The sequence below is a fragment of the Eretmochelys imbricata genome, chromosome 21 (assembly GCF_965152235.1).
Source record: "Eretmochelys imbricata isolate rEreImb1 chromosome 21, rEreImb1.hap1, whole genome shotgun sequence".
NCBI classification, from domain to species: Eukaryota; Metazoa; Chordata; order Testudines; family Cheloniidae; genus Eretmochelys; species Eretmochelys imbricata.
The window spans coordinates 13,239,439-13,310,980 of NC_135592.1; the positions used below are offsets into that span (position 1 = coordinate 13,239,439).

The 71,542-nt window shown below is 50.0% G+C and overlaps 1 protein-coding gene across 1 annotated transcript; it reads right to left on the reverse strand.

Annotated features, from left to right (window-relative positions):
• Positions 1–10,728: 10,728 nt before the first annotated feature.
• KCNC4 (potassium voltage-gated channel subfamily C member 4) lies at positions 10,729–58,122 on the reverse strand. Its single transcript, XM_077839291.1, has 4 exons — positions 57,478–58,122; positions 44,866–45,802; positions 41,343–41,528; positions 10,729–10,758 (listed from the first exon to the last, which is right to left on the reverse strand). Exons 1-4 carry the CDS (start codon positions 58,120–58,122, stop codon positions 10,739–10,741), a joined length of 1,788 nt encoding a protein of 595 aa, XP_077695417.1. The 3' UTR covers positions 10,729–10,738.
• Between the last annotated feature and the right edge of the window lie 13,420 nt (positions 58,123–71,542).

Here is a 71,542-nt window from a genome sequence, read left to right on the forward strand (position 1 = left end):
CGAATCCCTAACATGAAAGAGGGCTGCTTCATTCAGCCCTTTCAATGGCAGGACTTGAGCAAGAGCCAAGTTAAAACAGGGGCTGCTGGCAGATCTCTGTCACCCAGGGTGGGCAGGGAACAGCTTGTTACAGGCCCCGGCCACTTGCCTTTCGTTTGACCAGTTAGCGGCGGAATCCGAAGTGACCGGTGCATCAGGCGTCTTTGAAGGAAGGTTGGCAGCTGAGCATGTTAGTTGCGGTGGGGAGAATCAGGAGCCTGGGGTTCGTTTGACCCTCCCACACAAGAACAGCTCCGGCAAAGGGCGGGAAACTATTTATTCTACCTGCCAGAGGCAACACGGCTACCGTGACAGGTCGACTGCCTGTTGGTCAGGAGTCAGGCCACGGCTCAGCTCCATGCTGCTCCTGTCTTCAAAGGAACCAGGGAAGAGCCAAAATTCTGCTCGCAAGTGCATCACTGACTCCTATGGCAACCAGCAGGGGCTGCATATCGGGGGTGGAATTTGGCCCAAAGGGTTTCAGTGTTTCTATCTCACAACATCCATCAGCCTTTTCAGGAAGGTTAGGATTCTTCTTTAGCCCCAGCCTGGAGAGTAACGTTGTGATCTCAATAATTATCATTTATTCCCTTTGTAGTCATGCCTCATTGCACTAGGCGCTGTACAACCATGTGACAAAAAGCCAGTCGTGGCCCTGGCTAGCTCTCAATCTCAGTCTCGCTGCTTTGATTTTACAGTGCTAAACACTAATAGCCCCCTGCATTGAGCTAGCATGTGCCAGGCAAGAAGTTCAACACACTTCATAGAGGTGGGTAAATATAATTATCTTCATTTGACACATGGACAAACTGAGGCACAGAGTGAAGACTTGACCACGGGCACAGAGCACGCCAGCTGCAGAAAACCCAGACCTCCTGACTCCCAGTCCCCCAATTTAAGTACTAGACAGCCTTAACATCTTCCTTTCCTCTACAAAATTGGGATTGGTTGCAACAATAGCTCTGATCTATGAACATAAGAAAATAAGAATGGCCCTGCTGAGTCAGACCAAAGGTCTATCTAGCCCCGCATCCTATCTTCCGACAGTGGCCAGTGCCAGGTGCTCCAGAGGGAATGAACAGAACAGGGAATCATCAAGTGATCCATCCCCTGTCACTCATTCCCAGCTTCTGGCAAACAGAGGCTAGGGACACCATCCCTGCCCATCCTGGCTAATAGCCATTGATGGACCTATCCTCCATGAACTTATCTAGTTCTTTTTTGAACCCTATTATGGTCTTGGCCTTCGCAACATCCTCTGGCAAGGAATTCCACATGTTGACTGTGCATTGTGTGAAGAAATACTTCCTTTTGTTTGTTTTAAACCTGCAGCCTATTAATTTTATTTGGTGACCATGGTTCTTGTGTTATGAGAAGGAGTAAACAACACTTCCTTTTCTACTTTCTCCACACCAGGCATGATTTTATAGACCCCAATCATATTTCCCCTTAGCCATCTCTTTTCCAAGCTGAAAAGTCCCAGTCTTATTAATCTCTCCTCATATGGAAGCCGTTCCATACCCCTAATCATTTTTGTTGCCCTTTTCTGAACCTTTTCCAATTCCAATATATCTTTTTTGAGATGGGGCGACCACATCTACGCAGTATTCAAGATGTGGGCATACCGTGGATTTACATAGAGGCAACATGATCTTTTCTGTCCTATTATCTAGCCCTTTCTTAATTATTCCCAGCATTCTGGTCGCTTTTTTGACGGCCACTGCACATTGAGTGGATGTTTTCAGAGAACTCTCCACAATGACTCCAAGATCTCTTTCTTGACTGGTAACAGATAATTTAGAGCCCATCAGTTGATGTATGCTGGTATGAGAGCATCAGAGTGAAACTCACGGAAGTCGACGTCCAGAGCTAGATCTGAAATGTGTGGGAGGAGCCCTTCTCCAGGGCTAAATATATATACAATTCATTTTTCATTGGATGTTTCCACAGTCTGGCTTTATGCGCTTTTCACTGCAGTGCTGAATGATGCATAAGGGTGACAACAAATGAAAGGTGGGTTTGCAGTGCAATATGGCAGTTATATAGACTAGTGCCGGCCTGCATAGGCTGCCAACGAAGCCTGGAAGAGACAGCCCTTCTCTAGCCTTCTCCAGTGCAATTGCCACCATAATGATGCATTTAGTCTTGGGCATCTCTTTCCCTGAACGATATTGACAGATGGGAGGCAGCCCAGATGCTGACACCCCTGCTGGGTTTTGTTCCTGCCTCATCAGACACTTGGGGCTACTTTCCTAGATTAAAAGTAATGCAATCAACCGTTTGGCTCAGCAGCACAGGACACCTCAGAGCAGCCCCCCCTCGACCCCCCCATTTTACAATATTGTTTTTTAGCTTATTAAGTCCTTTTTATTACATTCTCCAGCTCATCACAGGCTCACCTTCAGGCATGTGGTGCCCAGTGCCTATTTTTGGATTTGTGCCTTCATGCCATTTTCTCTTTCTGTCTCTGCTCTGTCCTCTCACAGTCTGTCTCGTTCTGCCTTTTTTCTCCCCTCGCCGACTGACTGCCTTTCACTTTTTCCTGTCATTCCACTTGTATTTTCTCTCCCTTTGCTTTCTCTCTGTTCTGCTCTTGGAAATAAGATACAAAGTGCTTTGGGGGCTATAAATCCAATCTGGTGGCGGGGGTGGGGGGGGGTTGTCTCTGTTTTTGGGGAGGAAACAGGGCTCGTGAGTATGTTGCAGACTCATTCCCCATTCCCTCCTCTCTCTTATTGCCTGTGATGGCTTTATACACAGGGGCACTGTTGAGCCGAGTAATACAGTCCAACAGCAAAAGTCTTGCCAAAAGAGACTTATTCCAAGGGCTTGCTGTCAAGAATGGGAGTCTAGAGAAAACACACACACGCCCTTAAATAAACAGCAGATTCCCTTACAAAAACCCCTTGATGAGCTGGAGGTTGATCAGGTTGCCACTGAACAATAGTGTCTTCTGTTCTCTGTGTCCTTTCTCGACCGTGGTATTTTAATTCCCCCGTATTCAAATATTAGGAATTATGATTAAATTCGCCCTGATTATCCCCCAAAGGAATGTTAACATGGTAAGCAAAACCAAACAAAACTAAACAGGAAATGCACCAGTCAGCACCACTACTTCAAACAGGGAGCCAGGATGCCTGGGTTCTCTTCCTTCTGCAGAAGGGAGTGTGGTCTGATAGTTAGAGAGGGGCACGGGGTGGCAGGACTCCTGGTTTCAATTCCTAGCTGTTACTGCCTCATCATGCCATTTACGGGAAGTCACCCGGGCCCAGATTTTCACAAGAGCTCAGGGTCAGATTTGCCAGCGCTCCCACTTGCACTGAGATTTTCAAAGTAGCTCCGCACCCAGCAGCTCCCACTGTGATACTGCTGGTCAGATTTTCAGACAAGCTCAGCACCCACCATGCAGGCCGCCTTCTTTTGAAAATCTGGTCCTTAACCTCTCTGTCCCTCAGCTTCCCCTTCTGTAAAATGGGCACCATGTCCAGCCTCCCAGGGGTTCTGGTGAGGACTGGTTAATTAATATTTACAAAGTGTCTTGACACCCGTGGGTGTAAGGCTCAAGAGAAATGCAAACGGTTGTGATCATTATTACCAAGGAGCGCAGATAGCCAGCTGCATCCTTCCCAAGGGGGAATGTGTGCGTAATTTACAAGCCCTTCTTACCCCAGCATGACTTATTTATTTTATTTGCCAGGAATCCCCCTTTGGGCTTAGTTAAATAACCCATCTTCGGCAGTGGCACTGCAGTCAGAGCACTCAACTCTCTGTCCCTCTGGGGCAGATCAGAAAGGGTTAAACCCCCCAGGGAGGGGATCCTGCCTCCTGAGTGTTTCAGACTCGCTGTAGCTGCCGCTCTATGGCAACCGGCTTTAAACAGTTACTTCGGGATTAACACGACTCTTGGCCGGACCCACGCAAGGCCTCTCGGAGTCTTGTTAGTAAACAGCAACTCCCTAGTGCAGCAGCGGGAGAGGGATTCTCTCGCACCCGCCGGCGTTCCTCATCTCCGCTCCCTCTGCGCTCTGGCTTGTTCTTTCCCCTGGTGCCCCGCTGGCCTGCCGTGTTCACACCGCAGGTGCCATCATCAGCTCAAGCAGCACGTGCTGATGAGCAGCAGGTTTGTTGTATGGAATCATAGACGATCGGGGTGGAAGGGACCTCAGGAGGTCATCTAGTCCAACCCCCTGCTCAAAGCAGTACCAATCCCCAATTTTTGCCCCAGATCCCTAAATGGCCCCCTCAAGGATTGAACTCCCAACCCTGGGTTTAGCAGGCCAAGGCTCCAACCCCTGAGCTATCCCTCCCGCCAAAGCTAAAGCTTGGCATTGGCCGGGAATTGAACCCAGGCCGTCAGCATGGTGGGTGAGAATTCTACCACTGAATCACCAATGCAGCTGTACGGCTCTATGCCCCCCACAGCATGAAGGCACCGGGTCGAGCGATGTCGCAGATGGAGAAGGGGACCATGGACTGGGGTGGAGGCTGTGGCGGGCGGAGGGGGGACTGGGTTCTCTGCTCGATTGTGATTCACTGTGTGACCTGCACCAGGCGGGAGGAGGGCCCAATCTCACGCTGGTTCCACATCTGCCACTCGGGGGCGGCTCTACTCACCTCAGTGGAGTTACCCCCGTATTTGCACAGCTCTGACTGGGCTCCAATCCTCAGCTGGTGCAAATGGCTGTTGCGCCCATGGCTTCTGATTTACACCCCACAGAGGTTTTGCCCCTACATCCCTCCGTGACTGACAGTCCCCATATTTAAACTGGAGACAATGATAGGTGACCCTCCCTTTCTAACGCGCTTTGATCTCTGCAGGCAGAAGGTGCTAGGGACGTGCCAACTATTATAAGGGCAGGCAGTATAGCCTAGTGAATAGAGCACTCAGGAGCGCTGGGCTCTATTCTGTTGGCTGACTTTGGAACCAGTCACTTTCTCAGCCCGTGCCTCAGTTTCCCCATCCATCAAGTGGTGGTGTTGATACCAACCCTCCTTTGCAAAGTGCTTTGAGATCTAAGATGATAAGAGCGAGGTGTTATCATCTCTAAGTGGACGACATCTGAGATGAAGATATTTGTAGCCATGGGGGCTGGGATTTTTAAAAGTAGCTGATGGGAATTAGACACCCAACTTCCATTGAGTTTCAATAGGATTTGGGTATCTAACGCCCCAGGAAATGTTGGTCTTGCCCCTCCAGGAGGCTGTGAGGGCTTCCTCCTTTCTTAACACTAACCCAGACACCTGCCCCAACCAGGCCTTGTTCTCTCACGGGCTGTGGGGGATTATTCTACCCCAGAATCATAGCCCTTCATCGTTAAGGCACAGGCACTGCTAATCGCTTCAGAGGGGTTTGTTTGCTCCCAGTTGGATAAGCATGTAGAAAGCCTCAGGGGAAAGCAGAGGCCATGTCCACTAGATTCCCTGCTTACTGAGATCGGAGATCCACACTTCTGTCTCAGGACCAAGTCGTCTTACCTGGCAGGGATCCCGCCGCTAACTCCACTGCACCTCTCTGGTCCATACTCCTCTGCTTAGCCCGAGTGCAGGGAGCACAGCTGTTCTGGAGGATTTTACTGGGTTGCAGCAAGGGCCCAGGGTAGAAGCGCCAGCCGGTTTCCATTTGTGGCATCTTCTGCTGTTTGAACTTCAGCAGGTACCTTACCTGGAGTCTGCGACCGCAACTGCTGCATTCACAACTCCCTGGGAGCAGCCGCTGGAAAGACTGCGCCAGCTTCATCTGGCTTTGACTCCTGGAACCAAAGAAGCCATTTGGTACAGCAGCCACGGCCCTGTCTGCGGCAGGAACCTGAGATGAGCACATCTTAAAGGCTCTATGGCAGGGGTGGGCAAACTTTTTGGTTTGAGGGCCACATTGGGATGCCCAAACTGTATGGAGGGCCGGGTAGGGAAGGCTGTGCCTCCTCAAACAGCCCCCGCCCCCCTATCCGCCCCCTCAGAACCCCCGACCCATCCAACCCCCCCTGCTCCTTGTCCCCTGACTGCCCCCCAGCCAGGACCCCACCCTGCTCCCTACGCACACCCCAGCCCCCTAACAGGCCCCCTGGGACTCCCATGCCTATCCAACCACCCCCTGCTCCCTGTCCCCTGACTGCCCCCTGGGACCCCCTGCCCCTTATCCAACCCCCCCCCCCCACCGCTCCCTGCCCCCTTACCATGCTGCTCAGAGCAGCAGGACTGGCAGCCCCGCTGCCCAGAGCGCTGGTGGCATGGCGAGCTGAGACTGCAGGGGAGGAGGGATAGTAGGGGAGGGGCTGGGGGCTACCTTCCCTGGCCGGAGCTCAAGGGCCGGGCAGGATGGTCCTGTGGGCTGGACGCAGCCCACGGGCCGTAGTTTGCCTACCTCTGCTCTATGGCAATTCAAAACTCCGCTCCCATCCAGTCTCAGTGTTGGAGAACAGTCCAAAGGGTATTAGGCACCCAAAACCAAAGTTGGGTGCCTAACTCCCAGCCATTGAGATGACAGCGCTTGTAATAGGAAGCGGAAAGGAGAGGCAAGCGTGGTGCTTTCCCTTCAGTAGGTTTACTTTTACGGAAGTGTGAAACCACAGACAGAAAAGAGACAAGGGGAAGAAAAGGAAAAGAAGAAACCTGGAAATCCTATTTCCTTTCTCTCTCCGGGCTCCGTTACCAGCTGCTCTCTGGCACATTCCTTTAGTCCCTTTCTTCTGACTCAATCTCTCTCCGCAGCTCCGCTCCCCTTTTCAGGATGTGCCGTTTTACTGAGGCAATCAAACCATTTGGTCTCTTCTTGCTGGGGCTGCCCCCCCTCACCTCTTCACTGTTTAACGCTGAGTGGTTTGGTCTGTCTCTCACCCTGAACATCTGCGTACATGTCTGCTGGGCTACTTTCTGTAGGGCTATTCCAGTCATTTAGGGGCCCCTCCGTATTTTAGCAGCCATGTTTCCCAAATGCTTTTCCAATCGCAAGGGTGGCCTGCCTCTGTGTGTACATGTGTTGTGTTCTTGAGCATCTGCATGCAGAGGTGTCCCACCCTGGCAGGGCGCCATGTACAACGGTGAGGTTCTGAACCTACATAAGTGACCTCATCATTTCCCATTTTGGCCAAGAAGCTGCAAACAAAACAAAACAAAACAAAAAAAACCCCCAAACCCTGTTTTTTCTGCATCCGTTCCACAAATGGCCATTCTCCTGCTACCTTCCAGCTCTGGCATGTCTGCCTGCCACTTGAACAGCTCTATGGTGTGGCTAGCTGGCAACATAAGATGACTGGCACCTTAACGATATCGGCCGTATGAGAGAATAGGAGCAGGACGCATGCTGCAGTGGTAGCAGGAGGGGTAGAAGGATTTTTTGGAGCAACAGGGTGGTGTCAGAAGGAGATGGCTGCAATCAGGAGCAACTAAAATGCTCAGGAGATATAACGCACTCTTGCAGGATTTAGGAACATCAACTGAAGCCAGCTTCCCCAGCCATACAGCTCCTACCTTGCACCAGAGTGGGGCCCACTTTGCAGAGGCATAGAAGCCCTGGGTAGCATCTGCCTTCTTACGCTCCCCCCCAAGCTCCATGCCTTCTGCTGCTACCTATCCTTCTCCCTGCAGGTGCCACAAGGGATAGATCTACCATGACCCCTTGAATTCCAAAGGGAGTTTGATCAGGCCCCAAATGATTGTGTAATTGATTAACTGTAGGAAGCAGCAAAGCCAGCAGAGCTTAGCCACAGGCTATTGGGGACAATTGTACCACATAGAAAGGGGCAAAGGGTGGGCTGCTTAGCCAGCAGCTGACAGGGGAAGAGAAAGATTTGGATCTGCCTATTGGCAGAGACAGGAACCAGCTGGAAATTCCTGACCCGGATCAGAACTTCCTCAGTGTTTGGGTGTGTTCAGCCCTGGGGTTACATTTCTGGCCCATCTCTAGTTAGAAATGGGCATTTCAAAATAACCCGAGTGGATGCATGCCAGATCTGGGGCTGAGAGGGTTAACAAGCTGTTAATTCGAGCTGGTTAACATTTGCCCCCAAATAAATTGGTTTTGGACAAAAACTTTTAACTCAAAAGCTTTGAATTGCAATGAGAAAAAACAGGACTTTCCCCCACAAGTTTCATCTCATTTTCTCATCGAAATTTCAACAAGATTCATCGACAAACCGACTATTGGAAAGTTTTGATGGCAGAGTGTAACAGCCTGGCTTTGAGCTAGTGACAGTGCCCCCTAGTGGTGCCAAACTGCATAAGGGACATAGCACCACTGCCCTCTAAAGGAGATCTAGAACAGCTGGGAGGGGAAGGTCCCTAATTTTCTCCTGTTGCAGCAGTCAGTTGTCCTTCTGCCTGCAGCATTGCCCTAGTTGCTTCCTTCTGTTCCAGGCTTGCCAACGCCCTTGCGGTCTCTGAGCTGTTCATATTGCTTGCTGAGCACCTGCTTCTACATGGCCCAGCCCTGCATTGGCCTACATGGTTTGCAGCAAATACTCATCTATCTTGGACATCTCCACCAGGGCTTGCCTTGCTCAGCCTTTCTGATCCCTATTCTACCACTCTGGGAGTGGTGCAAGAGGGCCACCCGGGCTTGAGAAGTTAAACTCTGGGCTATGGAGCCCGGGCACAGACTCATCCCGCAGCACGACCAATCAGTAAGTGCCACTGTGGCCCTGCATCACTGAGGTGCTCGGGCCCATTTACACAGCGACTGTGAGCGGCTTTCAGACCCAGACAATGAAGCCGCTTGCTCAGCATTGATCTTCTGGAGAGCGAAACAGCAGCAATTTTGGAACCGGGCCATGGAGTTTAATATAATTATGAAGCCGGTGGTGCAGCTTTCAGCCAACCTGGCTTGCAAATGGCTTGATCTCATCTGAGTGGGAAATATATAGTTCTCTAAATGTCTCGGAGAAAGGTTTTAATCTTTAACTGATGCTTGGCCATCAGCCACAAAACCACTGATCACTCAGTAAGTTGCACTGCTTTCTTTCCAGTGTTATGGAAGGCCTTTCCCAGAGATAGATTCCCAGGGGCTCAAACCCTCTAGTTCTGTTTCCTATCATCGCATTTCACCATCATTCACAAAAATCAGCCCTGGCCTGTGTACATTCTCTCCACAGTCATTCCCAACATGCGTTTCTTGTGAGCTTAAATTAATGTCCCACAAGCTAATTACGACAGTGACCTGGAACTAGGCAGTGCAGTCAGGGCCACTATGTACACTGCCATTCCATGCCATTTGCTGCTCAATCCCCATCCTGTGCTGGAGAACCTAAGCTGTCATTTAAAACTATTAGGGGCTAGATCCTCACCTCGTGCAAATCAGTGCAACTCCTTTGACTCAAGTGGAGCTACAGCAGTTAACGTTAGCCGAGGATCTGATTCTATATTTCTAGGCCTTACGATGGAAAAAAAAACAAAACAAAACACACCATTGAAAATATGAACCTAATATAAAACCAATATAGTGCCATCTTCCTGAATCTGCAGGCAGCCTGACACAACAGCTCAGCGAGGTGCGAATGATTCCATTCCTTGCAAGAGGTTGTTAACTCTGAAACCTAAAGATGGCATTTAAAATGTCAACATTGCTAACTATTTCCCTGCTAATCATCTTTACAGAAAGAGAGCGTGCTTCTTCTACAATCTCATGCTGCCAAATAGGGAAATCCATATTAAAAACACACACATAAAAACAGGAATCATTTAAATGAAGCTGCCATGGAATTCCCAGTCTGTTGCACTGAGAGCACTGTGGAACCCAGGTGTCCAGAGGCAGACTCCAATGACCCTGTCACAGAGTCCAGGGACCTGGACACAGAGCCTAGGGGACTGTACAGTAGGATACAGGCCTAGGGTGCTGCAGGATTATACAGAATCTTGGCTGCAGTTTATAGGTGCTGATCACCAAATGGGATTCAGTGAGCTCACGCAAAGGAAAGGCAGTGACACATACAAGAGCCAAATTTCAGCTCCCAGATCTCTTTATTAGAACTCTAGTACTGCTTGACAGGAAGAGGCATGTGTACAGCATATAAGGTAATGGGATTAGTATTGCCTTGGTCACGGAGATATGTAACAGCATTAGAAAGAAGCTGGCCATATCAGGCCAGCCGGTCCACCTGGTCTCTGCTATTGCACTCAGTCATTGGCTGCTCGAGTATTGCAACTTGGACTTCTTGGAGGCTTCTTCCCCCCACCCCCATGCACCTCCGGAGCCATCGTCCAATGGGTCCCAAACCAATCCCAGGAGCTGCCTCTTCTAGAGAAGGAATCTGTACATTGGAGGAGGCCGGAGCAAACGTCACAGAGTCTAAAAATAATAGTCCACAGCTACCGCTCGGCGGATGGACACGGTGAGAGCACAGATGGTGCCTGCGACAGGGCGCCCGTGATGAGCTGCTGACGCCCCGCGATGGTCGTCTGCGGCGAGATCTGGGCGCCGTCTAAGTTACTACAGCAATCACGCCAGCCAACGGGTCAGTCAACAAGTGGAGGGGAGCGAGAGGGTGCATCGGAACGGACAGCACGGGAGTCGTGAATGGCATCGTCAGTGGGGGCAGGGCGGGGACCATGGTATACGTCAGACAGATGGTCGTACAACACATGCACAACAAGCAAGGTTACAGCGCGGCGGGGGAATCCGGTCTCGTCCCCCTCTTCCCTCGCCTGCCCGTCCTGGGTACATTTAGACCTGGCAAATGGTCTGAGCAAATCCCAGCTTCCAAGGGAGTCACAGGGGATTCGACAGTCCTGCAAAAACAAGGATTTTCAGAGTCTTTCACAGCAAAAAGAGCTTTGCCCATGCGGCTGAGAGCAGGCCAACGTGGCCCCACTAACGCGTCTGTTGTTCTCTCGGCCTGCCAGCGCCTGACCAAAGTTTTAAGAGAAGGTGATGACCTCGGCTTGGGGATAATTAGAAGAGGGGACACCTTTGCAGCTCTCTGCATTTAAAGGACGCAGGCATTAAACACACCATGGTACGCACTCTCCTCTCAGCACTTCCTGCTCGGGGATTTAAATAAATAGATAAACAGAGACAGAATGAGATTCACGTGCCCTGTGGGTCCAGAAACCAGGATGCTTTGAAAGGATGATTCATTCAGCTTTCTAAAGCCTGGGTAACACTGAAGCCGCCCAGACAGACCATATGGTAGTTGGGGTGAGTCAGAGAGAAGGCTCAGGCTAAATGAAGGGCTGACATCACCCGGGATGGGCACCCCTGGGGCTGGGTACAGTACAATCACTCTGCAGTTATTTGGAGTCCCAGCCCATAGCTGAGCATCCCTGGGCACCGGACGATCCTTACCCTGGCTGGGACTCAGTGGTTCTTAACCTTTTCCACCCAGTGACCCCATATTATTACAGGGCCTCGCTCCCAACTGGCCATGAAGAAAGAGGGAGGTAGCTGATTGCAGTGTGGGATCGCAAACAGCTGAGTACCACCACCCCTCGCGGGGCTCCCTGAGGGCCGGCCACGTGAGGTCCCTTACCTTGGCTAAGAATGCCAGGGGCCAGATAGGGTACCACTCCAGCCACGAGCCTGCACGCACCCCAGGATTGCACATCCCCCCCAGGGCTATGTTTCTACTGACAATTCCCTGCATCATCCCACTGCCTGGGTTCAGATCCCAGCTGCCCCTGAGTTCACTTGAGGCTGAGCGGAGCTGGTAAATAGCTGGCAATCCCCTGGGGCCCTTACCTAGCTAGTTAGGTGTAGGGACCCCCATGTGAGGTGTGAGAAAAGAACTTGCATTTCCTGATTATAATCAATAGCAACAAGGGAACAGATTCTGCAGGAGACCAAAGCTGTGAAGGCCCCTAGTTATATGATCCCAGCTAATAAACTGACCAAAGTGACTACTGGCATCATGGGTGTACGATTCTTTTAGAAAAAGAGCCTTCACCATAACATAAAGCTTGTCTATTTCCTTAACCGGATGTTTAAGAAACATCGTCCTGCCTATATCATCAATACAGCACACTCTGAAATCACTCAACACCCCTCATTGCCACAGAATACACCTGACACGCCATGCATAGTTGGGACCGGCTGCCTAGGGACAGATTCTGTTCTTACCTAGGCTGGTGTAAGCAAGCTAGAGTAACTCCAGCGAAGTGAGCAGAGTCACATGGACACTGGTGGAAATAAGATCAGAATCCAGCCCTATGATCACTGAGGCATTCTCTCTCCTCAACAGGGTATTGTTATGGCCATGGGAAAGTTGGGTATGGTGGGATAATCCACAGATGGGCCAGCTTCTGAGCTCTTACACCGATGTATATCCAAACTCAGTGGACTTCCAGAGTTACACCAGATCACAATTTGTCCCAAGGAGAATTCAAGGAAGCCCCATCACTTTTCCCGCTGCCTGATCTGAACTGCACAGTATGGTATATTCATGCAGATAGGGAGGGTGTGTTCATTGCATTGGTCTCTTTCTACCACCCTGCCTTCTTCAGTACTTAAACACTGAAAGATTGATGCTCCAATTCAGCAGAGCTCAAATGCAGGCTCACTTTTAAGCGTGTAAGTGTCCTATTGGAGTCACTGGGACTACTCACACTCTTGAGGTAAGCGCTATAAACCCAGATCCTGAAAAGTACTTGGGCTCCTAACTTCCATTGATTTCAATGAAGTTAGGAGCTTGAATACCATTGAGGATGTGGGCTTAGCACCCGAACGGGTAGCCTGGACTCCCAGGGGGAAAAAAATAAATAAATATGGGGACCGGGAGGCTGGGCTCCCAATAGGGTTGCCAATTTTGGTTGGATGTATTCCTGGAGATTGGATCACATGCCATGATCTTCAATTCCTGGAGACTCCAGGCCAGTCCTGGAGGGTTGGCAACCCCAGCTCTCTAAGAGCAAGTCAGGGGTGTGTTTAATGTATCATAGAGGTGGGATCCAAGTTTTCCAGACGTTCCTGGCATTCTGAGGGGTGTGTGTGTGTGTGAGAGAGAGGTGGAATACCGAGAAAGGAGCATGTGCAAACTCCGCTTTCGGGTCTCAGGGACGTTTGGATCCAGCTCAAGTACATAATGCAACAATGACTGACCCATGCACCATGGATGTGAACCATGCATTGGAAAGAGCAGGAATGAGATCTATGCATTCAAAACAGCTTCAGAATAGTTACCAAGGAGCTAACCCCTGGCTGGGTACTGGTGACAAACACATGAACGCGACCTCAGAATAGGTCAGTGCGACAAAACGAAAATGGACCATGCATCCTCCCTTAGCGCCAGCTGCTGTGCAGAACAGCAGGTGCAGTGCCACTGAGCAGCCACCTTTCCCAAATTAATCACGGTCCATCCGATTACATTCTTGCTTTCCCCAGGGTGCAGGGTAGGAATGCACAAAGGCTGTCTTCGCCCTGGTTGTCACTGCGGGAGAGGCAGCTGCAGTGGGAAATGACTATGACCCCCCCGTTAACTTACATCCTGGGAGGAGAGCAGAGCTGGCCCCACTTGTGTGGGCGAGGAGGCAACGTTCAACTATAGAAACGAATGGTATGTCCCTGCCCACAGGCGGCTTTCCGGAGGGGAAGGAAGGCCCAGTAAGCAGGGCACTCCGGATACATGGGATCAGTTCCCTGCTTTGCCACACACTTCCTTAGGCAAATTGCTCAGGCCCAGATTTTTAAAGGTATTTAGGCGCCTAACTCCCCTTAATTTCTGGAGGAGATGGGAGTGAGGGGCCAGTGACAAGGCTGGGATCTGCCCAGGATACAAGTCTCTACTTGCCCCCCCTCCACATCCCCACACCCTGGCCCCTCCAGGGGCCCCACTTTCAGTGGGAATTCAGTAATAGAATTAATGCCAGTCAACATGGGTTTATGGAAAATAGATCCTGTCCAACTAACTGGTAATCTCATCAAAAAAGATACCAAGTTTAATAAAGGCAATAGTGTTGATGTACTATACTTAGACTTCTGGAAGGCATTTGAGTTGGTACCACATGACATTTTGATTAACAAAAACTACAACAATATAAAATTAACATGGCACATATTAAATGGCCTCAATTGCAAATGGGGAATTATTGAGTAGATGCGTTTCTAGTGGGGATCTAGTCTTGGCCCTATGCTATTTACCGTTTTTATCAGTGATCTCAGAGAGAACAGAAAACCATCCCCCATGGAAGTCTGCAGAGGACACAAAACTTGGCAAAGTGGTAAATAATGAAGATCACAGGTTACGGATACGTAGTGATCTAGAATGCTTGGTAAACTGGGCATAAGCAAACAATCTGTGTTTTAATACGGCTAAATGTAAATGTGTCCATCTAGGAGCAAAGACTGGAGGCCCTACTTTCAGGATGGCAGATTCTATCCTGGTCAGTAGTGACTGAAAAAGATTTGGGGGTCGTGGTCACACCTTCTTGTCAACTGTTTGAAATGGGCCACTCTCATTACCATTACAAACGTGATGTTTCCTCCCTTGGTATCCTACTGTTAATTGAATGGTCTCGTTAGACTGACCTCCCACTTGGTAAGGCAACTCCCATCCTTTCATGTGCTGTGTATTTATACCTGCTACTGCATTTTCCACTCCATGCATCTGATGAAGTGGGTTCTAGCCCACAAAAGCTTGTGCCCAAACAAATTTGTTAGTCTCTAAGGTGCCACAAGGACTCCTCGTCGTTTTTGTGGAACAGGAGCTCCGAGTGCTATGATGTGGCCAAAAGAGCTAATGTAATCCTTGGATGCATTCGTAGGGTAATCTGAAGTAGGAGTAAAGAGATTATTTTCCTTCTATATTTGGCATTACTGTGACCGCTGCTGGAATCTTGTGTCCAGGTCTGGTGCCCACAATTCAAGGAGAATGTTGATAAATTGGAGAGGGGTCAGAGAAAAGCCACAAGAATGAAGAAAGGATTAGACAACCTGCCTTGTAGAGACAGACTCAAAGAGCTCAGTCTATTTAATTCAACAAAGAGAAGGATAAGGGGGGACTTGATTGCAGTCTACATGGGGAACAAATATTGTATAATGGGCTCTTCAGTCTAGCAGAGGAAGGTCTAACAATCCAATGGGTGGAAGTTGAAGCTAGACAAATTCAGACTGGAAATAAGGTGTATATATTTAACAGTGAGAGTAGTTAGCCACTGGAACAATTTACCAAGGGTCGTGGTAGAGTCTCCATCACTGGCAACTTTTAAATCAGGGTTGGGTGTTTTTTCTAAAACATCTGCTCTAGGAAATATTTTAAGGAAGTTGTCTGACCTCCTGCATAACCCAGGACAGACTAGAGGATCACAATGGTCCTGTCTGGCCCTGGAATCTATGAACCAAATATTTTTCAACATCTGGATCCTAATCTTGCTGTTCCCCCATCTCTACAATATGGATAAAAGCACTTCCTTGGCTGCCTACCGGAGGTGTGGTGAGGATAAATACCTTACAGATTGTGAGGGGCCTAGATGCTATGACACTGCTGGCGATGGATGGTACCTTAGATCGGTAGGTATCCCATGTGATCATTGCCCGAGTCTGCCCATCAAGGGCTGCTTTCTCTTGAGAACAGCAGTGTGAAGCTAAACCACCATAGAAATTCTAAGCGCAGGTTCCTTGATGCTGGGGGCAGCCTGTTAACGGTACATTAATGTGGGCCAGACCAGACCGTCTATGAAATCACAAGGTCCTTCACTCAAATACATCTCCTTTCCTTTGACTAGAGTCCCCTCCACATGCACTATTTGAACCAAGTCTCCATTGAGACACCAGAGACTGCAGCTTAGGCTTGTTGGTTCCTTGTTTGGTTTCTTTTTTAAGGTTATGGATGACCTATATTCCCAACATTTAAAAAAAAAAAAATCCTTTTAGCCTCAAAGACTGCAGTGGCAGAGATCAGTTTGCAGATTAGCTGGAGCAGTCTGCCATGTGCCTGCTATATCTCATGGCCTTCATGGACACAGCACACAGACCGTTGGGTGCCAAGAGACAGGGCAGGACGAGGGGTGACTGCATCTTGAACAGGGATCAATGCAGAAGCAAAGCTTTATTTTGGAACACAGGGAGCAATTAAAGGGTCTGCTGAGCTTTTCTATTGCCTGGATGGATCTTAGGGAACTGTTGTGTTGAAAGGTGCTAATGGCTGCCCTCAGGAGAGTCTTTGATCCAAAGACAATCATAGACCTCTAAATTCAGTGGGTATGGGACTCAATGGAAGGAGCACTTAAGCCCGTTTTATAGCAGACAGCTACGAACAATGCAGGGACTGCCCAAGGCACATGGCCAGTTGCAGCTCAGCTGTGTGGGCTGAGTTTCCCTGACGGCCACTGCAGGAGCTAGGAGACTGGTTTTGCAGCCTGTGTGTGTTGGAGGCAGGAAGCCTGGAGAAGTAATTGTGAGCGTGACTCTGAGAGGAAGCAGAGAGACAGAACTTCTTGGGCACAGAGCTCGCTGGAGTGGCAGGCATGGGGATTTCTGAGGCAGGAAGCTGCCTGCTATTTGCTTGATGCTACGAGTTAGGTAGAAACTACTTCTCATTGTAATGATCCCAACCCCGTAAGGCCTTGAGTATTGGCCAAGCACTAGGCCAAAAGGGAAGTGAAAATTTTGGTTCCATTGGGGGCACTGAGCAGTTGGAAATCTGGCCCTATAAACAGATCTCTGTGCCGGGAGCGTGAAGGATACCTGGATGGCAATGTTCTGATAGGACATTAAATCCCCTGCTGGGGGAAGACAAGCTAGCTCACGTGCACTAAAGCCATGAGGGAGGTACGCTGGCTTCTCTCGTGCAGGGAAAGAGAGGTCACCAGGAAGAAGATCAGCCACCATGCATTATACATCTAAAAATCTTCCTTTTCTAAAATCCCCCCTGCTGTTTGTCAGGGTGGGAACCGCTGAGATGGCAGCTGTGGAAAGTTAAAGCACCTGGAAAGGGGTAGCAAGCTCGGTAATGAATATCCTTCAGCTTTGAAAAACTTGCCATCTGTTAGGGCAGCAATGAAGTGACACAGGGATCAGGGGTTAGACTAGGGAAAATAGTAAGAGGGGAAAATCTCTGCAAAAATATTTGCCACTGTAACAATCACCCTGGATGGGTCACCTGCAGGGACAGAACCCAGGAGCTCTGGACCTAAGGCCATGTGCTGTTACTGCTAGATAATAAATAAATCAGCCCCATTCACTCAGACAGTGTCATTTAAATCTCCTTCCATGGTCTGGCCACTAGAAGGGGACCAAGACAGATGTAGCTCGCATGATACATAAACTAGGCTAGGATGGATTACAGTTTTTTAAAATCAGTAAGTGTTGGTTTAAAAAAAAAAATCAAAGAAGTCAAAATCACTGCACAGGCAGAAACGGACAGAGTATTTCCACCAATAATCATCGAAGTTGACAGACAGGCAAAAGACGACAAATGCGGCTTGAGAACACAGAGTTTGATTTAAGGCTGCTTAGTGCCTAGGTTTTGACAGGGCATTGACAATGTGTGCGCTAAGGTTCTAAACCCTTAACTTTTGAATCTCCTCATCTACTGCCATTAAATCATCATTGTCTGACCCACTTGTAATTTCTGACAACTGTGAATGTTTAAATAGATACAAATAGGAAAAATGGCTTTAAAAATCAATCAATATCGGTTAAATTGATTTTAAAAAGAAAAGAAAAATCCAATTCTGCCAAGCCTATACATAATCAATCCCTGAACCCAGAGGCTGGCTTGTCTGGGATAGACTATCGTATCTCCAGCTCTAAGCAGAGGTTTCTATCACTTGAGCTAATTCTCTATTTCCTGGTAGAAACAGCATGCCCTTATGGTTCCTCCCTGACTCTGAACTCCAGGGTACAGATGTGGGGACCTGCTTTGTGTGGATTAGCCACTAGAAGGGGTCAGGACAGGCTTAATTGAGGAGTTACATGTTGTTTACAGATGAACATGTGGGAGAAAAATGTTTCGGTTACTTCAGAGGTTTTTTGCGTGAGTGCTATTGTTATGGCCACCCCCTCGGCCAACACACAGGGACTGAATCCGTAACTATCAAAGCTAAAAGCATAGAGAACGCGCCAAGGCTCGGTAGCTGGTGGCTGTAACAACCAATGTGGATCAGGCACAGAGGGGGACCTGTAATATACACTCACCACTGTCACATTATCTTGTGGCAATGCGTTCCACAGGCTAACTGTGTGAGGTGTATATAAAAAACAACACTGTGCCCTTCAGGTGAAACCCCAATGCTTTCTCCCAAGGGTGTCTCTCTCTGTGACGTAACAGATCCCATGCGTACAAGGAAGTGCACTTTGTAGCAAAAGAGATTATTTCATAGGCTTAAATAATCTCCTTGCTCACACTGAAAAAAAAAAAAAAAGTCCTCCAAAGCTGAATGGGGAATAAACTCTTGCTTTTAAGAAAGGTATTTCTCCAGAAAATCTGGAGACAGGAGGGAGTTCTTAGTCCTTGGCAGTACAATAGATGCCAGGAGCTTAAATTGGAGTGAGATCAGAATCAACACTAGTGTCACTCCAGTGGAGTCACTCCAGTTTGCTCCTGTAAGCGGCAGCAGACTCATACCCCAGGTTTCTAGTCAGAGAAACCTGGCTCATCGAAAGGACCTTTTCTCCTCTGTTTACCTTTTAAAGTCCTATTTCTTACTTCATGTGAATTCCACTAATTTCAGTGCTCACTAAATATAGGGCCCAGATTACAGAGCTCCTGCTTGCCTTCCCCACCGCCCTGTCCTCTCACACCATCCTACCCCAAACTCTCTTCTCTAAGGAGCTGTATACCCAGTCTTACAATGAAACCAAGGCTCAATGGGACCCTCCATTGTCATCCGTTGGGTGAGGGATGCAAATGACCAAACTTCTTCACCCTAATCCCACCCTGCCTGCTCCCCTTTGTTGCTTCTTCCTGCTGCTGATGTCTTAATTTAGGATCAGGTGTGGAGTCCTTTTCCACCCTGTTTTACACTTATTCATATGAGTAACTCCATGAAAGCCTACTGGGAGTCAGTGATGCCTAGTGCCAAGGGCACTGGGCGGGGAATCAGACAGACCTGCATTCTGCTCCTGGCTCTGTCCCGGACTTGTTGTGGGACCCGGTCAAGTCACTTCCCCTCTGTTTCCTTTGTCTATAGCTCCTTGGGACAGCGGCTCTTCCTTGCTATGCATGTCTGCAGCATGCAACACGATGGGGCCCTGATCCAGGCGTTAAGGTGACAAAAATGAATTCTCTGCTCCTTGGAAGCTAAGTCCTTCTGGGCAGGGACTCCACTGTTGTTTTGCAAAGCACCACGTACATTTCCGATGCCTTGTCTAGAACAAATAATTACAAGGGATGACATGGGAATGAGCTTTGTAAGCTTCCCGCCCACACAGCTCTGCCGATACATTTCGGCCCTGACCTGCAGTACTCCCTGCTGTTCCAGTGCTGGGCTCCTACAGTCAGCTCTGCTGATGCTCCTCCTTCTTGCCAGTGGCACCTCCAGTTTTCCTAGCTCGTATCACCCACACAGCTCTGCTAATCAGCCCTGCCCCGCTAGTCCAGTCATCAGCCCTCACAGAGCTCTGACCTCCCGGTCCCTCTGATAGCCCAGTCCTGGATCCTATCTTGGCAGAGAGAGAGACAGGTTGCTTAGTTCTCTACAGGCAAACCTGACCACCTAGCCCTGCCTATGCTGAAATCCATCTGTGTCACAGAGCTCAGTCCTGACAACGCCCCATGACCCTCCCCAGACACGACCACCCAGCTCAGGCAAATCTGATACCTAATTTACTAAAGTCTCATTATCCAGCTCCAGACCCCTGCAGTGGGCAGAATGGTAAGACGCACTCATGGCGATCAGTGGGATTTTCATGATAGGGAGTTAGCGCTAGACCTTCCCTGCTGAATTTCATGCGGTGGCATTTGCATGCAAAGGAGATTCAAACTAGTGATGGAAGAACCTCTAAACCGGTTTGGAATTTGGAGCCATGCGACTCTCCAAATGTTTGGCTGCTTTGCTGAGCCTCATCCAAACTACTGGGGCTGCAAGTCTGTCAGTAATGTCCCAAGATGATGATCTCTGGGAGGTGGGTGACCATATTTCCCCAGGGAAAAAGGGATACCGTGTAGGGATAGCCTGAGCCTTCTCCCACCATGTATGGGGCTGGTATCACCATTCTCCAGAGCCCTTCCCGCCCTTGGGGTGATGCTGGGGTTGGTGTCGCTGCTCACACGAGCCCTGCGTGCCCCCCACCTGAGCCCTGCCTCCCCCACATGTGGGGCTGGCATCACTGCTCCCACACACATATTCCTCCCCACCCCACTTTGATGAAAATGGGCATTTGTCCCATTGATCAGTTGGCAAGAGCAAATGGGACAAATGCCCACTTTTGCCAAAAAAAGTTGGGACACCCAGGACAGGGCTTAAAAAAGGGACTGTCCTGGCTAAAACAGGACATGTGGTTACCCTACTGGGAGGTTGCCACTCAGGAGAGCAGCCTTTCACTTACGATTCCAGGGATTGCTGCATCCATCCTGGACCACACTAGGAGGAGGCTCAGAGACCAGCAAAAACTAAAGCAAAAGTTTACCAAAAGCTTTTTCACACCTCCAAAAAAAGAGTTGGTTTAGAGATGCTAGCCTGAGACCCAGTTCTTTTACTGATCTAAATAGAGATCCATTGATTTACCCCAGCAGAGGATCCAGCACCAAACATTCTCATAGGTCAGCGCTGGGATTCTGATCTGCTCCCATCCCCAGCGAATGTTCAGGTGGATTTTCACAGGTGTGGTTTTGCTCCATCATGCCTCACTGAAAACCAGATGTCCCAAAGCCAGAACTTAGAGCACTGGTAACCCATAGCGCTCTAGTTCTCTTTGTCAATGAGTTCATCAGTATTGATTGGAGCTCTGAGTCACGCTGCAGCCTCTGTGGGTGTGTCAGCTCTGGCCTTCCCAAATGAAGGGCCATCAGACAGACCCCACAGTAAGGGGGGCAGTTTGTGATCCATTTAATAAGGCACGGGAGTCGAGACTTGGATTTGAGTACCGACTTTGTTTTCTGGGCCGGCTGAGTTCACTGAAGCTCTCTGAGCACCAGTTTCTCCCTTCTTTCGGGGGTGCTTTGAGAGTATCAGATGAAAAGCGATCCACAGAGTGGTGGTGACTTATGGAAAAGCCCCACAATTTCCCATTCGTAGCGTTGTAGGTTTTAAGGTCAGAAGGGACCATCCTGGCCAGCCAGTCCGACCTCCTGTCTAACAGGCCATAGCGCTTCACCCTGTGATTCCTGCATCCAACCTATAAGTCCCGGTTGAGCTGCAGCAGCCCTTTTACCAAGACAGCCAGTCTTTAAATCAAGACTGCGTATGGATGAAAACAGGCTACTCTAGAAGTTGCCATAGAAAACTCCTATACGATTGAATAGAACAGATCGGCTCTATAGGTGTTTTAACCATCCTGTCGAATGCTTCAGTCAGTTCTAGTGGCTGGCTCAAGGGACCTTGAGAAAGACTCTGCTCTTCTAAATTCCCTAGCACTTTCCCATACAGACAGTAGTGGAGAGGGTCCAGGCTCTGATATGAGCTGTACCTGCGCTATACAGCTTAGTGCTCTGAAGTTCCATTGACTCCAAGGGGCATTAATAAGTGAGGCACAGAGTGGCTAAGTGACTTGCTCAAGGTCACACAGGGAGTCTGTGGCAGAGCAGGGACCTGAATCCAGGTCTCCCAAGTCTGAAGCAATTTGTTTCCCTGCTAGGGGGAGCTGTCCATTTGCCTGGGACCAGCCCGTTCCCCCGAAGAAGCTGAAGGCCATCCACAAAGCTTGTGAGGCTGCGTGTGAACCTCTGAGCCACCGTGCTGGGCAGATACCATTGGAACTGCATGCATAGGCAGTTATCCAAGTGAAGAGAGGATCTCAAAGGAGGTAGAATCAGGAGTCGGATCACAGGTCACGTATCCAGCTGATGGAAGCAGTGGGGTGGCAGGGCCCTAGACAGGGCTGAAAGGGGGAGCGTCCTAGGGAAGCAGAGGTGTGGGGTAATCCAAGATACCCGCAGGACTCTAGCACTTGGCAATACCCGTTCCTGTCTGGATGGGGAGAGGATTGAGTTTGGACCTTGGCTGGGGAACGATCTCCCAGGAAAAGCCAACTGAAGCCAGGAGCAGAGCTGCTGCTCAAAGCATCTCCTCTCACCTGTGCAAACACCCTGCCCTGCTTGTGGAGAGAGGGGCAGTGTTTAAAAGCTTTCCACTGTCCTGCAGGGCAGCTAGGAACACTCCAGCCTGCTCTATGGATTTCTCATGACACCACTAAGCTTTTTGCTCCCCCAGCTTCCTTTACCCTCCAAGCTGTTTTTGCATCAAAGTTATGATTGTCCAGATCCCCCAGGGACTTGCCTTTGAAAACAGCTTCACCGGTCTGAGAAATTAACCCAGATAAAAAAAATAATAGCAACAAAGGACTTTGTTTAGTTCCATCAACAGACAGCAATGCCAAGAGTGCAATCTGCATTCATAGAATTATTGTATTATGGCAGAGACTATAGTGGCCCCAACCGAGATTGGGGCTCCCCCACTGCGCTAGTCCCTGACCGAGATCAGGGGCCCATAAAACAATATAGTCCCTGCCCCAGTCTAAATAGACAAAGAAGAATTCTCCTCCTCAGAACCGAGACAGAACTATTTAGTGACTTGCCCAAGGTCCTGTACAGAGTCTGTTCCAGATCTTGAATGGCACCCAACTCTCTTGAGTCCAAATTCAGTGCCATGGTCACAAGGCCAGCCTTCTACTCTGAAGCAAGCTACCCTAAATGCCCATCATAGCATGCGATCATAACAGCAGAGCCAACTCCCACTTGCATGACCCATAATTGGGGCCTTATGTTATTTGCTACAGTAATGTCTCCTCGTGCTATCCTTAGTGCCCTGCCCACGGTCATAGCTTGGAATCCTCCATGGGTACGTCTACACTAATCAGAGAGGGGATTGTCGCTCAGGTAGACATACCTGCACTGGCTTTACCTAGGCTAGCATGGCAAAAATAGCAATATAAACGTGGAAGTACATGCTTCAAACTAAAAAAAAAAAAATAAATAAAAATAAAAGCCAATTATTCACACAGCTCAACCCATGCCACATTGCTCTGATTGTGTGCATTCTACAATAGATCACCTGCTTTTGTTGGTTCTCTTTGTCAAAGGACCTGTTTGAGCTGACAGAGCAGCTCAGGAAACACCCATTGTTTCATGTTCTCTCTGTATATAAATCTCTTCACTGTATTTTCCGTTGAATGCATCTGATGAAATGAGCTGTAGCTCACAAAAGCTTATGCTCAAATAAATTTGTTAGTCTCTAAGATGCCACAAGTCCTCCTTTTCTTTTTTTCAGGAAACACTGGAACCTGAACCCATTCAAGCAAAAACACACACAAAACAAACAGGGACGGGAGCTGGAGAGCTCACAGAATCCTTTCAGATGTAGGGAAGCCAATCTTGTTGGTTGAAAGGAATGGAGAAGTTTTCGAAGTTGAAACAACAAGTGCTGGGCCCTCGGGGGGAATGAATGCTGGCTGCTCAGTGCTAAAAGGCACAAGGTTCTGTCACTTGAGCCAGATACTCCTTGGCAGCTATAGTGGGTTCTTATCCTCTTGTGAGAGCCAGCCACTAGAGGAAGACAAAGCCAGCCTGGGTTCATGTGGGTTACATGAACACTGTTGCCCTCTGGATACCACACGGTTCTCCCTTGGAGACACACCACTTGCCACCAGGGTGGAAGAAAAAGCCCTAGCAAGGGAAATCGCACTTGTGACTTCTAAGCAGCTTCTCCCCCTTCATCTGCTGAATATCATTACCCAGGCTTACAGCCCTTAGAATCTAACTTTAGTCGTTCAGACACATGGCTTTGAAGGGGTTTTTCTTTCTAGAGCTGGAACATGACACTTTCTGGGACCATTTTCCTTCCTTCCTCCCTTTCATTTTATTTTAGGGAACTATGACAGCCTCTAAAACTGCAGGAATTAAAATACCCAAAGCAGCATTCTCAGCAACCTCCCTTCTGCAGTCACTTCGCAGTTGCATCCTCTGGGCTTGCCTTGTAAGTAACATCTATTGTTGATGGCCGGGATTTAAAATGAGTTCCAATTAACACATCACATAGATGGGGCAAAAAAACACACCACTACAAGCCCTCCCCTCATCCCATATACCACGTGCTGTTACTTTAAAGCATCCATGCCCTTGGGATTTGGCTTTCCCCTGGCACTTTGTATATTGATGAATTACTTACATTTCCCCTTTGCAGTTTTAGCTGCTGTTTGATATACTGATCCAGTGCTGTAATTCTTCTTTTCTTCCTGTGGTGAAGTGCCATTTATTGTTGCACTGTGCTGTTGCTCAGCTGCTGTGTTTCACCTGAGAGGTGGCTGCATTTCAACAGTCAGAGAAAATGGCCCTTGTACAAATGTCTTGCACAGTGCTTTGTGGTCCTTCTGGAGGAATCATTCCTTTCCATTGGGTCTTGGTTGGGAGGCAAGAGCATGACAATAGCTTCTTGGTATGCCCAGAAGGATGGAGGGGGACAACCTAATAATAGATCAGTAGCTTAAAGTTGAGTAGAGAGCTCTCTCTTTATCCTAGGACTGCATCTATACGGCATCCACCTTTGCTCTCTTATTTCCTCATAGGCATTGCCTGACTGACATTTTTTATTGTCATTAACTAGGCACTGTGGATTTTTACTGGCAGTGCGGGGGAAGCCAGGTACAGATGGTTTCTGGTCAATGCAATTATTTTCATGCCGTGTCCATTTCTTGTCCAACTGATCGTTAGGTCTTTCCATTTTCTCAGCTCCTTCAGGACTCTCCTGAGAAACAGAGCAATACTTTGCACGTATCTTTCTTCCAGGGATCTCAACGGGCTTCACAAGCATTAACTGATCTCCACAACACCCATGCAGGTTTATCCCCATTTTACAGAGAAGAAAACGGAGTCAAAGAAGAGGTGAAGTGACTTCCTCAAAGTCATGCTAAAGGTGGTAGTGGAGGAGTTGGTAAAGGAATGAAGGATTTCTGGTGACCCGGCCTCAGACAGGCACCTGGCACCAGAGTGATGAGTGTGTCAGCACTTTGGTGGCAGGGACCATCTGTTTTTCCCCTGTGTTTAGACAGCACCTAGAACAGTGGGGTCCTGTTTTGGAGTAGTAATAGGGACTAATGCATAGGGCTGGGATAGAGGATGAGCTGGCTGGCTGCATACGCTCATTATTATTTGTGTTAAAATAGTGCCCAGTCCAGGGTCCCATCATGCATATACCTAGTGAGAGAGAGTCCCCCTTCTCAATGGCCTTGTAAGCTAAAGAGACAAGACAGACAAGGAAAGGAAGCAGACTTGGCCCAGGCATATCAGTGACTAAACTGGGAAGAGACCCTAAGTATCCTGCCCACCCCCCCTGCCCTCCAGCGCCTTCATTATTGAACCAAACTACCCCACACCTTGATGGACTGTTTTTTTTGCCATCCCCACCAGACCCCCACATGGTTTTCCAACGGGGGGTTTGAATCCACAGCGGTGTGCTGGCAGATGTGTCCTAGGGGTCATGTATGTAGATGTGGGGGTTGTGCATGGATATAGATATGTGCAAATTTAGTATGTGCATAGAGAGGCCTTGTGCCGTGTACTGTAACGGCGTGTGTGCAATGTTTGAGGGGAGGTGTATCCTTTGCACGCAGTGCTCATGCACTGTGGGTGTCGTTAACGTATGGATGAGTGCTCGTATATACACACACGTGTGCATATACTGAATTTCAGTGCAGCGAACACAGGAGCCGTAGCAATCCCAGCCATTTCTAGGGCACGCCCTGGGGGCGTGGGTGTGGCCGGGGGGGAGGGGAGGGCTTTAACACACTCAGGCACTATATTTTCAGCAGCATTGACCTAACAATGTATCTGTTAATAGGAGAGAGTTTGAGAAATTGACCTGAAGTGGTTTATGGATCCAGGGTAAGTTCTCTTACCCCAACACAGCTCCAATCAGGCTTCTAGCTTCCAAGCCCTGTCACAAGCTGTGATTGCATTGCACAAGGTGGAATTGAATAGCCACAGCTGGCGAGCCTCTTGGTGACTCGGAAAGAACAGGAGGACTTGTGGCACCTTAGAGACTAACAAATTTATTTGAGCATCAGCTTTCGTGAGCTACAGCCCACTTCATGGGAAGACTCAGGGGACTGCTGAGAGGCTAAGGAGGTTTTTATTGCTAAATCACAGAGTCAAATCCAGCTTGGGTTGGCAGGAGTGGCTCGTTACACTCGGAGGGCTATCCAGGGAGCTGCATGAAGCCACGAGCCGACGGTTTCACTCCAGTCCAGCCAACAGGTGTCACTGCCACCCCCATCCCTCTGCTCCTGTGAGCAGCAAAGGCACCAAGGACTGAATGGGCATGAAGACCAAATGATACCTCCGGCCCAGAGCAGATGCACATTTAATTAAAGCTTGCACTGCGATTACTCGGGCCCTGGAGTTAAAGGGAGGAATCAGGCCCCAAGGCCATCAAGCCGGGATTGAGGACAATGTGAAAACCACTTAACACCAAGGTCTTTAAATGCCATTTCAGGACTCTGGCAAAGGCAGAGAAGCCAATATTTATTTTTCGGAGAATCTGAATAAATCGGCCCTGCTGCTGTTCCATGGAGATTTCTTCTTACTTGGAAATGTTTCTTCTCACTAGATCTCTAAACATAGTGAAGAGGAAAGGTCTTTTTAAAAGGCTATTCCAGGCTGCAAACCAAAAAAAAACCAAAACAAAAACACAAAAAAACCACCAACCCACCCAACATGTACAGCTTCCCCCTGAAAAAATTACACTTTTTTTTGGGTGAAAGAGAAAAATAAATCCAATTGATCCCTCAACAGCTTGGTGCCTCTCTCTACAAACTCCCTGAGTCTTAGTCTCTATTTCTGGTTTCTGTTGCTGTAGAGGCAGGAAGGGCTGCACATTCGTCATGCTTTTTGCCAAGTTGCATAATGCCAATGCTAAAAATCGCAGAGCGCAGCTACATGTCAGGTCTAATACACAGTAGATGAAACATTAGTAGCTTTGCTGATCATAAGTTTCTGGGTCTGCTGAGGGTTTTCCATGCCACACAGAGCAACAGGCTCCCCTTTGGTGTTTGCAGGAGTGAAGTTTCAGGAGCTCAGTAGTCAGCTACAGGCTCTTTGGGCTTCTAGACGTATCCAACGCAGGGCCAGGTGACGGCTTTCAAGTTTCTCAGACCCAGCGTTTTCCTTGAAAAAGGGGCGGCAGGTCTGGATTCTATTCCTTGGTCTTCCCAACCTTGCTGCGTGGCCTTAGGCAAATCACTTAGGATTCACAGATGCCAAGGCCAAAAAGGACTAGGGTGATCAGCGCTGTCTGACCTCCTGCATAGCACAGGCCAGAGAATTTCACCTGCCACTTTCTGCAGCCAGCCCAATAACTTACGGTTTCACTGATGCAGATCTTTCAGAAACAGACATCTTATTTTGATTGAAAAAGATTTGAAGGGATGGTGAATCCACCACATGATCTCTCTGGAAGATGCCCAGCTACTTACTATGATGAGGCACTGGGTATTAAAAACCTAAATAGGCTTTTGTTCCTCACTGCCTCAGTTTCCCCATCTGCAAAAGCTGAATACCAACATTGACCTATTGTCAGGCTAGAATTTGGGGCAGGAACCATTTTCTCTGTTCTGTGCTGGTACAGCATCATACACAATGGGGGCTTGGCCCATGGCAGGAGCTCCAGTGTGCTATGGTAATACAAATAATAAGACCTTGTAAAGTCTGTTGAGATACAATAATAGATGCCGGGGAGAAGGACAAGGCATTATTAGTGCTATGAGCTGTGGCCTCTTTTCTTTTCCCTTGGTTACATTAGAGGTGCTAACCCTGAATATTCTGTGTCTCATAAACCTGTTAAAATGACCAGAATGGTTAGGTAAATGAATACGCTTAATTACAGAAATCAGACGCATGCACGGCGATAGAATAGCTCCTTGACGAGCCTCTTTGAGGTAAGTGGCAGACGAGTCACAGGCATGGCACAGAGTTCAGGGCAAACCCTGGCACCGAGGTTGGAAATGGATGAACACGCAGCGCTGGGTTCTCTTTCAGGCTATGTCCACACGAGGCGTGCGCCCCGTGGTGAGCTGGAGCCGGCTCGCACCGGTTCGCTAGAGCTGGTTGTTAAATTTAGAAGCCCCTTTTAGAACCGGTTGTTCCGCGAGGGAGAACTGATTCTAAAAGGGCTTCTAAATTTAACCGGCCAAAGTGGCGCCTTAGGTGCCGACTCCATGGGTGCTCCAGCCCTGGAGCACCCAAGGGGAAAATTTGGTGGGTGCAGAGCACTCACCGGCAGCTCCCCGCCCGGCCCCCGGCCCCAGCTCACCTCCGCTCCGCCTCCTCCCCTGAACATGCCGCCCTGCTCTGTTTCTCCACCCCCCCGCCCAGGCTTCCCACGAATCAGCTGTTCGGCGGGAAGCCGGGGAGGGCTGAGAAGCAGACGGCAGCTTCCCGCTCATTTCCAGGGATGCGGAGGTGAGCTGGGGGGGGGCATGAAGAGGGCCGCCCGCGCCGCAGCAGGTAACCCGGGTTGGGGGAGTGCAGGGGAACCGCTTCCCGCCCCAGCTCACCTCCGCCTCCCTGGACCTGAGCGGGAAGCCGCCGTCTGCTTCTCAGCCCTCACCGGCTTCCTGCCAAACAGCTGATTTACGGGAAGCTGCGGGGGGGGGCGGGGGGGGGGGGCGTGGAGAAGCAGAGCGGGGTGGCGCGTTCAGGGGAGGAGGCGGAGCCGAGGTGAGGTGAGCTGGGGCGGGGCAGGGAGCTGCCGGTGGGTGCTCTGCACCCACCAAATTTTCCCCTTGGGTGCTCCAGCCAGCCCTGGAGCACCCAGGGAGTCAGTGCCTAAGGTGCCACTTTTGACGTGATCAGTGGGGGAGCGGCTGCTCCCCCCCAGCTATGCTCCCCCGTCCTAGGAGCCAGAGGGACCTGCCGGATGCTTCCTAGGAGCTGCCCCAGGTAAGCACCTCCGGGACTCCCCACCTCGCCTCCCGGCAGGTGCCTCTGGCTCTTAGGAGTGGGGTGGGCACCCACTACAGTGGCCCACGAGACTCTCCTGCCCGGTTCTAGGGGCAGTCAGGGGACAGGGGAGAGGCATGGATGGGGTGGGGGTCCTGGGGGGGGCATCAAGGAACATGGGGGGGGTTGGATGGGGCAGGAGTCCCGGGGGGTGGGGGTGGGCAACAACCCCCTCGTGGGGTGAGGAGGGAACCCATTGTTAAGATTTTGGCAGCTGATCACTGCGGGCACCCCTGGCATAGCCACACCGGCAAAGCGCTCCTGGTCTGGAGGCGGCTATCGGCCAAAGTCATGCTTTGCACCGGTACAACGAAACCACTCCCGACGGGCAGAACAGCCGATGTCAGTAAATGCACATAGGAACTGCGGCCAGCCCGGTGTCGGTCAGGGATCACACCTCTCCCCGATCCACAGAGAATCATAGGACCTGAAGTGCTCTCAAGAGTCCCCTGCACTCATGGCAGGGCTAAGGGTTATAGCTGTGCTGGCATTAGGCTGTAGTGTAAACACAGTCTTGGCCTCCACTGCTGCTCCAAGTTTGGTAACAGGCATGTGGGGGAGGTGGGGAAGGTGCCATGTCAGAAATGGTTATTTGGCACGTAGCAGCCCTGACATAAATCTGTCGGTGGTCGGCAGCCTAAATGAAGCAGCTGAACAGTTTGCAGAGTCCTCCCAGCGCAAGTCCCTGCTTTTAATTTTTTTGTTCTTCTAATGATCCACAAACAAGTTGGGGTGGGGGGGGGAGGATGAGAGACAACCACGACTTTTCTAGTCTCTGCCCTGTGCTAACTAGGGCTCGGAAAAACCCACATTTTCTTTCTTCTGAAATAAGAGGGAGGTTTTTCTACACACTCCTGTGAGCTTGTTAAACTCGGCAGGGAAATCAGGCCAGTCACATCACCCTTAGGTAGTACCTTTCACACACAGATCTCAATACTGAGGGAGGTTGGTATCATTAGCCCCCTGTACAGATGGGGAAACTGAGGCAAAGAAGGGAAGCCATTACCGAACAGGTCCCTAGAGAAGCTGGAATTAGAACCCAGGTCTTCTGACTGCATGTCTAGTGTGGATCATGGTGCCTCCAAAAATGCAACAGCAACAAAGAGCCCAACTGCTGAGTAGTTCCTTACCCCTCAAGCTGTCCCACTGAAATAGACTTGCTCAGCTGTGCTTTGCTAGTGATAGAGGAGACTGGTCTCTTTAAGGGACACAGGGCTTTAATTGTCCCCATCAAAGGGCCCGAAGGCTGGGCTCTGATCCCTTCCTCTGATGGGGAGTCCAACTGCGACATTCCCCAATCAATAGTTTTCTTCTCCCCTCTCCTGCCCCCCAGTTTTTCAAAGTGGAGATTTGCTGAAATGGACCCTGCCCTGCAAACAGTGTCCTTTTTGACCAATCAGCATTTCCCCCAACCACCAGACATTTCGGCAGAGAATTCCCAGCTGGTCCTACTATGGAATAAGGGGCTACCTAGCATGAGCGAGAGGCTCCCAGCCTGGCCCCACAGCACCCGATGCGGAGCAAGGGTTAAGCCGTAGCCAATCAGGGAGCAAGTGCGCAGGACACAGCATGAGCAGGACAGCTGGCCCCATCAGCCCATGCACAACAGCCTGCATAGTAGGTCTCCACTGCAGCTGGGAGACTCACTCCCAGCTGGGGTTGTGGATGTCCCAGCTTGGGCCCTCGGCTCCACAGCCAAGCTCCGCCCCGAGCCAGAACCCCCACGCTGTGATTTTAAGTGCGCTAGCTCAAGTCTACTTGCCAAAGCCTCCTGCCCCCGTGCTTCATCGCTCGGATGTGCACAGGGCGAGGGCTACCATTGACCTTAACGAGCCAGTTGTTGGTTAGATAAACGGGCCCAGGCAGCAAGCCGGAGACAGCTTAAATCACCAACACGGGGGGTGGCTAAGGAGATGGGAAATAGGGGTCACGCCTCCACCCTCTACATTGTGGTAATAAACAAAAGAAAAAAAGAGAGAGATGAGACTCCATCACCCAACTCAATGACCCTTTATGTTCCACCCACTCACGGCTGTTCTGGGAGCCATTTGATGGAGAGGCTGATGCATGTTGAACATCCTTGCCCTGTTTTATTTAGGTTGCACTTAAGGATTTGAGGAAAGCAGCAAATCTGCACCCAGGGTTTTCCCAAATGCACGTGGGAGAGAATAGATTTTTTCCCCCTCACTGAAAAGTTAACATGCCCAGCAAAACGGGCAGCTAGCGCAAAGGACAGTCCACTCAGCTGGAGGCGAGCAATTCCCAGTTCGATTCTCCTCTCCTGGCACTCTGCTGCCAGTGTCAACTTTCAGGGGACGGGCAGAGTGGAGATGCAACATGATGTTGCGTGAGGGGAGGGAGGGGTGTCAGAGCAGAGACCAGTGCAGGACAATGAGATGACAGAGAGGTCCATATGCTGTTAGAGAATGGAAGGCATAAGAGATTGGGGGTGTTACTCTTCATGCTTATAAAGTTTAGGTTTTCAAATTATCCCCAAAAGTTTAGGGTTATTTACTGATCTATTGCACATTCAGTTCTTCATGAGAATGTTCATTACATTTGGGCTTTCCCCAAACATCCTGGTGAATTCAGAGATTCCTAAGGTCAGAAGAGACCTTATGATCTTCTCCTCTGACCTCCTGCATAACACAGGCCAGAGATCCTCACCCCAAAATCCCTACCTCAATCCCTACCCTGGTTGAACAGCTACAGATCTTATAGACACCAACACATCTTTATTCAGGACAGTACTTAAGCACATGCTTAAAAAAGTTAAGAGCTTGCTTAAGTGCTCTCTTGAAGAGAGGCCTGTAAACAGTTTTCTGCCTTCTGAGGACCCCTTTGTGGTGACTCTGCAGCACCCTGCCTCAGTTTCCCCCTCTCACAGGGCTCCTCAAAAACTCCACCCCATCTATATCATTTTAAAACATACCCCTTCTGGAAGGGGCAGGAAGCAATTAACGTAGTCCATAAACACACTGCCCCTCCAGGCCCCAATCCTTCCCCCAAACCCAGGAAGCCCACAGCCATCTCTCCAGAGCAAAGCAGCAGTTCACACCAGCTGGCCTCTTCAGACACCAGTTCTCCCCCTGAGACAGGTGACCCCAGCCCTCCTTCCCTGTTATAATCCAAACAGCCCCAATCCTTGCACCACTCACCTGCGGCTTCCAGCTGGCCTGTAGTTAGCTCAAACTCCTCCACCTGCCCTCCCACTCACCTTTGCAGGCCTCTCCCTTATATCCCTGAGCCTGGTCAGTCAGTCACATGACCAAAATCATTTGTCCCACCTGGGGAAGTGGGCTGATCTCACCACAGGTGGGGCCCTGAGGCCCTTAAGGGGCCAGCCACCCTGTGACAGGGCCCAAGGATGGGAGAATCCACCTCACCCCATAGTAAACTGTTCCAGTGGTCAGTTCCCCTTCCCGCCTCCTGTTAAAAATATGCAGCTGGTGCCCGGTGTGAATGACCATGGCTCATGTGAGCGTTTGTGAATAAGAGGCTGATCAGCGGGCTTCTTTACCAAGGAAGCTGCCTCAGTTCTATTCGCCCAGCCCCAAGGGCTCGCGTTGTTTTCTAATAGGGCCACGGAAGCACCCGATCCCAAGCTGCTGCTTGGGCAAACCGTCCAAGGAAAGTTGCAAAGCATCGGAGGGTTTTGCTATGCTAATTGCCATCAGCGCTGTTCGTTAGGGAGGCTGGTTTCCCAGCAACACATATAGGTGCTAACTGAGGTCAGCCTAATTGGTTTAAAAATGGGTTTGTTGCCAAGGAGCTGCATGGAGGCATTTTACAAACAGAGCGGCTGATGGCAGTGGGCACCCTGATGGTCTCTTCCCAGGCAAAATGGCATCAGAGGTTCCACCTTACCCACGTGCAAATACTCACCGCCCAGTGATGCGCCTGCATGATCACACCTGTGCATTGAATGGGGAACAAAAAGGCATCGTCACGCAGACACGCACATGAACTCGACAACGCACACGGGGCGGGGGGGGGGGGAAGCTGCATTAAGTCAGGTACTCCTATACGTCTGGTCAATTACGTCTGGTCAATTACTCACGTTCTTGCAACACCCTCAGGCACAAGGACACAGAAACATACATACTCACACGCATGCCCTCGTACACTCATCCATGCATATACACACCGGCACGCTCACAAATAACTCATGCACCACACACTGCGCACTCACTTATCATGAAAAACACACTGATGTTTTCACCTCCATGACACAGCCCATTAACTCACGTGCACACACTCCTAAATGAATTATATACACGTTCTCCCACATGCATAGCACTCAGATCAGCACAGACTTATGTAGGTATCACTTCTGCATCACGTATGCACATACCCACGTACAGATATTATCTTACATAGATTACACATACATTACACATACATAGATGGCTGCTTGGTGCGCTAGGCTGATGCAGGACGAGTGTGTTAACACTGCACAGTTACCCAGGCTCTTACCCCAGTTTTAATCTTACCCTCCCTACCTTCTACACAGAACAACCTCTAATCAGGGTTTGGAGGTGTCTGAGCCTGTGGAAAGTTACCCAGATGGGAGTGTGGGTTAGAATCCAGGCTCTGCTTTAACTCGAGTGGAAGCCTGCCCACTTTGCAATGAAGACACAGGCAAATCACCTGAGTTCTAATAGTCCTCCAATGCCTTCCCACAATTCCCCCTGAAGGACAGAAATTCCCTCGCAATTGACTGGGAAAGAATCCTAGAGCATTTCAGCCCAAAGAACCATGGGATATGCCCAGACAGATACGGGTGGATGCAGAAACAGCTAGGACCCAGTACTGTGGGCAGGACTTGGCAGCGGAGATGCCAGGCTAACCTAACCAGATTAACTGTGTAGTGTAGACACAGGCTGTCAGTGGAAGTTAGATGGCAGGACAGACTGCAAAGGAGTACACAGGTGCTCGGTTAGGGGTCTGACTGCCACACCTGCTGCCCAGCTACAGCCTCGAGGGGATGTGGTCTGACATCTCATGGCATTGCCAGGCCCTGAAGCCCTCCAGGCACATGAGGCAAAATCTACCCAAATACAAAGGCCCAGCACCAGTGGTAAATTTTACCCATAATCTGGTTGGCTGGTGGGGACGCCTGCTGCTCCTCTTCAAGAAGTACTAAGATGCTTATGAATCAGTGTCCTAACATATACAGTATTAGATGGGGTACGATAGACCACCAAATCACACTAGGGAATAGGATGACTGGCTCCTTGCACAGCTATCTATAATGTGTAGGGATAAAAAACAAACAAACAGCAAACAACTGCGATCATGGAGGACTTCAATTTGAGAGACACATGCTGGAGGTCTCACTCTGCCAGAACTAAAACACCCTTGGAATTCCTGAACACTATCGATGATCATTTCCCAACTCAAAAAGCTGCAGCCAACGCAATCCTGGGTAAGAGAATGGAGCAGCTGATATGGGACTCGATTAATAAAGAATTAAAAGAGGGTAATGTAATTAATGCAAATCAACAAAGGTTTATGGAAAATAGATCTTGTCAAACTGGAATGGGTTACCTAGGGAGGTGGTGGAATCTCCTTCCTTAGAGGTTTTCAAGGTCAGGCTTGACAAAGCCCTGGTTGGGATGATTTAGCTGGGGATTGGTCCTGCTTTGAGCAGGGGGTTGGACTAGATGACCTCCTGAGGTCCCTTCCAACCCTGATATTCTATGAAACTAACTTGATATTTTTTTTTGATGAGATCACAAGCTTGGTTGATAAAGACAGTAGTGTTAACATAGTACACTTAGACTTTTGTAAGGCATTTGACTTGGTACTGCATGACATTTTGATTAAAAACTAGAACCCTATAAAATTAACTTGGCACACATTAAATGGATTAAAAACTCGCTAACAGGTCTCAAAATGTAACTGTAAATGGGGAATCACCATTGAGCGGGTATGTTTCCAGTAGAATCCTGCAGGGACTGGTTCTTGGCCCTATGCTATTTCAAATTTTTATCAGTGAGCTGGAAGAAAACATAAAATCATCAGTGAAAAAGATTGTAGGTGACAAAAAATTGAGAGAGTGGTAAACGATGAAGAGGATAGATTACTGTCACAGAGCGATATGGATCGCTTGGTTAACTGGGCACAAGCAAACAATACACATTTTAATGTGGCTAAATGTAAATGTGCTCATCTAGGAACAAAGAATGTAAGCCATACTTACAGGATGGGGAACAGAGACTCTGAAAAAGATTTGGGGTCTTGGTGGATAATCAGCCAAACATGAGCTTCCAGTGTGATGCTGTGGACAAAATGGCTAATGCTATCCTGGGATGCATAAACAGGGGACTCTCAAGTAGGAACAGAGAAGTTATTTTACCTCTGTATTTAGTACTGGTGAGACGGCTGCTAGGATATTGTGTCCTTTTCTGGTACCCACAATTCAAGAAGGATGTTGATAAACTGGAGAGGGTTCAGAGAAGAGCCATGAGAATGATGAAAGGATTAGAAAACCTGCCTTCTAGCGAGAAATGCAAGGAGCTCAATCTATGTAGTTTAACAAAGAAAAGGTTAAGGGGTGACTTGATTGCAGTCTACAAGCACCTACATAGGGGACCAAATATTTAATAATGGACTCTTCAATCTAGCAGAGAAAGCTTTAACACTATGCGATAGCTGGAAGCGGACGCTGGACAAATTCAGACTGGAAATAAGGCATAGATTTTTTAAATAGTGAGAGTAATTAACCATTACCAAGGGTCGTGGTGGATTCGGCATCACTGGCAATTTTAAAATCAAGATTGGATGTTTTTGTAAAAGATCGGCTCTGAGAATTATTGCGGGGAAGTTCTCTGGCCTGTACTCTAGAGGGAGTCAGACAAGGTGATCACAACAGTCCCTTTGGGCCTTAAAATCTAAGGTGCTGGCGGGATGAGTTCTGGATCTACCGCCAGGGTGTACCTTCCAGATCCCTGTGTGTAGCTCAGCAAAAGGGCAGGATGTGCACCCACACACAGGGTACATGCAAAGAGAAATGTGCACACAGACATGCCAAAACGGACACACGCAGCCATGTTTCAGGATAGTGACAAGTGATTCCCCCACTTCTGCTGCTGAGACGGTTTCAAACACCTCATCTGTATGGACAAGGGATTGGGGTCATGCCCTCTGAAGGGGAAACAGGGGGAGATACTTCATCTGTGTTAGGATGGGCTTGCCCTTCTCAGGACCAAAGAAGACGCATGCATGGAAGAAGGGTATTATGGGAAGGAGAATTATATTCTCCAACTTCCTGAAATAAACCATTCTCAGTCTGAAACATGTCTACTGGAACCAGGACCAAATCCTGTCTATGGCTGATATCTGCATTATACTTCCAGCCAAACGCCAATGTCCTGACTTCCAGAGCTTGTAATAACATAAGTACCTGTCCCCAAACTTGACGGAAGTCTCTTAGGGAGCTGGGCTCAGAAACAAAGTTGGAGTTCTGAAGTTGGAGAATTGCCAGGATGTCCAGTACCAGCACAAATAGCCGCAATGGGAGATTAATTAGGGCCTGAGCATTCACAGCTCCCATTAACTTTGTCTAGGACAGAGCCCTCAGCACCTCTGACAATCAAGCTAGAAGGTTCTAATATTTGGATACAAATGCTCCTCCTAAGCATATCTAATCCTGTCTCTCTTGCCTCTGGTCCAAAGAAACCTCTTTAAATAACAATGCGTGAAACAAAGGCCGCAGTTAATAGAAACAATCACTAGTCTCCAGGCTAATTGTGTTTCATGAAGCATGTTGAGAAACGACCACCTCACCCCTCAGAGACCTATCATTTATCACATCACACAGTAACTGGACATCACATCTCCAAATGAGCATCTTCCCCAGTTCTCAAGTCATCTGATAGCAAGTTCTGATCGAACCTCAATCAGGAGGTTTAGATGTTTTGGGGGGACATTAAAGGAATGTGTTGGTCCATATATTTTCATGCACCACGAACGTGTGGTTACATCGATTCTCAGAGCTAAGCAGGGCCAGGCTGGGTCAGTACTTGGATGAGAGATCTCTGGCAACAAATGCAGATGCTATAGGAAATAGCACTGGTGATCCCGTAAGGTGGGTGCGCTTTGCTTGGACTTGTTAGGGAACCAGTGTCCCAGCATGGTGTTAGGGGACACTGTGCTCTGACCACATGTCATCATGAAAGATCCCCTGGAGGTTTTCACCAGAGAAGGGATTCCAGTGCCAGTGTCCTGGCTACTGTAGGGTAATTGCATCCCGTCTAGTTACATTTCCCAGCTGCTCCCGCTGCTTACGGTAATCTCTCCCACTTTCCGCTTTAGAGCACTTTTGGAGTGTTTCTCAGGCTATTCTATTGCCACATCCCACTCCAGAGCTGGCGGCATTTCAGCTGAGGATGATGGCAAGTTACCCCTGTATGCATAGAATTCATACCTTTGTAAAGCCCCTGGTGCTTGCAAAAGGAACAAAAATCAATCAGCAATCATGACTTTATAAAAGGTAGCTCAAGAGCCCATTGTAACACGCACAGAAACTTCCTGTTCAGATCCCACTCGACCCTCTACAATTGACCTGTGCATTTTAAAAGAGAACAGGTCAGATCCTGAGCTGGTCTACTTCCAGTTTACGCCAGCAGAGGCTGTGTCTAAAGAGGTTTCCCTGTAAAGGGAATAGCCCAGTGTTAATTCTTCCTTGTTTTCCCCAACCTGTTTCCCCATCTGGTCTGATAGTTTACAAATCAGAGCTGGTTGACATTTTCTCATCAAAATATTTTTGAATGAAAAAAATATGGCTTCAAAAATATGGTCCAAAATAAAAAGTTTGCAGAAATTTTTCATTTAGGTAAAAAAACCCCTCAAAACCAATTTTTTGGGGGGTGAGTTGTTGTTTTTTTAACCAAAACCCCCCAATGTTATTTTTTTCGTCAAAAAATATTTTTATTTGGTCTAGGAAACATTGTTGGGTATTTTCGGCTTACAAAAGTCAATTTTTTTAAAACCAAAAACTAGTTTTGAACACTGAAAAAAAGCACCCTGTTTAGTTTTGCTTTTTCACGAAAAAAAAAAAAAAGGCAGGAAAATGTTTATAATAAAAATGTTTCAACGTTTCCCAAGAAAAGTAATTGACATTTTTCTTCCAGCTCTCCCAAAAATCTGAAAGTCCTAATGTCTCTGAGTTTCTAATTCCTTCTCTCATCTGATAAAGCCCGAAGCTTCATATGTTATAAATTCCATCTCCTCTATGCTGCCCAAATTTCCTAACTGACCCAAAACCTGATCCAAAGCCCAATGAAATCAGTGGGCTTCAGATCTGGCTCCTAATCTCCACTTTAGTGAAGAACAACAGAGGGCCTTTCCACGGCAGAGTCACACAGAAGTCTCCAGCTCATGTCTCTGCTGGAGGAGCTAGAGAGTTTTGGTCGAGCAATGTTGCTTCTCGCTACATCACAACAATGGGCTGGCAGTGATGCCCAGTCCCGCGTAGTGTTGGATCAGCCAGTAGCTTTGATAGCAAAGTGAGGATGGAATTGGCAAAGCTACTCAGGGCTCTCTGCATTGCCAGAGAGAGACTGGACCCGGCGCAGTAACACAGCACTGGATCCACATTGACCATGGGAAAGGCAGTGCTGCTCCAAAGCTCCTCAGAGCTGGATCAGCCAGGGCCACAACAAGGGAAACTGGAGTAAGATGTGTCAGGTGGCAGCCCCTCTTCTGGCTCCGCCGGAACCTTATATTCAGGTTCTGGCTGCACTTTTCCCTCCATTCCCTGATCTACGCACAAAGTCACGGGACTGGGACCTCCTTGTCAACCTCCTCCTGGCGCTGGCCAAGATGGCCTCCATCGCTGCAGGAGGAGGAAGCTGGGCTGGGAGCGGGGGTGTGGTGTGCTCTGCAACTGTGGGACCTATTTCCATTCCCTCATTCAATCACACCTCCGGGCAGCGTTCCTTTGGCAGTGTCCACTGACTGCCTCGTGGCTTTGAGGAGCAGTGGGTGCTATCCGAGGTTGTCCCCATCTGGTTCCTTGACTTTCAACCATTGACCTCGCTCCCGTTCCTGTTTTTCCCTTCATTGTCCCACATGCTCCCTTGTAGCGTGAGCATAGCGGCTACTCTCCCATTAGTTTTGGGGCCTTGACCCTCCTGTCCCAGGTCTGCGAATAGTACAAGGGGAACTGGAACGGGTTATTTATTCTTGCCATAAGAGAACACTGAAACTAGACTCTTGCCCTTGGATTAGCCATTCAGACTGCAAGAGAGACTGGCACTGGTGGAATGGCTCACGGCTCCTCAGCCCTGGGCACTGTTTAGTGCTGGCTCACCCAGTCTCTAATGCGACACGAGACAATGGCGTGGCAGCCAACGCTCTTGGCTCACACCAAGGAATGAATGGAGATCCCTACAGCTTGAGCTACGCTGCCCGGGTCCGTTGCTGAGGCCACAAGAGACTCATCTCCTCCTTAGACTGGACACAGAAGGGAATGTGTAATACACACTGACCCTGCCTACTGGGTTAGAACTGGCAGAGGACCTAGGCACTGGATTTAGATGTTACCAATACAGCAGCATTAATCCAGCTCTCAGGCTGGATCATGTTACACCATCAAAGAGAGAGAGAAAGGGGGGGAATAGGCCATGATGCCTCAGGGGCAGATTTAAAGAACAAAGCCACTGTTTAGCGCTTCTGAGCTCTAAACGCAGCAAGAGAGGCCAGCAGATCGCTTTATGCAGCTCATTAAATAGGAAAGAGAAAAATCCTGATTTGATTTCTTTCCAAGTTTTCAGTTCAGCTCTTTGCAGAATTTGTTTATGAAACAACAACATACAAAGAGATCATCTGGTGGACGGGAGGAGCGAGGACCCAGTGCGAAACCATCAGACCTGCATGAACCCACTTGGGTCAATCCCTTTGGGCTACTCAGTCAGAACTCTCAGTAACTCCATTGGCCGGATCCTTGGCTGGTGTAAATTACGGTAACTGGAGCTAGTTGGAAAAGGTCAGTTGTTTTTTGTTGGAAATTAAAAAAAAAAGTTTCAAAATTTCTCTTGAACATTTTTTGTTTTATCATTGAAAAATTGAAATTGCCCAACATTTCAGCTTTCAGAAACAATTTTCGGTAACGATGTAAGGATTTTGAAACCCATAAACTCAAAATGCTTATTGAAAACCAAATATTTTCACCAAAAATGTTCCAATTTTGATTTCTGGTTTTTTCAATCGCAAAACCTGAACATTTTGATCAAACCCTGCCCTAGCATCACTTTTGCGCTCGAAAACATTTTGACCAGCTCTAGCTGGAACTCAATGGACTTCAGTGGAGTTTCTCCGGTTTACACCAACTGAGGACCTAGCTCAGTGAGTGGCATCAGAAGTGGACAAACAAGATAGGGGCGGAGCTGGTGGGTCAGGAAGCTGGCACAAATATCAGCAGCTACAAAGAGAAGAGAAGATACTGGTGGCAAGGTAGTTTCCCAGGCAGATAGTCTAGCTGGATGGGAGGCAGATAGATACAGCAGACCTGATTCTCTGTGCAAAGCGAGCGTAAAGCTCTATTACACTGAACTGGTAGCTTATTACACACACTTTGCACAGGTGTAAATGAGTAGACAAGGTGCAGGGAAGAGCCAATGGTTCTAGGTGATGCTGTGGCTAGCGAAGCAGCTAGGTGTGGATGGGGAAGAAGGACGCCAAGAATACAGGTAAGGATGTATTGGTAAGAGAAGCCCAAAAGGGATTCCAGTTAGCACAGAAAGACAAGGGTAGAGGGAGATGGAGTAGATGGGAAGATGGTCTTCTGGGGATAGATGTGAAAGAGGGAAAAGGTCACATAGGACAATGGAAACGGATCACCCAGTGCACTGGACAAGCCCTTCGTAAGAACAGCACATGCCTGTGGAGCGGGGTGAAGGGATGAGCCCGAGGAAGCCAAAGCTCAGGGCAAAGTGGCACTTTATGGGCAACCTCCGCTCTGGCATTCACTTCTAAACAGCCTCTCTCATGCGGTGGTGGGGGTGTTTCACCCCAGAGGTGCAGCGTGGGTGTACGCCTAGCGTCACTCAGGGACAGCGCGGGCAGGAGAAGGGCAGGGAGTACAGTATCCTGAGAAAAGAAGCATTTTGCTTTTGAAGGGGGTTATTGGGGGGGCTAATGGAGAAGTGACTGGGAAATGCCCTTACCCTCCACCTCCCTGGGTTGGAAAGCAGCTTTACGCATCCATGCTCGTCCCTCTGTCCTCCATCTCCCCGCCCCGCTCTGGCACTCCATCCACCAGATGCCTCTGGCTCTCACCTGTACCTTTCCGGATGCCGCTGTCGGCCGCGCAGGGGAAATCGCCGGCATTCAGCAGAAAGCAGGTGGCCGCTTTCTTGGTTTTGTCCCTGGTGCTAGAGCGCCTCATCGGCCGTTTCTCCTCATGCGAGGACGAGAGGGGCTGCTCCTCGTCTGACAGCACAGTGTTGGCGTCGCCGTTCTGCTTGGAGTCTTCGGGGCAGGATGGGAAGGGGAAAGGTATGAAAAATATCAATTTTCCAGAGAAACTGACACGCCTAAACACTTGTCTGCTCACTCCTGCTGCTGGCAACAGGGAGGCCATGTGGCTGACTGCCCGCTAGCTACAACGCGGGAAATGGTAGGGCAACCTTCCCCCTTATGTGGCCCAAGTTGATGCGAATGGAACTGAAACAGCAATGAGGTTTGCTGGCTCATTCCCCAGATAATTTAATGCCGCCCTTCCATAACTCAGAAATAACTAGAGGGGCTCTGTCCAAACCTTCCAAAAAATAAAAATCCGCCATGAGGGAAAGACAGAAGCCACATTCCAGCAGGTGTACACTGGAGAAGCTCTACTGATTTCACTGGACCTATGTCAAGTTTACCCGAGCTGAAGATCTGGTCTAGTAACATCAGTGGAGTTGGGCCAGTTTATACCAGCTCAGTACCTGGCTCTCTGGGCTCAATCCTCAGATCAATCCTGAGGCGGCTCTAAATTACGACAAATAGCCACCTGCAGGGGGATTGGGAAGCTACCCCCCAGCTCTTTTACAACTGCCCCAAGCTGCACCCAATGGATTTTGGCTGAGAGCTGGGTCCTGCGGATGGAAATTTTCAGTTTAGAAGGGAAATGTTCCATGAGTGTGGACAAACAAGGGGTTTGAAAGGAAATTCCTGCAACTTTAATGGAGGTGCTCAGGTCCTGTGCTGATGAGTATAAAACACAGGCTTGCAGCAGGCCCCACTACGCACCCATGAGAGAACGTGAGCAGGGCCAGATCTTCAGTTGGTGTAATTCAGTGTAGCCCTTCAGTGAGGCTACAGCAGTTTGCACCAGCTGAGGATCTGGCCCTGTACATGGTGTGAATTTAGTGCTGGCGAAAGACACCAGATTAACAGCCCTGGAGGGGAGAGATTCCTCTGTAGGGCAAGTACAATCAGGGGAAGTAGCAGGGCCAGCTTTCCTCACAAACATGTCTTAAAGAGCACTGGAAGGTACCAACTCCTGGATCCAGAGGGCAGTTCAGTCTCCACAGCCCATTCAGTCCTTGTTTTCTCTGCTGAGATTGCCAACAAGGCGGCCTGTTGGTGCCAGGTATGCTAGTGTCTTAGGGTACGTCTACACTGGAAGCAAAGGTGTGACTGTCGCATTGGTAGGCATGCCCGTGTTAGCTTCAATCTAGCTGGCATAGGTAACAACGGCTACGTAGACACAGTGGCATGGGCTAGCAACCAGAGTACAAGTCCATTGGGGTACATACTCTGGTTGCTAACCTGTAGTCAAGCCCACGCCACCACGTCTACACTGCTATTGACACCCATGCTACCATCTCCCCTTCACTTTGCAGTGTAGACAGCAGCTTTGTGACGAAGACCCCACTTCTGCTCTTAACATTGGGAACTGGATTAAGATCCAGCCAACTCACTTTCAGGCAGCCCACAAGCTTTTTGGTCACCGTCAGCTTGCTATTGTATCTATTTGCTGCTTTGATCTACCGCTCCTAAAGCCTCTCCCAGCCACAGCTGAGCTCGATAGATTTGAGCCAGTGACCTAGATGGCTCCAGGGCTGCAACAGGCCAAGCTAAGGATAGCTTTTCAGCTTTTGCTCTGGATTCATTGGCTCTAAGCCAAGATGTTCCATGCAATTTAAATGCATCTTTTGTTTGCAATTCAAAACTGGAGACAAACATCAGAGGCCAGGCTCCCAACGGAGGCCTCAGAGAGCCTTCCTCTGCCAGCCGGGAGCCTGTAGCAAGAAACCCCAGAGAGAGGCAAACCCCAGGCAGCAGCCACACAGAGCGTAAGATTGTCAAGTGTTGGCACCAGGAGATACAGACAAATCAGGAGCACGCAGCGGCTCCTGTGCTCCAATGACAGGCCGCACCGTGAAGACACCCCAGCAGTGATTTCAACCTATTACATTGTAATACATTCCCTTGGGGGCTGGCTGCTAACCTATGCACACCAAAGACACGTGGATTCTTGGCGCTGGCAGCTTGGTGTGGTGCGAATAAGGCTGGGCAAAGCAGTGCAGAGGGTCAAATGGGTCTGCTAGATGCTAGTGGGAAAATTTTTGACACGACAGGTTTCCATCGGAAAACGCTGTTTTGTCAAAAATCAAAATGTTTGCCAGGATCAGCGTCCATTGCAACAATAATTTCGAGAGGACAAAGTCAAAACGAATCATTTCGACGTTTGTTGCAATAACGTAAAAACATTTTGTTTTGCCTTTATTGTTTTGATTCATTTTGGTTCGACGTGTATATTAAAAAGCCAATTTTAACATCATGCCACCTTTGTGCAATTGGGTATGGTCACGTTGTAACATGATTGAAAAGAAACATTGTTACCATACTGAAAATAACCAATTTGATGATGCCAGAATTTTCATCCACGAGAACGTTTCAAAAGTTTTCGCTTTTTGCTCCAAAATTTGAAATAAAAAACAAATTTGGAACGTCAGACTTTCCCAGGGAATGGAAATTCCGTTTCCTGACCTGCTCCAGATGAAAGCACCAGGTCATTGGAGCAGCTCAGGCAAATCATGTGGCACAGGCCAAGCTGGGCTAGCTACCAGGGAACAAGGTCACGACATGGGTTTGGCCAGCTACCGGAGCATAGAAGCACTGCATGGGCTGGGCTAGCTGCTAGGTACCACACAGGCCAGACCAGCAAGGGGTCAGGGCAATGCACAGGCCAGCCTAGCACAAGAGACACTGAGGGATAGTGCTTGCTAGTAGCTGGCACTCTTAGCACAGAGGCACTTAGAGGATTTGCCGATGGATTTCTGCAGTTCTCCTAGCTAGCCATTAGCTGCCAGCCACGGACAGGAAGCATCACTAAATAAACTACTATCTTCACTTTCGGGTTAGGTAAAATGGTTAACACACTGGGGTTGCTTCTGATCTCATGGGGGCTTTTAAATCAGTCAGTCCTTCAGTGGAGTTACTCCTGATTTACCCCAGGGGCAGTGAGAGAGAGGAATTAGGCCCCACGGACTTACCCCTAATCTATGCCAGCGTGAGAACAGATTCAGGTCCATGCGGCACCATTCCTAGCTGCTTTCCAGGGATTCTGCTTTCCTAATGTTGCAATCACCTGAGCCAGCTGCTTCTGTCAAAGGCCTGGAGTCCCTCTCAAAAAATCAATACCTGACAGCCTCGCCTTGAGGTGAGGGCATCAGGCCAGATTCTGCTCCCGCTCCAGCGTGAATCTGGAGTGTCCCCGTTGAACCACAGCAGTCAGCCAACCCCCCCAGTGGGAGTGGACTCTTCCCTAGAGTCTCCATTAGGTGGGACTTACATACCTGGCACTTTTGCATCTCACCTGATCGCTTTCTCTCCACCACCACCTCCTCCGCCGCCAGGGGACAGGTGTCGCTCTGCGTGCTGTTGCGGGGCGAGTTGTCCTCGGACTTGCAGTATGTGGGGGAGTCCAGTGGGGCTGGACGGGGTATATGCTTTTTCTTCTTCTTTGGGAGCTTCTGCTTGGCCATAGCTAGTGAGTAGTACATGCCAAAGTTGTTGACGATGACAGGCACCGGCATGGCGATGGTGAGTACCCCGGCCAGGGCACACAGAGCCCCCACCAGCATGCCCGACCAGGTCTTGGGGTACATGTCACCATAGCCCAATGTTGTCATGGTGACCACCGCCCACCAGAACCCAATGGGGATGTTCTTAAAGTGAGTGTGGCCGCTGCCGCTGGGGTCAGATGGCTTGGCCCCAATCCGCTCGGCATAGTATATCATTGTAGCAAAGATCAAGACCCCCAAGGCCAGGAAGATGATGAGGAGCAAGAACTCATTGGTGCTGGCCCGGAGTGTGTGGCCTAGCACCCGGAGCCCCACAAAGTGCCGTGTCAGCTTGAAGATCCGGAGGATCCGGACGAAACGGACCACCCTCAGGAAGCCCAGCACGTCCCGGGCAGCCTTGGAGGACAGGCCACTGAGGCCTACCTCCAGGTAGAAGGGCAAGATAGCCACAAAGTCAATGATGTTGAGCAGGTTCTTGATGAAGAGCAGCTTATCTGGACAGCAAATGATGCGCACCAGGAACTCCAGCGTGAACCACAGGACGCACACCCCCTCGATGTAGGTGAGGACGGGCTCTGTCTCCACCTTATTCGTCAGCAGAACCTTTGTGGTGTTGCCAACCACCATCGTCTCAGTCACGTTGACATTTCTATTAAAGGCCTCATGTGTCTCCAAGCAGAATGTCGTGATGGAGACCAGGATGAAGAAGAGCGAGGAGAAGGCAACTATCTGCAAGAGGAAATGAACTCAGTGGTTAGGGGAACAACCCGGGGCAGACAGGGAAGGGGAAGAAAGCAGCTTCAAAATAGACTTCCTTCCCCTTCTTATCTATCCCTACAAGGGGGGAATAAGGAAAGATACACGCTGTGTCCAAATCTGAGGGGAGGGGTTCAACAACAGGACATTCCTGATGTCAATTGTATTTCATACACTCCCTCTGACACAAGCCCTGCTCTTATTTCCTTCAGTTCCCCATCAAAGCAGAGCCCAGAAGCTTGCCATGCCAGAGGTCACAGACAAGGAGAGGACACGGCCCCTCCAGTGACACCTGGGAGACTAGCGCTGGGTACCCGTTGCCAGAACCCAGCATTGTCATGGTAACCACGGCCCTCCAGGACCCGGCGGGGATGTTCTTAAAGTGGTCACCTCAACTGGGTCAGAGGGCTCGGCCCTGCTCTACTCTTCATAACAGACCTTGGTGTCGAAGATCAAGACCACAAGGGCCAGGAAGGTGATACAACTACAGAGCATTTCACTTCTAGCTCCCCTCTTCATATCAGATCGGGACTCTCCGGGTGGCTCTTAGGCCATTTCCCAGGGAACCGGTCAGTACGTCACAAAGCCACCACTGCCTGACCCTGCCGTTGAGGAGAGGTGATGACTGGACAGGCTGGGGGAAGCTTGTCCTGCTGCTGGGGGTGGTGATGTATCTTATAGGACTTTGGCCTCGAGGGCTTTCAGAATGTCAGCCCGGCACCTTCCACCAGCATTACCAATAAAAAAGGAAGACCCTGATCCTACAGCTAGGCCTCTGCCATTGAGGTAGCCTGGGTATGTTTGTGCCTCGGCGTCTCTCTAAGTCCATTTGCTCTTCATCTGAGCCAGCAGCGCCTCATGAGAAATTAAAATTCACGATGGCACTATTCGATCATTAGTCTCCCCCCTAACTCGCAAAGGGCGACGGTGTGGTGTGATAACGATTCCTTCCCCGGGCACACGGTGACCTTGAGTTAAAGCTGGGAGACCCTGGGATCGTCCTTTACAGCCGGCTCCTCAGTTTGTATGAATGGCAGCAGCTCCATTCAAGTCAGAGTGGTCCCCCCCCCCCCGCCCCCGACTGGAGCCAGAATTTCAAGAGCTCATGTTGCAGCAGCTCCCACTGAGAACAATGGTTGCTCCTCACACCCCCCCCCCACCCCCCTGCGCACTGTTGAGAACAATGGGAGGTGCTGAGTCCTGAAACTCAGCTGAAAATCTGGCCACTTCATCCCAGTGTCTGAATGGGAGCAGAGGACATTTGAAATTCCAGCCCCACAGAGGTTGTGACCTCTATCACTATGCTCTCATTCAAATCCAGCCCTGGAACCACATCTCCATTGAAGCCTATGGGAGCATCCCAGGGATGCATTTTACCCCAAGCCCAAAGAGACTCAGGTATATAAGTCATCTGGGGGCTGTTTGATAGTCTAGGTGAGATCATTTTTGTGCTCCTACCAGTAATAACAACACCTAGTTCGTAAATAGCACACCAGTAGCTTGCAGAACACTCTACCAAGGAAGATCAGTATCATTATGCATATTTTAGAGATGGGGAAACTGAGGCACAGAGCTAGGCAGCAGCTTGCTCAAGGTCCCCCTGCAACTCAGAGATAGAATGCAGGTCTCTTGAGCCCTAGGCCAGTGCATTATCCACTAGGTTGCACACACACAAAACGCTGCTCAGCAGGCAGATGTACACATCCAAATTGGGAGCCTCCGTTAAAAAGGGCAGTGCTGAATCATTATAGAAGGGCCAGCTCTTCTGCTGTTGGAAATCTGCACGGCTCCATTGAATCTGTGCAGCTCCCGCTAAAACCTTAAATCCTACTCCTCTCCCAGTGCTAGAATGGGCCCTGGATGAGCTCTGAGGATCATGTGCTGGGACACTTGCTGTCCCTGTCCTGTGGATGGACTGTGGACTCTGAGCTCCAGGACTGCCAGGCCAGATCCATTTACAAGAGCTACAATCCGGTGTGACCCCGGGGTGTGTCAAGCTGCGGCAGCTGCTGGAACGAGGAGATGGAGATTCTGAAATGGAACTCCCTCTAGTAACAGATTTGTTTAAGTGTCCATTATGAATTCACATGAAAGTCTGGTGTAACAGCACCAGTTAAAAGCGTTCAGTTGCTCTGCATGCAAATGCCACATCTCTTGCTGTAACTGATAGTGTTCCTATTCACAGCTCCAGAGTTAAGGATCTGTCTGGGTTTCCATTAGAATAGAGAAATTAATTTTGCTTGGGGAGGGGGAGGGGCTTGTAACTCGAGTGTAAGAATCTCCAATTTACAATTTACACCAGCTGAGCAGGCTCCCAGGCCCTTAGGTCCAGGCAGGATGCTGCTCTCCATTAATGTCTCCACCATGCCCCCGCCCCCCATTCTGAACAGGGAGGTAGGGAGGGGCGGGTAAGGGATGGAGCCTATATAACAGCTGCCAGAGCTGAGCTTGCACTGGGGGCGGGGTATTAATTTTCTGCTCCTATGGAACAGCTGCAAATTACAATTGTTCCAGAGCAATTCCGGCTCTGGGATGATTCTGGTGTCTTGGGGCAGTGCAGGCAACCCAAACCCATAGGACCACAGGAGGAAGCTGGCTTTCCCGTGCTCCTTAGACAGACCTTTAACCCTTCAGTTGCTGGTTTCAAATGCTTTGCTAAGCACCTCTACCAACAGTGACAGCAGTCAGGCTTCTCATTCATCTAGACCACAAGCAACTGCAAATGGGCCCGAAATAATAAGCTGGAAAGCAAATGCTCTGCGGAAGAAATGGGTTTTATTCCCCAATCAGCCTCCTTCCTGACAGGATGAGCTCATGATGAGTCCATTATCCAGAGCATCTGTTTCCAAAAGCACCTGAAAAGCCTCTGAGCAGAAAAGCCCCAGCCAAGGAAGCTTGCTGAATTTTCTCCAGTTCCTCTATTAACAGCACGTACAGGCTTTCAGCTTTGCATGGACCTGACCTGCACTGAAGTGACATGCAGCATCCTGTAGCATTTTACACAAGTCTGATTCTGCTCCCATTGGAGTTGTTAGCAAAACTCCCTGCCACTGGCTGCAACATGAGCAGGATTGGGCCAAGTGAAGTGCTCAGTCTCTTCTAGTCAAGAGAACTGGACCAGTTTGTGTGTCAGACCTTCTCTTGACCACCTTGTTGCATCAGACCATGACACCGCAAGACAGTTAAAAATTACAGGCCAGGTCCTCAACTGGAGTGAATCAGAATCAGCTTCCAGCTACCTCAGTTCACACCAGCGGAGGGGCTGGTCCTAAATGCCAAGACTCGAGCCAAGCTGTGGGAGGCTGAGAGGATCTGTATCCCAGAGCCCCATTCTGGGCTCCCCAAGGAAAACAGAGCAGTCAGAAATGAATGACATCATATCACACTGTGTTCAGTGCAGAGAACCACTAAAGGGAAAGATACTCTCCCGCAGCACACAGAAGGAGAAGAAGATGGAATGAATGAGACACAGGGAGAGAGACAGAGAAGGTGGCAGCCAAAGGACCTCATTCTGATCTTACCCTGCCACCAGTGTAATTCGTCAGCTGGTGAAAACTGATGTAGCTCTGTTGAAGTCAATAGGCAATTAATAAGATCCAGCCCAGGATTATTGACTTCAAAAGGACTGACTCCAGATTTACACCACTGTCACTTAGATCCAAATCAAGCCCAAAAGACTACAGGAAAGACAGAACAAACCTGAGTTTGCTCTCTCTTGCACCAGGGTAAAACTGGAATAACTCTGCTTAAGACATTGGTGCTACATTGGTTTTAGACCCAACGTATGGGAGATCAGAATCAGGTCTGGCAAGTATAACTATCCTCTAAACACAGAAGGGTTGGATCCCCAGGCGATGTGAATTGGTGACGTTCTACTGAAGTCAGTGGAACTGCTCCAGTTTTATATCTGCTGAGGATCCGGCCCATAATCTTTACCTTGGCTCCGACCTTTGTCTAGTAGCAAGTCAAAGTGCTTTTTTCTTTTAAAGAGCTCCTTTTTGAGCCTGCTATTTAGAAGGCCCCAGCATGAGCAAAGGGAGATCACGTCATGGGAGAATTCCAGACCCCAAAATATTTCATTGTGATTTCAAGGTTTAAGGCTAGAGCGTCTTACATGGGCCTGTCGGAGCTAAGTGTCCAATTGCTGCTGACTCTCATGGTGCCAGACACACTCTCTGTCTGCAGAGAGCCAGAAACACTACCTCTGAGCGGCATGACCTGTCACGTTCACCTCATTGGGATGTTGAATCAGATTCCCAACAATGACCATTGAGATGTCAACATTGTTAAACCACTTCACTGCTGACTGAGGCAAGGAAGACAGGAAGGGGAAGGAGCATATTAGAAAGCAGACATATTACATGTGAATGAATTCTGGTGCCACAAGTGGGTGGCATTTTGGGAGAGATTGTCACCACTCATTTCCCCCAATATTCAAGATGGCGCCAAGCCCAAGAAGCCTAGCAGAGCCCAGGAGGGCTTCTAAGTCCCACCAAGGGGGCCTCAACAGAACACATCAGAAGATATTTAGAACATCTGCATACATTACTGTGAGCAGCACCGTGGCATCTTAAAGTGGGCAGGGCTCATTTTGCAGGTGGAGCTTGGAAGTGTACGAATACCTCCCCTCCGCCCACCCCAACTGACCCATCTAGAATACAAGACTAGAAAACACAGTGTCTCCTGTGCTGAAGCTATGCCCAGCTAAGAATCAAGCTCTCTCCACAGAAGGGGGTGGGGGGCAGAAAATAAAATAGAGACGGCTAAGGGGAGATATGATTGAGGGCTATAAAATCATGATTGGTGTAGAGAAAGTAGATAAGGACATGTTGTTTACTACTTCTCATAACACAAGAACTAGGGGGTCACCAAATGAAATTAATAGGCAGCAGGTTTAAAGCAAACAAAAAGAAGTATTTCTTCATACAACGCACAGTCAACCTGTGGAACTCCTTGCCAGAGGATGTTGTGAAGGCCCAGACCATAACAGGGTTCAAAAAAGAACTAGATAAATTCATGGAGGATAGGTCCATCCATGGCTATTAGCCAGGAAGGGCAGTAATAGTGTCCCTAGCCTCTGTTTGCCAGAAGCTGGGAATGAGCAACAGGGGATGGATCACTTGATGATTCCCTGTTCTGTTCATTCCCTCTGGGGCACCTGGCATTGGCCACTGTGGGAAGACAGGATACTGGGCTGGATGGACCTTTGGTCTGACCCAGTAGGGCCATTCTTATGTCCTTATGCGCAATCTTGCACCAGTGCCAGGGAAGTTGTACTAGATAGATGAGCTAATGGGTCTATGAGTCTGCGGGCACTGATGCTGTCATCTTACCACAGGGGAAAGAGGTTAAATGCTCGGGGGAGCCTTGTAAGCAGATGCTACGTCAGTTGCCAAGCTCCATGGGTGCAGGGAGAATGAAATGCTAATAAAAAACCCAACCCACAAACTCTGAGCAGAGCAATATCACAGCCACTGCACCAAGCAAAGTGCCCCGAGCTACAGTTTAGCTGCATTAGACAGGTCTACTTTCTCCAAAAGGGGCTCTAGGGTGTCTCACAATCCCCAGGCTGGGGGTAAAATTGCTGCGTGCAGTTTGGGTGCTCTAGTCATTTAGCCAGGTTCATTCCCATCAGCCTTTCTTGCTGCCAGGCTAATGCAGAGATAACGCAGAGCGTCTAGCAGAAGGTTAAATACCAAGAGGCTAGGCTGGCCTCGAATCTCCATCTCAAGGGAAGCAGCCTGGTCTTTCTCTTGCGACCCCCTCTCTTTGCCTCGCGTCGCTTGTGAAAATAGAACGCGTAGGTAAAGAAGAGAGAAGAACCTGGAGAGGAGCTGTCCAGAGACTTCTAGAGCAGGACACACGAGTTTGAGTCAGACAGCGACCAAACGGCTGAAGCCAGTGCCAGTGAAAGATGCCAGGTGGGCAGCTCTGGGGACTTAGCTGCAGAGACGGACAAGGGCAGCATGTGGTTTCTACCCTGGACAGAACTAAGAGGGGATTTCAGCCTCCAAGGACCATTCAGTGACAGCTCCCCTGGGATGTGGGGAAGGCTAACGGCCATGGTAGTCTTTGTGACATCAGCATACTGTCATCTCATTTCTCCTTGGCCATCAAACAACCTCCTGGCAGCAGCTTCTGATCGCTGCCACTTTGGGCTGGACTTGAATCGGTGATCGGGGGAGGGAACGCTTCAAGGGCCTTAATTGGAAACTCGCCCTGGTCTCTGTGTTGACTTCAATGGCCTTTTGATCAGCCTCTAGAAGCCACTGGCAATCCCCTGAGCCATCCAGCTCCTGAAGAGCGTTTGTGGCTTTCAGAAGTAACCCTCAGTGAAAGGGCTGGTTAGGAAGGAGCCTTGGGTCAAGGAGTGGGAGAGCTCATCTGTTCCTAACACTTCAGTCTTGATGCTTCACAAGGACTGTGGCTCGGCTTGGGAGATCTTCTATTCCCACCTTCTCCTACACTTTTAATCCAAAGGGAACTCGACGCTCCACATCTGGACTCTGGCACAGGAAGGGTTAAGCACTCATGGACCTGAGTCTCCTCTCTTTTGCACTTGTTTTACACTGGAGTAACTCTGTTGGCATCGGTAGAGTAACAATTGACTCACATTGGGGTTAGTGAGGGAGCAATCAGGCCCAGTGGAGATGCACCTGATTTACACTGGGATGAGAAAGAGAGGAATCAGGCTCCCGTCTCTGTCACCTCCTAGCTCCAATCTCAGCCACGCTGGCTCTGTAACAGCATCCTCCTTTCACATAGCATCACAGATGCCTCCAACTGTGGACCTGGGCCGTGCACTTGTCCCACCTGGCTTCCACGACCAGGGAGCCTCACTCTGCTTCCTTGGAACTGCTCTGGGAAAACATCACAGCCCATCTCATTCTCACCCATTGAGAAAAAACATCCAGAGAGGAAAGTGCTGTGGGGAAGGAAAGGATCAGGCTCCCAGATGAATTAAATAACTGGCTTCTGCCCTGCCATCAACAGAGGCAGCTAACAGAAGGGCAGATGTGATCTCCATACACTGGCATGTTTTGACAGAAATCCAAAGGATAATTTTTTCCAGCTGATCCCAAATTGTCGGGTAAATCGACGAGCGAAATCTAATAAATTTGACATGCAAGGCACGGGCTGGATGGCTGAAATAAAGCAGCCAGCAGACCTGCCTGCCTGTTGCAACACAGCGTCAGTCCTAAGGCCCTAAACTACAGTCCAACAATGGAAACCCTGTGCTGGGCACAAAGGTAACCAGGCAAAACGCTGGCACCGTGTGGCAATAGCACTGTGCTGCAAAAGGCTAAGGTGGGGCACCGGGGCCATAAACAGGGCAGGAGACGGAAGCCATCAGCTGGCTCACAACCCCAGACACCCTGGACTTTGTGATTCTGGTGAAACAGGACTCGAGTAAGCAGGAACCGGGCCCGTAGCTAGGCAACAGGTATCTCTCATCAGCTCCGTTCCCCACCCCTCCATCCTGTTTACTTTTGCTTAGCTTCTGTCAGAGCAATCTATTTCTCAAATTCAGGGTGTCTGAATGCTCGGCCGCTGACGAGGAGGCCTGCAGGCCAAGTGGGATGCATTAGTCGAGCTACGGTGACCAAACGTCCGTCACTTCCCTTCCAGCACTGGAGTGCACTAGATTTACTCAGGGTTCAGCTCACATCAGCAGCCTTGGAGCCACTCTGTCACTTCAGGAACGCACGCTCCCTTTCACCTGACCGGGGTAATGCCAGCCCCAGGACAGGCTGAGTCAGCAGATCCACCCAGGGAAGGATGGCCTCGTGATTAGCCTTCTGTAGTACTTATATGGCCCTGTTATTGGCTGTGCTATTATCCTCATTGTACAGAAGGGGGACGAAGACAGAGAGAGGTTAAATCTGGGGCAGAGCAGTGGCTTCAATCCAGTTTTCTCAAGTCCGATGCCAGTGCTCTAACCATTGGACCATCCTTCCTCTCTACTGCACTAGCTAGCAACTCAAAACGTTTGGACTAGCTTCCTGGCTTTGCCACTGACTCCCTTTGTGACCGTAGGCACATCACTTAATTTCCCTACACCTCAGCTCCTTTACAGTGGGAACAGTAATCCTTGTTTTGTCTGCTTAGATCATAAACTCTACAGGCAGGAACTGTTTTACTGAACAGTATTTGTACAGTTCCTTGCACCACGAGGCCTCTAGGCACTACCATAAGACAAAGACAAATTCTCCCTTCTACTTCATGTGAATATTGGATGCTTCCTGCGCCCATCTTCCAGGGAGTGTTACTACATGCTGGTAAGCAGCTGCCATGCTCCACCTTAGAGGTGGCTGTATTTTGGTGGTGGGTGACAAATTTTCTATAAAGGGCCAAATTTTTCTATGCTACACTGCTAGAAATCTGGAGCAACTCCAATGGTTTCAGTGGGGTTATTCTGCATTGACACTGGTGTAAGTAAAGCAGAATTCGATCCAAATTTTTGTAAGACTCTTCGGGATCCTTCAGGATGAAAGATGCTGCATAAATTGAGAGGGGGCTGGAGACTGAGCACAGAACAGGAAGCCAGGAGATGCTGATTGCTCCACTCAGCTCTTCCCGCGATTCACAGTGTGCCTCAGTTTCCCCCATCCTTGCAATGGCGATAATACTTACCTTCCCCATAGGGGTGAGATGTGCATTAGTTAACAGGACTGATGGTCCACGGCACTCGTGCCACCATTTACACGTGCACAGTGTAAAACACCACCATTCTGACTTGGTCGAGTTTTGACACTCACTTTCCACTGTTGTCAAAGACTTTACAAGACGTAAGCTGGTGGGGCATTACTCCCAACGAGGGGTGTAAATCAGTATAGCTCCATTATCTTCAGCAGAGCTATGTTCATTGACACCCACTGAGGAGCTGGCCTGCTGCGGCTTAAGTATAAGATATTATCCTTTCCCCTCTCTTTCCCACAGTCACACAAAGAGTCAAGACTCACTGTGCAAAGACTTCCACAAAGCTACACTGATTGACACCTGCTGAGGGTATGGCCCTGTACCTATATATCCTATATAGCTACAGGGGAGTCACCTCCACATCCAACTCGTTGCCACATACGTTCTCCCTGGCCCTACCAAGTCAATTACATCCTCTGAGAAAACAACTTGGGCCAACTTTTGATCTTGCTTGCACCAGTGTAACTGGTGCATTTCCACTCAGTGGGTCCTATTTAGCTGTGGTAAAATGGTGCGTGGGATAGATGGGGTGTGGGCCCGATTCTCCTCTCACACTACCACTGGCATAATGCCATGAGACCCAATGGAGTTACTCCTGATTTACACCAGGGTGAGGGAGAGGAGATTCAGGCCAAGCACTGACAAGTCCTGCCCCAACAAAGCAAGTAGGATTGCAAAGCTCATTGCCAAGACAACACAGATGTCAGAGGGAACCGGCTGGTCACACTCTCCGGCTCCTTCTCCTCCAAGCACAGAGTCCAGTAGGCAGAAGGATTTGTTTAGAATCCAGCAGGTGGAATACCAAGGCCTGGCTCGAGAAGGGCTTTCGAACCCGATCAGATTTCACCACGTTTAAACGCTCTTCTAGCCCCTAGCCTGTCAGGTTACAAAGAGAGGTCTGGATCCTCAGCACACTTCCACTGACTTCATTACAGCTGCGGATGTAGGTCAGAGTAAAGGTGACTATGAGAGCTAAAGATGGGTTGGAAACAAAGCCCCCAGTTTAAACACCCCCAAATTCCAGTATGGCTTTTCGGAAGGACACCGTTTATGCCAGCTGAGAATATGGCCCCAGTTTGCTCCCAGTCCTTTAACCACCCACCATGGCTCCCTGCTTTAGTTACTCTGCCCCAGTGGTCCAGGGGATCAGTTGCTGACTTGAGAATCAAGGAACCCACGTGCTGTTCCTGGCTCTGAGCGATCTGGAGTGGGTGATTTCACTGCTCGGTGCCTCAGTTTCCCGGAAAAAAGGACCGTTTGCTGTCCCACACTTTTGCAAAATGCTGTGAGATAGTGGAATGGAAAGCATTACCGAAAGGAGCCCAAGATCACTGCAGCTATATGCTACGTAGACTCGTTCTATTATAAAGGATAAGAAGGAGCCATTTTTATAGTCACTTGCCTACCTAGCTACGCTATAGCCTCCCACCCACTGCACCCGGGACATCAACCTCTGCTCTCAATGAGCTATCCCCGAGGCTATCATAGCAGTGTGCCACTCCCCCTGGCTTGGAGTAGTCATAAGAAATACCCAATGCCTGGTTTCCATCATCAGCACCCCGGCCTGGAAAACAGGAGCTCAGCGTGAGGGAAATGCAGTGCAAAAAACTCCTAAGCAATTGTTTTCAGTGGCGTCTGTTTTGGAGCAGCTCTCAAAGCCAGAGATCCCTCAGAGAGGGGACGGAGCTTTGGTTCCCTCTTTAGAACGGGTCTCTCTGGAAAGGCCGTTGCTGCCAGAGCATTTTATTCTGGTGTCTGTCAGGTTTCTCTTTTAGTTGAAAGGAAACACTCCGGAGGAGCATCTCACTCTCTGGGTTTGAGTGCGGTTCCTGCCAGGAATGTCAAACCCTCTTTTCGTTCCCAAGCGTGTCAGCCTGATGGTATTTACGACCTGGGTGTGAAACGGGGAACGGATGGGCAAACAGGAGTGGACGAGGGTGCAGGGGTAGATGGGGATTTGCATGGCAGCACATGAGTGTGTGTTTGTATGAGTTGGTGGTGTGTGGGCTTGGGGAGGAGTGTGCGAAGAGAAGCACATGCTGGTGTGTGTGAGGGTGAAGGTGGGTGCAGGTGAGCTTCTATGGGATTGGGTAGAGATACGCTGTGTGTTTGTGTTGCTGTGTACACACGGATGTGTCTGTGTTCATGCATATGGGGGTGTGTCTATACCAGTGTGTTCATCGGTAGGGATGCTGGTATGCGGGAGTGAGGGAACAGGCAGGAGAGTTTGTATGGGGATGTTCCATGTATTTGAATATGTACAGATGGGTGTGGGTGGGTGCGTTTGCATGAGTCCCCTTAACGTGCACAGATGTGTGTGTGAGAGAGACAGGCTTTGTGTGGGCGTGTTGTGGGTCTGTCCATGTCGGCAGGCCTGGGTGTGAGAGCACTCCAGTCCTGGACTCCCTGCCGTAACCTTATGACATTAAACCACTTTCAGCATGTAGATCCACAGAGAATGGCAAGAGGAACTGGATAATCCACCAGCCTCCGGAGCCACCTGGAATTCTGCCAGGATTTAGGGCTGGCAAGGACTCTCCCTGGCAATCCCTCAGTCCCCACCGGCTGTGGGATGGCAGCCGGGGACGTGTGCTGGCCTGGTGTCGGGGGCTGGCGGCTGATCATTCTGTGGCTGAAACCACCCCCTATGCACGGCAGGAGAAGTGGAGTAGAGGAAGTTAGAGAGGAGCATGGGTGGGGGAAGGGAGGAAGAGTCAGCATCCCTTAGGGGGAAATATGGGGAGGGCAGCAAGGCAGCTCAGGTGGGGGAGATGAATGGGAGAACCGAGGCACCCATGGAGGGGTGGCAGATGAATGACAGGGTGAACCAATGGGCCCGGGGAGCAGATGAATGAGGGGGGAACCAATGCATGTCAATGACCCTGCACCTGCTCTGATCCCTCTCTCCCCTCCCACCCACCCGCCGGGGTTGTCTCTCGCAAACTCACCCTTGCTGCCCTGGACGAGTAGGGATCCTCGAAGAGCGCCCACATCCTAGGCTGCCAGTTGCGGCAGCATCCACGCCCTCCTGTGGCCCCAGCAGCCCCCGGCGACCGGTCGTCCATGCCCAAGCGCTGGAGGGCCATCTCCCTGCCCCCTTCCTCCTCGGCCTCCTCTCCTCCTGCCCCGGGCTCGGGGCTCTCGAAGATGTCCAGCGCCTCCTCGGCGTCGCGGTGCTGCCGGTAGGTCATCCAGCAGCAGGGCTCCACGTCGGTCTCATCGATGCCCCAGTAGGTCAGCTCCTCCTCGAAGAGGGGCCCGCAGATGTCAGCAGGGCAGTGCAGCTTGCCCGTGCGGTAGTAATTGAGCACATAGGAGAAGATGCCCGGGTGGCGGTCAAAGAAGAACTCATTGCTCTTGCCGTCGAAGTCGAAGTTGCTCTGGGCATCGGGGTCGGCCAGCCAAGCCAGGCGGGTGCCGGGCAACGTCCGCAAGGTGCTCTTGTAGGTCTCATGCCTGGTGCCCCCTACGTTGATAGTGATCTTGTCCGACTCTTCCCCTTTGGCCATCTCTTCCTTCAGGCATGTTTTGGAGGGTGGTTTGTTCCCAGACTTGCGTCCACGGTACGATGAGACACACACCGAGCTGATCATAGATTTAGGTGGATGGGAAATGCCCTCTAAACACCCTTCCTTGAGCAAGGAGCTGGGACGGAAGGGCAATTGTGGGGGGGAGCTCAGCTTTCTCTCTCCCCAACCTCAGACAGCTCTGCCCTTTGGCTGCCTCATGGATCTCTCTCTGGAGGAGGAGACTGGGCGCAGGTGGCTGCTTTGGAGAGAAGGAAGGGGGCAATACGAAGGCCTGGTGCCCTTGCTCCAAACACCAGGAAGCCGCAACAAGGAAATCCCCACCGGGAAGAGAAGAACAGTGACAGAAGCTCGTGCCACCGGGCTGCAAGCTGGAAAGTAGCGTCAAAAGGCACTTCGATTCGGGGAGCAAATAGATGTGGCTGTTGGGAAAGCCACAAAAATAAATCTGAGTAAGAGAGAGACAGAGAGATTTCAACAGCCGCAGCAAGTGTCTGTCTTCCTCTCTCTGCTGGCGATGGCAAAAATCAATCAATCCAAAAACCAGAGTCTTTGGGAAAAGATGGGAGAGCTTTGCTCTGCTTTAAGATCGATCTGAAAGTTTGGAAGAGCAGGAAGGAAAGTGATTCAGAGGGATGCTCCAGGAAGATCTCTCTCTCTCTCATACACAAGAGGAGTAGATACCTGATCCTGGCTATATTTAGAGGAGTTGGTTCCCTGTGTTTATACTCCCCTCCAAGACAGGCTTAAGGACCAACAAGAACGGCTGGCTTTGGTTTCTTCTATTCCCCCTTCATCTGCTGTCAGACACTCCATAGAATCCGCTCCCCAGCAGGCAGCACCGGGTGCACCGGGATCCTGGCTTGAGGCTGGGGGGGGGGGAAACACGCCGTCCCCCCAGCTCGGCTGGATTCCCCTTCCAGGCGCGCTTCGGGGAGAGAAGAGAGCCGAGGGTTGGCTTGGGAGTCTCTGGGATCTGGGTCAGTTGCAGGCGGAGGGGATGTAAACACACTTGCTAGGACCAGGAGCCTCGCCCGGGCTCTGTCTGCCTCTGTCTCCGAGGCTGGGGGTTGGGTTTTTTTGTTTTTTGGTTTTTGTTTTTTTCAGCCCCGAGACGAGCTCGCTCGCGTGGATGGGTGGGATCCAGGAGCCGCTTGTTCCTCGCTCGCTGCCAACTCACGGTCACTTTTTGGCTCGGCGGGAGGGAGGGAGGGAAGGAGGCGATCCGGGGGGCGCTGGGCTGGCCTGTGGCAACTGCAGCTTCCTCACACCCAGAGTATCCTCTTGCATCACCCAGCAGGCGCTGGCTTCCCGGGGCTGGGGCAGGGAGATCTGTTGCTCCTTCTCTGGGCTCGCCACCTTCCCCGGCAGGGCGCCAGCGAGGGAGCGCGGCAGGTGGCGGCTGCGTCTGGGGTGGGGGCCGATCCGAGACCCGCGGGCGGCGGCACAGCCCTGTTTGGGGGCCGGGTTGATGAAATGCCGTCGGCTGCTTGTTGCTTTTATACGCGGCTCCTGCCTTTCCAGGCTCAGCCCCTCTCTCCTCTCCTCCGAGCTGGTTAACCCTTCCCGCCCCGCCTTCAGCGCGCCTTGTATTGATCAGTCCAGCCCGCCCCTATCCACCCTCCTCCACCTCTACCCGCCTAGGGAGTTTACACCCCGGGACCATCTGGGGATCTCCCAGCACGTTACCCCCCATGAATTAAGCCTGGCCACACTCCAGGGAGGGGTGGGAATGTCATGCTCTCCTGGGGGAAAAGGCAGGGGAGATCTCTGGCGGCACGGGCCCAGGGAGATCAGAGGCTGGAGTTAAAAACAGACCCACCGACTTTGCCAGGCCAGCTCCATCCACAGCCAGACTAACAGATGCCAGGAGCAGCTAGAATGGGCTAGATCCTCAGCCGGTGTAAGTCCACGCAGCCCAATGTGACCTTCTCAGGAGACAGTCAGCAGATAGTCTCCTGCTCTCCCTAATGCCCTGGAGCGCTGGCCTGGGATGAGCCAGCCCATGTCCATTGGCACGCCCTCCCTCCCGGCTCGCTGCGCCCTGCCAGGCAAAGGGCTCTTTATCCCTCCCAGGGTATTTTTCAAGATGTCGGGACAGGCCAGGGGAAATTTGAGGAGGGTTCAGAACGTGCCTGGGCTGACCCCCTGCCAGAATTGCGGGTGGGGGGTCCCCCTCATGGGAAATCCAACACTAGGCACTTTAGGCTGAAAATGCTCCCCCGGGGAAAGCTGGACTGCCAAATGTTGGATGGGGGCCTCACATCAAAACCTTCCTTTGGGTGGTTTCTAGTGACTGTCCAGGGAGAAGCTAAGGAGCCCTAGCACCTTTTGGGAAATGAATAAGGGACAACTCCTTTGCCAAGGCCGGTGCCCAAGGTCCTAGGTGAGCAATTTGCTCATGACCTGACCGGCACTGTGAGTGCTCAGCCCCTCTGCAAATCGACCCATATAAATCAGCAGCTTACTGGTGCCATGTTTACCTACATAGTCATCTCTGGGCCTTTAGGATTGTGCAGCCAGGTCTGTAGGATCCCCACTGTAGCCTGCTGGCAGTTTGGGCTGAGTGGGAGGCCGGGGCTTGCTGGAGGCTCTCTGGGGCAGGGCTAAGGGTAACCCCAGAGCTCACGGAGTGAAGTCTTTCCCTTAAGCATACAAGGCTCTGGGATCCAGCCCACAGCCAGAGGGGAGATCCAAAATGGTCCACCTGGCTCTGCTGTCTCTGCAGGGAAGTGATGAATGGCGCAGATGGTACTTTTATCTCCAAAACTCCTTGGTTCAATTCCTCCTGAGAACCCAGCCGGGGGTCATCGTGTAGGAGCCGAGAAGGAAGGGGGTAATATGCCATGCAGACAGCACTTAATACAAAGTGAGGGAAAGGGGCAATTTACACTCACTTCCTGTTCCGTTGAGGCCCCTGGCTGGTGGGTGTGTGGGGTGGTGGTGGCCAGCCCCTGGTCCCAAATACACCTCCCTGGCAGTGCTGGCCCCTCCCTCCTTTGCTCTTTTTAGCATCTGCAGCCCAAGTACAGCTACCTCCTGCATGGGGTTGGAGGTACCTGGCACCCTGCTTTGCATATCCACAGAAGGATGAATGTAATTTGGCCCTTAGGCCTGAGAGAAAGATATTCAATTATGGATCAGGTATATAAAAAAAAAAATCAATGGTAGTACTACACCCAAAGTACACCCCCACCCCCCATCTATGGTTCACTTACTGCCCTTTGGGGGCCAGATCCTCAGTTGGTGTAAATCAGCATCACATTGGAGCAGTCAATGGAGCTACCCTGATTTATACCAGCTGAGGATCAGGCCCTGGGATGCTTTGACTGGGAAAGCTGCTATGGAAAACAAACTCTCCCCTTTCTATGCATAATAAATCTGTCCGAACAGGCTATACCCTGCCATCCTTAATGGACAGTTGGCCAGAATGAAGTAGGAGTGAAAGCTGTGGGATGGGACCCAAAATGACAATATTTTACATTTATGTAGTGCCTGTCTTCCCAAGAGATCTTAATGCACTGAGGAACCCATACTCATGGGGCACTACTGGATTGCAGCCTCCTCTGGGGTGCAGGGAAGCAGCCCGCCAGAAGACTAGCTCACATCAGGAGGAGGGAGGGAACTTTTGGCCAAGGACACCTGTGCCAGCCTGTACTCTGTCCAAATATGCCATCAGATCTTTAATGTACATGCAGAAAGACAGTGAGCATATATGGTCTCCCCCAAGAGGTGCCCTTACCTGCATAGAACTCAGTTTATCTACATCAGAAGGATGAAGGAAGGTGTCTCACTCATCTTTCAGATGAGATGTGAAACTGAGGTCTGGCCCACTTGGTCATTAAAGATCCCATAGAGTAGGAGAGGTGTATTAACCCCACTGTCCTGTTTAAATTCCAGATGATTTATTTACATGCTTCTGAACACAGTTGCAGTGGGATGGATTATTCTGCTTTAAGGGAAATAACTGTTCTTGCAGGAGTCACCAGGGGTCCCTGTTACACAGTCTTACACAGAGTTTCTTCTCCCGTTTCAGTGTAGGAGCAAGTGTACAGTCTTTGAAGACATGCTTTTTTGCTATTTGTTTTTGTCACGCAGGTTTGCCTCAGGGCAGCCATTGCACGTTGCAGAAAAGTTTGCTTTCTGCCTGAATCTCTCTAACTAGAGTCAGTTCTCAGGACTGAGTCGTCCCTGGGAACTGGGCATCAGTGTTTGGGCTGAGAGTCTTGAAAGAGGAGATTGCTTGCATGCTGCTTGTGACCATCTCTGTTCCAGGACTGGTGTATATAGTGTAAATATACAAGCTCCACTAAGAAAATACTCTGGCTCCATATCATTGATTTCTTCTCCAACAGGAAACTGAGCTGGAGGACCCGGATATCTGCTACCGCATAGCAGAGGGGCATTGATATTGTTGTTGTGACGGGTGTACCTGGTGAAGCCTGCAGGGTACAGAGAATTATGGAGGCAGACAATTTAGAGAATGGACTATGGATAAAGCAGAGACCCGGGTTCTATTCCCAGCTCTGCAGGGTGACCTTGGGCAAGTCGTGTTCCCTTACCCTGCCTCAGGTTCCCCACCTGTTAAAAGGGACTGACCTCCTTTGTAAAGCACGTTGAGATCTACTGACAAAGAGCACTAGATAAGAACTAGGTATAATTAGTGGTAGCAGTAGCATCCATTATGAGCTGGATGCTTCCCAAACTGAAGGAACAGCCAGGATAGGGACATTTTGGAGCTTGGGGACAGCTCATCCTGAGCCCTCTCTCTCTCGCTCTTTTTCACACACCTGAATTTAGCTTTCCACCAGCCTTGTTGTGACTCCCCCTTGGGACCCTTCTCTCACTTCCTTCAATTCAGCCACTTCAGCTGCATCCTGGAAGCTCCCATTCAATTGAACAGGAAGGGGCTGGCAGAGGCTCTCCCTCCCCAGACAGCACCCCAGGAGGATGAGTTGCGTGCCTGCTTTTGGAGGGGCAAAAAGAGGAGGGTGGACTGCAAGCATGGGGGGCAGAAACCCAGGGAATGCCTTCAGGACTGGTGGAAATGCCCTTTATCTTCCGTAAGAAGTGGCTCCTACAGCCTCCTATTGATAAGCCCAGAGCATTTGTCCCACTTGACAAGGATACTTCCTCGGAGAGTAAGCATTATACCATAAATTAATAGCCCCTGAGAGCTAAATACCCAGTACCACCGTCCCCACAAATTCAAATATCATGCCTGCCATTGGCCGCTGTTGGAAGACAGGATGCTAGGCTAGACAGACCTTTGGTCAGACCCAGTGTGGCCGTTCTTATGCCATGTCACCAAAGATAATAATAATTAAAAAAAAATCACAAGAGTCTTGATTTTTAAGACAGTTTGGCTTAAAAAGAAGAAATGTAGTGTTCTTTTTCTTTGCCTTCTGGCTTCTGAGCCTTTAGGTCACACTCCGATCATATTACCAGGGTATTTTCCATGAGAGCTAGATACATACTTTTGTCTTTTAACAAAAGCCAAGATTTTCACACAATCACGTCTCCGGGAGCTGGGGCTTGACTAAACACACCGAGTATGACAAGACTCTCCAGAAAGTCAGGAGAGTTGGCCACACTATGAAACAGCTTCAACACTGAATATCTATGAAGCTGTGGGCCAGCGTCTCAGCTCAATGGGGACACACCAATCTATACCAGCTGGGGATCTGAGGCAGGATCTGAATTTTGTGATGATGGAAATCCAAATTCAGCTCCATATCCAAGTTTCGCACAGAGTCCTTATCCTTATAAGAGGCTGGTTGGAAACCCTGGATCCAATCCCTCTGAGGTATTTAAAAAGCCAAACATGCATCCAAAGCCAAGTTTTCGCAAATGGTCCTTGTAACAGAAGCCACTGGAGTGAGTGGACACTCCTAATCCCTGCAAGATCTGGGGCCTGGCAATAAAGATCCATCTCTTACCAGCACTCTTGGGAGTTTACACCCTTATTACAACCCTCTAATGAAATGAACCAAGAACATGGATTAGTATCAGTTATGTTAGGGTAGTAGCTAGCAACTTCTGAGATCCTGGAGGTAGTGTTTCTTAGTGGGCAGAGCACTGAACTGGGATTGAGAAGACCTGGGTTCTATTGCTTGCTCGGTCACTGTGTGCCCTTGGACAAGTCTGTGCCTCGGTTTCCCCATCTATAAAATGTTGATAGTGATGTTGACCTCCTTTGTAAACCAGTTTGAGACCTGATGCAAAGCACTACAAAATAGTGAGGTATTATTATTGTGTGAGGTGCTGTACAAACACAGAGTAAGAGATCGAGCCCACTCCAAAGAGCTTACAACCTACAAAGAAGAGGGCGGTGGGATGGGAAATACCAGGTCAGAGTAGCAGAGATGGGAACAGAACCCAGGTATCCCAAGTCCCTCTGCATAGGGATGGGGAAGGGGAATAAAACAGGATTGGAGCAGAAGGAAAGGAAGAAGTGAGCGGGCAAGGAGACGAGGAGCACGTAGGAAAGGGAGCGAGTGGAGAAGGGAGAGGAAGAGGGAAGGCTCGGTGGATGGTTGAAGGATGAAAAGAAGAGCTGCAGCGTGGGGGAGCAGTGAGAGTACAGGCGGGGAGAGAAGCAGTGAAAGAAACACAGATGGGGAGGAATTGAGAGAGTCAGGGGGGGAAGAAGGATCGCAGGGAAGAAGGATGGGGGATAGGCAGAGAGCTCAGGGGTTAAACAGCAGAAGCTGGGGATTAGACATAAGAACACTCTGCCCTCTGGTGGGTTTGCAAGGATCTGAAAGTCCTTCATCCTAAAGAGACACTGCTCAGCACCTTTGCATTGTAACAACCCCCCTCCCCACACCCCCCAGTGTGGGAGGTCAGCAGGGGCAGAAATCAGGATCAGCTCCAAAGCACCCAGCTCTGCCACTTGAGCTAAAGGAATGACTCCACTAGTTGGCAGCAGTAGTAGGCTGTTATCCTCCAGGAAGACCAGCCAGCAAAGGGGCACACAACACACTGCTATTCCAACAGTCAGCAGAACAGAGCAGGCCCAAAGCACTTTCCCCCCTTTTCTGCATGTCTTCATGGCTCAGAAAGGGGATGACACTCAAATATTTGCTGCTCACTCACTAATCACCAAAATTCAAGGAGCAGAGGGCATGGGAGACAGGGAGCATTGGCCCTACACCTGCCTCCACCCCGCACCCCTCCCCCAAAGGACCCCATGACCAGTGGAGAACACTTTGTGGATCCAGGATTGTGGGTGTCACTGGGGGGATTTGTGCAAAGGACCCCGCTGTGCATGGACCCCGGAGGGCAGACAGACGATCTCCCCTCACATTAGGTGCGCTTGCCTCTGAGCCAGAATGGCTTCACGACAGATACTGTGGAGCAATATAAACCTATATTAACTAGAATGGCACTTAGGTTGCCACAGTATCATGACAGCATGCTGTAAGCATCATCATGTCAGGACAGGCAGGCTGGTGGAGGCAGGGCTCCCTGGGTTGAGGCTCCCCCTGCTCTGGAGAACGGGCTCCTGGAATACACGGCTCGTCTTGGCTGGCACGAGGAGCGATGCTGTCACACCCATGCCACGTCACCCTGTGGGGTCAGTGGAGCTGCTCCGCTGACCCCCACAGGGCAACGTAGCATGGGTGTGATGGCATCACCCCAGCTGGGGTGACGTAGCTCAGCTTAATTGGGCTCCTGAATCAGTCACTCACCTCACCGCTCCCACCCAGGGCCAACATCACTTACCAAGGGCTTCTGAAAATCCCCCCTGCACTAGCTGGGTGTGCAAGACGCTGTCCGCCCCAGCACTTTTCAGGGCCACATAGAGGACCAGACCCTACTGCAGCTGGGGGAGCTCAAGAGGCAGAGGTCAGTGCTGGGGGGCCACAGTTCAAAGCCAGCTGGCAGGGGGTTTGTCACACGCGTAACAGCACAGGGATGCAGGCCAGATCCACGCAACCACTGCAGGTGCATTTCCAAAAGGCCCGGCTTCCTAAGTGTGCAAAGCAGGCCTTGTGCGGCAGACCTCGGTTCAGGTTCTGCATGAACTTGGCTAAGACACTTCCTCCTGCCTGTAGGAGAGGCAGAATAATCCTTCCTTTCCCTGGCTTTTCTCTATCGAGTGGGAGCTCTTTGGGACAGAGGCGGTTTCTCACTGCTGCGTGTACAGCATCTAGCACAATGAGACTCTAATGCCGATCATCCTGGGAGGCTCCTACACTGGCAGAGCCCACGGCTAGCTGTGCAGAGCGCCCAGATCCTTTAAACATGGCAGCTGCCCCGTTTCCAATTCCCATGCTGCTAATTGAATGGCTTCCCTTTATCAGTCCCCTTCAACTCGAGCCTCTCTCGGCCACACAGGTCAGGGCAGCTCTTTATCGCCTCACTCCATTACAGCCTTAGAAGCCACTCGCCGCTGCGGGGTGGACTAACCTGAATCAGAGAGGAGACAGCCGTGGGGAACGCAGTGGCTTGTCGTGAAAGGCTGCTCTGTTCTCAGAGGGTTTCAGTCCCTCGTGCTTCCTGGGGCTACAGCAGGGCTAGGAAATAGGCAGTATCCCAGGCTGGGATGGCCCTTGAAGAGAGCTGGGGTTACCCCCCTTGTGACTAATTACCTGTCACCCACGTGAGGAGGTCACAGGCCAGATGACAACCCAAAGATCGAAGTGCTAAGCTCAAAGGCCAACAAGCATTTCCTCTGGAGCAAGACCTGCAGGGAGCAGGTAGGGTCCTGCAGGGAACAGATGGGAGACAATGGATTCGGAGAAATAAATCTCACCCCTTAGAGAGAAGGGATCTGGCTGCAGCTGCTGTTGGGAGTTATTTAACACACTGGCCAATGAGCTGGCCACACTGGCTTACAGAGGGGCTGTGGTCCCTGCCACTCACTGGCCAGCACAGCTGAGCTAGCCCTGTGGGGTGGGGAGTGATAATTTGCTACTGCTGACTACCTCCTGAAGCAGAGCAGAAACCAAGGCAAGAACTGTGCCTCTGTAGTGACCTGGGGTGATGCAGCTCCAGGCTGTTCCTATCTGTGCCCCCCATTACATGCATAGACCCCTAGGCCATTTTTCTAGAGGGTTTTCTCTAATCAGGTGCTAAGAAGTCTCGGCCACTGGCAGCTTGTGCTTCAGCTTGGCCTGTTTTGGACCCCGTTTCTGCCAGGGCTGGCAGCATCCACTGGGTCTGTGCCCCCACTGACCTAGGGCTGGGGTCTATGCTCCTCAGAGGACTAGGGTCTGAATGATGGTATGTCCACTGCTACAGATCAGGAGTGACTCCACTGAAATTCATGGAGCTGTGCTGATCCACACCAGCTGAGGATCTGGCCCATCTGTAGCCAAGAGTGAAAACATGGAGTTTGCCCCAGTGGCCTTGTCCAAAACTTCCCAGTGGTTGGCAGTGAGCCAGTTGTCCGCCTGGTTGCTGCCTTCCACCCCAGAGGTGGCTTCATTTCAGTGGGTATTTGGGGGATTCTACCCTAAATTCTTACAGCTCCAATATGGTGGAATGTTCCCAATTTATAACCCACTGTGGATCTGGTCCCTCATATCCAGCCTTTCTTCCTCATTGAGTCAACCCCACGATGGATGGGGATGGATCCTCTTCTTTCTCAAGGTGGTGAAAATCAGGAGTAACTCCAAGGAAGCAGAAGGATTTACACCTGTTTTACACAATTGTCAGTAAAGAGGGAATCAGGCCCTCAGTGTTTTACTGGTTGGCCTTTTCAAATCCAAATAACTCCATGATTCTATTACAAAGGCCTATGGCCCCGCGGTGCTGCTTGGGTTGTATTTTGGAGCAAGACCTGGTGTCCAGGCCAAATTCCACCCAGGTGAAATACAGTCTGCTGCTCTAAATTCTGCCTGCAGCTTCAAACGGATGCAGAAGTCTTCCTGTCCTTTGTCTTGTTGTTGTGCACTGTTAAGGGGGAGCTATGCTTCACCCTAGAAGTGGCTGCATTTTGTGTGTACACTGGGCCGCATCCTCAGTTGGCGTAAACCAGTGTCGCTCCATCGACGAAGCGGTGCTGATTTGCACCAGCTGAGGCTGTGGCCTGTAATTTGCAGGTACTGTAATAAAAGTGCTCTGAGATCGCGTAGGAAGGAAGGCCCAGAATTTCAGGCGGTATTTAGGCTCCTCGCTTCCACTGATTGGAGTGTCTGGGCCAAAGGCGTGATGAAAATTAATAGTTTCTTATGTTATCACAAAGTCAAGGGCATTTTTGTGTGCGTTCTTTTAATGTGAGGACGCACAATGGCAAGGATTAGTGAGGAAAGCGGCTGACCGTTGTTGGCCAATTTCAGAGAAGTGGGGCACTTTGCACAATGAAGTGGCTCCCCCTGTTCTATTGCAGGGAGAGGGTGCCCCCTTGTGGCTGGAAATGGTTTAGACTGAAGTTTCCACGGTATGCATCCGATGAAGTGAGCTGTAGCTCACGAAAGCTCATGCTCAAATAAATTGGTTAGTCTCTAAGGTGCCACAAGTCCTCCTTTTCTACCTGTGGTTTAATCATCATAACCACCTGCATGCAGGTTAGAGCTCTGGGCCGGCGGAAAACTCTCTGCGGCTCCCCTCATGGGGATCATTGTGCCCCACCAGCATCCCTAGGGCAGGGGTATACCTCTGAGCAAGCCCTGTGGCTCTAAAATCCCCTGTCCCCCACCCCCTCGGCAGCATCCCCCAGTGGCTGGCCTAGGTGGCTCCCTGCCTAGCGGGCTGGCTTTTGTGCACCCCAGTCTTAGGTGCCTTTCTCTCTTCATTCACTGACGAGGGAGCCTAAGCACCTAACTCAGGCTTAGGGGGGCCCGTTGTTCTTCCAATGGTTTTCTAGGTATCTAAAAGTGAGGGCCGGTAACACTGCGTATTGCTACACCTAAGTCCCTGTGTGCCAAGACAGAGGGGAGCTGAGTCTACTTGGTCCGTATTACAGGCAAGCAGCATTGTGTCCGTAAGGGGGCTGAGAATGGACATGACTCAGGCAAACGTGTGGGAGGGATAGCTCAGTGGTTTGAGCCTTGTGAATGCTACAAGCACGGAGATCACTGGGGAATGCAGAACAGGCCCCATCAGTGCACGCCAGAGCCTCACCCCCCCAAACCAGGGTGGGGAACTGAGAAGAAGCAGTCTCACTGCATGCCCTAGACACAGAGCCCTGAGCCTGGGGTGCCCAAATGGGTGTGAGAGACATTCTGGAGCTCCCCTTTCCCCCGTGCTCCTGTGGGGGGAGGCGCAGGGTGAGAAGAGCGCTATCCAAGCTCTAGCAAGTAACGGTGCAGTGACTGGGCGCTGCTCATAAAATCTGCCTGCCCATTCTGCGCTTCCATTCGCTTTTCTCTGTGTGCCTTCTCCACAGCTCCAAATGCTTCTCTGAATGTCTGAACTTTCTCCAGACATCTCATCTCATCTTCTGGGAGGACCTCATTGCTCATGCAGGTGCCAAGTGCCAGCCAGTTCAAGCAATTCTCTGCCTCATTTATAAGTTTGTGGATTCTACTACCATGGTTATTGCTTTTCCTCAGAGCCTGGCTGATGCCTGAAGCACCATATAGGAGATCACATGGTGATAGACTGAGCTTATTAAGTATTATTTGTACTGCCTGAAGGCCCTGACCTCCGGTGCTAATTGCTGTACAAATAGATAAAGAGATGGTCCCCACACACAGACACAGGCAGAGACATGTAGGGTGATAGACAGACATAGACAGAGGGTTTCATGGATATTTATGCTCTCCATTTAACATCTCCCTCTTCTGTCACTGCCGCCAGATCCCTCCTTCAGGCTCGATCTGTATTGCCCTTGTAAGCACTGCTGTGACCCCTTAGTGCCCTCTGGCAAAGAGGTTGCTGCTCTGTATCAGCAGCCTGTGGCAGGCCTGAGAAACTCATCACACCCAACACTTTCCTGTCACAGTATTTATCTGTAAAGAATGCTGTGTGAGATCCGAAATGAAAGCCAGGATCACGCTGATCCTCCTTATCGCGGCGTGCTGTATGTACGGATGATATTTCGGACGCTGGGTCTGTGTACTAGACACAATGCTTTAAAACCTGCGTCCCCAGGCAGAGCCGGCAAACACGTCTCCCCCACACCGGAGACAAAACGTGCCTGGCTCTGTCACGTGTAAATGAAACCTTGTAAGTCAACAAAATAGAAGCCCGTTTGCACACGACCTCAACAAGAGGATGTGAAGTCAACATGAAGCCACCAGGCACCATGGAGTAGACATTAGAGGGTTTTACTGACTCTGGGGAGAGCAACAATGACTTTTGGGGAGTATAAGGGGACACCTTAATCCAATCGCCAAGGGAGCCAAAACAACAGCAGTTTTTGCATCCAGGGATGGTGGAGCCCAGCAACAAGGGCTGGTGCTACTGGGTGGTTGCTTTAAGTGATAAACTACTTTAGACAAGGATTCCAGCCTGGTAAAGTTAAGTTTCAACTTCAAGATCGTGTTATACTTTTTGTTTTCTATATAACATTTCTGCTTCCATTATCCATGCTCAGTGTCTCTTAAATCTTAATCTTTGATAAAACACGTAAGATTGTTTCACTATAAATCTCTGTGCAGTTTTCAGAGTAGCAGCCGCGTTAGTCTGTATCCGCAAAAAGAACAGGAGTACTTGGGGCACCTTAGAGACTAACAAATTTATTTGAGCATAAGCTTTCATGAGCTACAGCTCACTTCATTGGATGCATTCAGTGGAAAATACAGTGGGGAGATTTATATATATAGAGAACATGAAACAAGGGTGTTACCATACACACTGTAACGAGAATGATCAGGTAAGGTGAGCTATTACCAGCAGGAGAGCGGGGGGGCCGGGGGGGGAGGGAGGGAACCTTTTGTAGTGGTAATCAAGGTGGGCCATTTCCAGCAGTTGACAACGTGTGAGGAACAGTGGCCGGGAAGGGGGGGCGGAATAAACATGGGGAAATAGCTTTACTTTGTGTAATGACACATCCACTCCCAGGCTTTATTCAAGCCTAAGTTAATTGTATCCAGTTTGCAAATTAATTCCAATTCAGCAGTCTCTCCTTGGAGTCTGTTTTTGAAGTTTTTTTGTTGCAGACTTGTCACTTTTAGGTCTCTAATCGAGTGACCAGAGAGATTGAAGTGTTCTCCGACTGGTTTTTGAATGTTATAATTCTTGACATCTGATTTGTGTCCATTTATTCTTTTACGTAGAGACTGTCCAGTTTGACCAATGTACATGGCAGAGGGGCACAGTTGGAGAACACTTCAATCTCTCTGCTCACTCGATTACAGACCTAAAAAGTGGCAATTCTTAAACAAAAAGACTTCAAAAACAGACTCCAACAAGGGACTGCTGAATTGGAATTAATTTGCAAACTGGATACAATTAACTTAGGCTTGAATAAAGCCTGGGAGTGGATGTGTCATTACAAAAAGTAAAACTATTTCCCCATGTTTATTCCGCCCCCCCCCTTCCCGGCCACTGTTCCTGTTCTTGTCAACTGCTGGACATGGCCCACCTTGAT

What these genes read in the sequence shown, in the direction of transcription:
- KCNC4 (XM_077839291.1), bottom strand. Translation starts at nt 58,122, where the DNA reads ATGATCAGCTCGGTGTGTGTCTCATCGTACCGTGGACGCAAGTCTGGG. An exon ending in ACTCGTCCAGGGCAGCAAGG is followed by an intron (nt 45,803 to 57,477) that starts GTGAGTTTGCGA and finishes TTCCTCTTGCAG; the next exon opens with ATAGTTGCCTTCTCCTCGCT. An exon ending in GGTGGAGAGAAAGCGATCAG is followed by an intron (nt 41,529 to 44,865) that starts GTGAGATGCAAA and finishes CCTGCCCCGAAG; the next exon opens with ACTCCAAGCAGAACGGCGAC.